Source organism: Tursiops truncatus, chromosome 7, assembly GCF_011762595.2.
Source record: "Tursiops truncatus isolate mTurTru1 chromosome 7, mTurTru1.mat.Y, whole genome shotgun sequence".
In the NCBI taxonomy this organism is placed as follows: domain Eukaryota; kingdom Metazoa; phylum Chordata; class Mammalia; order Artiodactyla; family Delphinidae; genus Tursiops; species Tursiops truncatus.
Window position 1 is genome coordinate 57,420,895 of NC_047040.1, and position 72,089 is coordinate 57,492,983.

Genomic DNA, 72,089 nt, shown 5'->3' on the forward strand with positions numbered 1-72,089 from the left:
TCTTAGATTCCCAGTATGCCCGACTCTCATGGTAACCCTAACAAGATGAAGAATCAGAAAGGTTCTACCAGAGAAATGTAAGGGGCCCATTCCAAGGGAACTGTCTAAACAGATTTACACAACTGAGAATTAAATGCAAGTTTCTGAATCCTCTTCAGAAGAGGTTCATCCCCAAAACCACATGAGCGTTTTTACAGAGAGCAGAAACTGGGTCTCAGTAGGTGCACTGCACCTGCACCATCTGTTTAACCTCAGAGGCTCTGCCCTAAGAAAGATTAATTTTATCCTTCTTTGCAGTCTACCACTGAGCTATGCATATCTATTGAACAAGCTGTATTTGCTTCTTTGGAGACCAGTGCACTATGAGAATTCCTTCTGTCTGTTCCTATTATATATACTGGGAAGAATGGGAGGGAATTGGGGAGCCAGTAACCTGGCACCGAGTGGGCTTCCCTGAGTGGGAAGAGACTGTGGGTCAGGGCCAAGGGGCCAAAGAGGCTCCTCCCTTGCTACCAACCTCCTTTTCCATTTCAACATACACCATTCTTCTGTCCAGCCACAGTCCTCACCACAGGGATGATATTTGTGCCATCCACACATAAAGGAAAGAAGAGGCTCCTCCACTAGGAACATAGTTGCTTCTGTCTATTTAAATTAAAGGCTTAAGGGAAAACCCACATGCTTTTAATGGCCTTTAATTAGTTAAAGAGAACAGTAAGTTCTCTCCCAGAAGCTTGAGAACAGAGCTCCTTTCCTTCTGGATTTGTTTCTTGGTTAACCAGAGTATGGAACAAAAGAGTTGTTAAATATTTGTTAGGCTGCAAAGCTTAACAAAGAAATGTTAAACAACACTGATGACGGTATTGATTTCCTTCTCTCGATTCCTGCTTACTCCCTACTGCTAACTCAGAAGGACCCTCCTTGGTTTGGGGCTGTTGGGAGCATCCAGAATATGAAAAGTCCAGGAGCAAGTGGCCCCCCGCCTATCACAGGCTGCTGAGTCAGTTCTACCTAACTATTCCGTGGCAGGGCCAACCCGCATTTCCTGCCTCTGGCTACTCAGACTCTCTGAGAGGCTTTATACCTGCGTGTGCACACGTCTGCTGATCAGGAAAACCCAATTTACAAAACTCAGGCCTAGAGGACAGAAAATATCTAGTAATTTATCCACGTTAAAGGTTCTCCTCTGTTTAGTAAAAAGAATCACAGCAGGATTTCTTTAAACATGCATTTCAAACGATACCATTGTACAGCCAACAGTTCGGCAACGTGTCTATAATGTAAAATGAAAAAATGAAGTCTAAATATACATATTACATCTTTTTAACTGATTACAGTTTTTCTGACATACAGATTCCATCTTACATTCTTGAGGGAGAAAAATAAAATTATAAGTTTGAGAACTGAACTTCTTTAATGTTCTTGACAATTACCTACGGTATCTGACAGTGCTTTTTACAGAATGAGAGCTCAGAAAGATGCCACTAACTGAATATCAAGGTTTGCAGCACATGGCTTAGTGTCCATTAGGGTCATAAATTACTTGAGTAGCACTAATTATTTTTTGCTGCCTGTACTCATGATATGTGGGGTTTTTTTTATTTTAAATGTATTTTTTTGCGTATTTTTAGAGTTCCCAACAGCGGGCGTAGGACTAAGGGCAGAGACCATGCTTGTCTTATTTTTCATTGTTTCTTCTGTACCTGACTTGGAATACATAGTAGACACTAAATAAATACCTGTTAACTGAGTAATTGAATAATTGAAAGGGTCTGCCTTTACTAAAACAAAGTCTATATATTTGTGTATATTCTATGGCATTGCTTTGAAACTCTTTTCCCTGAAAAACCAACGAGTCACAGAGAAATTACTGGGGATTCTTCAAAAATAAATGGGTTTAGGGACACGATTAATTCCTGCCTACTCCATAGCTATCAGATCTTACCCTAGTGTTTGCATTTCAGGAAGAAGACCCATGTGAAAGAGCTCTCCAGCTTCAGAAAGCTTTAAAAAAAAGCATAGTTTAAGTTAATACTGAGTGCTAATTTACCTTATTCTAAATGACAAAATTTTATCATAAATTACCAGTATGCCAAATTAAGTGCCAACCAAACAATAGTTCTACAAAACCAGGTTAAGAGCAGGTTAAATCCTATTCCTCCCTATTTTGATTCCCACTATTTTGATTTGTTCCCTGTTATCAATTTTCAGCACTGCCACCCCATACAGGTGACTCAGAGAAAACTAACTTTCTGTGCTTTTGCCCACTCACTCTCCTTTGCATATCCTTTCCCCACAACTTTGAAACTTCTAATCAAGAACACAGGCTAAATTATACAAAGTAAAATGGACCCCAAGCATGCCCTATGGAATGCAAGCTCCTACTTAGAGGAAAAAAATAAATAAATGTCACTAGACTCCCAAAGCATGTGGTCTGGGATCTAACAGAGGACATTTATGTTTTCAGATCACTCTCTTTTGTTCACCCACAAGTCGCTGGGCCACAGTCTATATTAGCCACTTTCTTCTCTGGCTATCAGTCTTTACTCCTCTCTCTTATGTAAATGAGTAATTAAAAAACAATGGAAAATATCTGGAATTTTGAGAACACATAACATGGGGAGTACTAAATAGTTTTCAGAAGATTTTTTTCATTTCCAAGTTTTTTCTTTTTTTCTCCTTCTTTCCCAATCCTGGAAATTATTCTGAAGTTCCACTTTGCTTGCTGGCTCTGCCCTGTGCTCTCACTTCCTGGCATCAGTGATAATTATAACCCACATTCGCTGCAATAAAAGCAAACAAGGAAGAGGCTTTCCTACGCCATCCCAGCCATACGTATGTAGTGAAAGTGGGAGAGAGAGACCATAATATATGGCCTAGCAACACAAAAGCACACCCTCCTTTTTTCATACATACTTACCCAATTTCTTCTGCAGGTCTCGTGAGCTTCAGTTGCTCATTTATTCTTCAATCTTGGATAAAGAGACGAGAAGATGAGGGAGGGGGAGGGACGGACAGACCCATAGATGACAGATCTGTAGACAATGTTGTTAGCATGCCAGATCTTATTACAGAACCGTGGGAGGTCATGTACGCCACATCCCGACTCCATGGGGACCACCACATTTAAAACAAGATGAAAAAACTGTGATGTGGGGGGAAAAAAACCCTCCTGGGCAGCCTTCAAAGGCAGAGACAGGTTGTGACTGGATTAACATTTATTGACTGTTTAAGCCTCCTTTTTTGCTTTAGGACAGAGATACACGAGTTTAATTGCAGAAGCTGTTCTGCCAACTGATCACCAGAGTGGCAACCAAAGCTTAACTAATCGGTCCTTCATTAGTGAAAAGTCTCTATTACAAAACAAATTAAGCATGCTCTGATCCTAACCTACAGGACCAATGGCATTATGGCAAAGTTTAAGCTGTTAGAGCACTGAAAAACTTATTAAGGGTTAGCGCTGAGATAGCGCTTTGCTATTGATTTTACAATACACAGGTATTATGATTTATGGAGTGCTGGTGTCACTCTAACAAGCTGAAGGACACACAATATCATCTTCAGCATCATTAAAATTCAGAAGCCTCAAGAACTAACTCATCAACCACTGTGCATTGTCACAGACTATGGAGCTGGGCTCCAATTTCAAACATCCTAAGCTTTGAGACAGTTGTCTCTCTCTGCAGAGTTGTCTCATCTCTGCGTTCAGAGATGTAGGGCTACCCCTCAGAATGCATTCAGTGCCTTCAATTAATTAGCAGAACCTGTTTTCACAATGAGTTGTCAAATGCATTTTGTTACTAAATCTTGCCTTTTAACATCCAGAAGTATTTTGTGCACATCTACTGCACACCTGCTTAGGAATAAAAAACTATATACCAGGGCAGTATATAATTCAAGCAAACAAGGCTCTAACTAAACCACGCCCCCAAAATTATTGCCATTATTGTTTAAGATAGATGAAAATCTGGCAGCACTAGCTGTGATAATCAATCAATAGATAGTCAATGAGCACCAATTATGCTCAAGTAATAGTACTAAGAGCTAATAATTATTGAGCCTTTACTATGTTCCAGAATTATTCTAAGTTCTTTCATTTGTATTAGTACATTTATCCTCACAAAACCCTCTGAGATGGCAACTACTTTTTATCTTGATCTACTGATAAAAATATAGAGGCCCAGAGAAGTTAAGTAACTTTGCTCAGAGAAGTTAAGTACACAGCTACCAAGTGGGAGAGCCAAAATTCAGTGAGACAGTCTGACATCCAGGCGTTGTCCTGGGCCAATTCCTATATCTAATAATCACTTCTATTAGCAAAGCAGCATTCTTTCAACTAATTTCAATATCTGTAATTCCGTAATTTGAGGATGTTTCAAAGTTGAATCTAATCATGTGAAGACCTAAAACTGATCACTAGTTTTCTCAAAAACCTTCCTTCAGAGTGCTACTAGGACACCCTTCAGTTCTCTTTTCTCTGAATTATATACTCAGTGAGTATAATATTCCTTCAGAGGCCCCATTTTCTGTGCCTTTAATCATTCGTAATACTTTCATTTGTTTATGTCTTTTTGCTTTGCATAGAATGATAACCTAATTCTTATTTCACACCGTTTTCCAACCCCACCTCCATCCCAAACTAAATACTATGTTAAATTTTATAAGAGCATCTGTGGTATTTACAATCATTATTGGCTTAAACCAATTGAATTACACACTTATAACTTGGCCTGATATCCATGTTTCTCCATAAGAGTGTTTACCAGAGAATGGACATTGGTAAATGCTATGTCTATCATGTGCCTCAAGCTAAAGAATCTGGGACTGCTGTAGCAAAAGAATCTTCTTCCAAAGCTCTCTCACCTTTCAAGAGGCCCCAAATCATGACCCTCAGACAGTGTTATAACTTCATTATTGATTCATGTTCAACTTTATAGCCCCAGATCTGTTCCTGTCCAATGTGCATAGTGAATCATTTTCTAGATTTCATTTGAGATTTCTTTTCCCGTGTATATTACATACATTATATTCCTATTAAGAGTTGTCCCAGTTATTACTAGCCATTTTTACAACTTGAAAGGTTATTAGATGTCAAATTCTGTTTGTCACTTCGTCTCACCATCTTGGTGCCGTTCCATTATATAAGTCCCCAAGAATTTCAGAGATATTGCAGATCGATAGCTGGCACCTAAGGAATACCATCTGCCTAGCTAATATCGAGTTAGAAAAATCTTCACCTTTGTTTTTTGTCCACCCAGGTAAGTTACCTCTGCTTCTGAATGTAACCTGTTAATTCCAAGAAGTCTTGGTGGTTCTGATTGTCTTCTGATCATACTGGTCCTTTAACTCAAGGTGCCCTTCTGTCCACTCTCCACCTATAAAATCACAAGTCACTGTTAGTAATTGAGCCCAAGTGTCATCTCTTCTGGGAAGCCTTCTGTGGTTCCTGAAGTTAGAATTAATCTCTCTATCATTTGTTTCCCTGTGTTATTAGCAACTTAATTTTAACTGAATTAAAAGAAGAATCACTGAAAGGAAGTTACATATGAAATCAGTTTCGCCCAAGTATGGTTTTGCTGCATTTATTCCCGGGAGCTTAGAATCTTCTGTAATATTCATCTCTAATATCTTAGTCGTATTTTCAGATCTTGCAGTACTGTTTTCTGAACTTGAGCTCTTTGGTCTTCATTTAATCAAGGTGTTCCTTGGTAGCATTTATCTTTCTCACATTAGCAATGAAATAGAGTTTTCTGTGTCCTTAGAGGTATTTACTTTAAAATATTCAGCTCTTCTGAACTCCTTTGTCTCGTGGGATATGCCTAACTGGGTCTTTAGTCTTACTTTGATCCACAAGATCCTTAAGAGCTGGTAGGGACCTCAGCTGTAAGCTAATACAATGTCTTATTTTATAGAAATTAATCTATTAATTGAAATTAAGTTTAATTAATAGAAATTACAGTTTATTAATTTTAGGAAATTAATCTGGGGAAGACTAAAGTGACTAACTCCTAATTCATCCAGCTACTTAGGGTGACATAAATGAATTACAATCAGTGTCCTGTTTCCAAACCTGAAAAGGAGCAGGTTGGCTATAGCTAAATGTGAAAAAGTGAAATAGACCACAGTGGTGCTGTCACATGGGGTTTTATTGAATCAGCCTTTACACAGCTATGTGCTTCTTTCCCATGGGGTCATTTTTGACAATCCCCTAACCTTCCTGACTCTGATTCCTGGAAATTAATATTCTATATTTACCTGGGTTTCTTTCCACCCTTTCACAACCTTGAACTGTAAATTCAATTCGCCTTCACCAAGGCTATCTTTACCCTTTATAACTTCACCTATCTTCCCTTCTCTGAAAGAATAAGCCAACACATCTCTTACAGTTTACTCCATTTCTATACTAATTTGTCATTCCATGATTAGCCTCCAAGTCTTTGCACATGAAATTATCTTCTCCCCAACACTGGCCATCACAATCCTAAACTTCATCCACAGCTCATCTCAAAGGCCCAACACATTTTTGACCATGTACAACCCCCTCCCTCAGAATTAATTGTTTAATCCTCTTTCCCACTACCTTACTTTTGCCTTAATGCTAGCTCCTTCCTCAGTCTGTTTTTCTATTAGGATTTCTTTTTTATTTATCATTTACTAGACTGCACTCCCTAAAGAGAGATACTTTCCTTTAGACACTGAGTGATTTCACAAAGCAAAACCTAAATAAACATTTGTTGAATGAATAAATGAATGATGAGGAAGGCATTTTTAATACCTGTTGCCTTCTACACAAATAGATCTAAACCCGAAACTGCAGAAATAATTTGTTAGTAAGGGGTTTTTGTTTTTTTTAATGTATTTGTGTGTTTTCACATATTCAACAACACATATTCAGCCAGTAGGTAGTTGGCTATTTTAAAAATCTCTGTCATTATGGTAGTCTTCAAAATATACCCTTAAATTTCAATTTCTTGAATTAAAAGACTGAATTTTAATTAATTTTTGACCTATAAAATTTGTGCATAATTAATGTATAAAACTTTGAGTTTGGAACTAAGTCTACACTAGTGAAACCATCACCACAATCTATGCCATAAACATATCCACACCTGTAGAAGTTTCTTCCCACCTTATTATATTTATGTTTAAAAATGAGAAGCATTAACATAAGATTTACACTCTTAGCGAAGTGTTCAGTATACAGTACATTAACTATAGCCACTATGCTGTACAGTAAATTTCTAGGACTTCTTCATCTTGTATAAACAGAACTTTGTACTCCTTGTCTAATATCTCCCCATATATCCCCACCCCGGCCCTTGGAAACACCCATTCTACTTTCTGCTTCTATGAGTTTCATTATTTTAGATTCCTCATAAAAGTGATACTTGTCCCCCTGTGTCTGGCTTATTTCACTTAGCATAAATAGTTTTTAAAAACTAATTTTTCACAGAATGGATGGCACGAAGGAATTCCATGATTCATAAAAAGAAAACATGTTATGACATGCTTTATATATCATGAAGCTATATTGCTATTTCTAAACATGACCTAAATTTTACATTCAATGATGGTAAATTGTAATTGACCTTTCTGGATTTTCTTACCCTAATTATCTATAATAAAGGGAGGGAAAGACAAATTTAAACACCTACAATCGCATTAATAGAAATAACTTTATAAAACATTATTATGAACCAATTTCAGGGTTGAGATTTATTCAGCCCTGAGATTCATTCCCAAAATGTTCAAGTGAGAAAAGAGGAATTCACTCACTCTTTTGGATGTTTCATATAAACAAAGACACATATTTAAATATTTGGAAACACCACTGTAACTGCCTGGATATTCTTTCCTCCATTTGAGGAACAGTCAGATTATGTCTGCACTGTTAGGTTAAAGGTGTTCTCACACCAAACCTAGACATGTCTTTGCTTCTCCTCATTACTTATAACTTGTGACGTCACCCTTTCACTCCTTGAATAAGTCCAGTATCAGCCCCAGCCCATATAAGTCTGTTCTGCCCCTGTGCCTGTGTCTGCATGTACAGCATACTGTAAATAATCATAATGGAGTGGTTGTAAACAGTTCTGTGGTACACTGGAGACCCCTATTGGTGAAACTCAGGCAGTGACTGCCTCCCCAATGCCCCAACCAACAGAAACAGAGCCGGCTTCTATCCAGCTCCTTTGGGTTCCAGTAGAACTGAAAGCAATGCCATGGACAATTTTTGCATACTGATTAATCCGTTTGTGAAAACAAATGTGTGTGTGTTTACTGAACTTTGTGTTTGTATGAACACATCACGAAATAAGAAGGCAGTACAAATGAGAAGAAAAACAGTATGTGACCTCCTGCAATTTTCAGGCAATTCATTTTCAGTAGATAACAGACAACAGGGATAAATGCAGCATTGCTGTTATACAGGTACATATTGATCAAATATGGCAAAGCATCCGCAAAGTCCCAATCTCTTTGAGAGTTAGATAGTAACTTATACACTGCATATGCCCAACTTTAAAAACAACATTGTATTGCCTTTAAATATTGCTGAGATAAGAATTTAAGAAATAACTAGGTTTTTGCAGAGCCCTTAAAAGGTACATTGCTTAATTAAAATTAAAAAGGTACTAGTTTAGAACCTCTGAATGCTTAAAGTAAAATTTTTATTTCAAATCATAAAGGACAAATTAATTTATAATGAAAAAATGATTACCTCTCAAACATCTAGACTAATTCTTCAGTGTGTATATTGAAATTAGCTTAAAATGCGAAACAACTAGAGTTTCTATGATGCCAAATGCACCATAAATCTTCATTCATTTGGGATGGGGGATTGTCTGAGAATGTTAGTTCATAAATGTTGTCTGGTGTTTTTCCTCTTTATTTTTTACATCTACATTTAAGATAAATTTTAAAAAGAATAATGGCGATATGGATATGATAGCTATTTATTTCAAATATCTGCTTTAAAAACATTAAAAACTTGTACCCTATCCACACTGCTCTAAAAAAGCAAAACCCATCACTTACCAGATGAAAAATGTCTTTGTGCTGAGACTTGAAATATCCATATCCCTTAACTGGCATATTAACATAATACATCTTTTTAAACAAAAATACTGCTACAGGGAATAAAACTTCAAAAAAATTTACAGACACATGCAGTTCTTGATTCACCTCTGTTATTGGTTTTGTTAACATTTTCATACTTGTTACTTCTCCGTGATTTTTCTTTGTAAACTAAATTTCTCCCTCCTTTCCCCTCCTCTTCTTCTCCCCCTGCCCAACACACACACACACACACACACACACACACACACACACACACACACACACACACACACACACACACACACACACACACACACACACACACACACACACACACACACAGCCTTCTCTTCAGAACACAATCATTTCCTTGCCTTCAGCTGAAGCTACAAGCATAGGAGAGAGCCTGGGTGTAGAGCATAAAAAACTGGTACCTGTGAGTTTCATATAAAATACAAATTCCTGTTCTCACACTGTGATCATTGATGATCATTTACTTCTTTGCCACGTGTACCAACCTGTCCCACATGCACATGCAATTTATTCGTGATGAGTTCCTAATCTTATTTGAAAGGGAAGAAAATATTTTAACTCTGCTACATGCAGCTGCCGCTAAACAGCTCCTCACAGTTTATTGACAAGCTCAGACTCAGTCCCGCAGGCTAGAGGCTGAGAGCGGGTGTTTGAGAAAGGAGCTCTCCTTCAGGAAACACACTCATCTCCCTGCCTCCAAAGTTCCCAGGTGAATGCGGCCTAATAGAACCAGCATTGTGTGACTGGGATGGAGGTGGGATGTTGGAATTTTTGAAAGGCCAGAAAACTACAGGCCTAGTGATGTAGACATCAGAGAAGGGAAACCCTGAGTTCTAATCCCAGCACCATTGCCTGTCACCACCTTTCCTGAATGTTTTTAAAGGTGATTTTCTGAAAATTCATGCGCTACCTGAACTATCTGGAATTAATAAATGGTATTTTTAGATGTATGACTCTTATTCAAGTTTATTTGACATACAATATTATTTGTTTTAATGTGTACAACATAGTGACTTGACATTTGTATACATTGGGAAGTGATCACCACAAGAAGTTTAGCTACTGTCACCACACACAGTTAATACAATATTAGTAACTGTATTCTCCATGCTGTACATTACATCCTCATGACTTATTAATTTTATAACTGGACGTTTGTACCTCTCGAACGTTGATTTTTAGATACAGAGTATGTGAGGCTTCGCTGTGGTACCTTCGTGGGCTATTAGGCAATGCCGCACAAAGTACAATTCCAGAATGCACACTTGGAGCTAGATAATGACCCCACAAAGAAGAGACCTGTAGTAACACATTTTTACCCACTCTCTTGGCTCTTGACAACTGTTTTCTCAAACTCCGAAATGCAAGAAGAATGCCCTGTACAGGCATTATTTCTGCAACCTTTAATGACAAAAAGAAATACTATAAAGACTAGAACTACTTTATTCCGAGGAAAGAACAGAGGGCAAAAGTCAGAAAGTTCAAAGAACAAAGCGTTCCCATATCTGCCATAAGCTAATTCTATAAACTTTCCTTGTTTTGATTTTCCTCATCTGTTAAATGGGCATTAAAATCCCTACCCTGCCTGTGTCATACGTGAGGATCAAGGGGGATGATGCAGGTAAAAGTGCTTTGAAAAGCTGTAAGTCCTGTCTCTATGAGTGGGGTTATTATTATGCTTACTGCTGTCAAAAAATGCCAATGCTGTTCATTGCTATTACCAGAATCCAATTCCTTTTGTTTGAGTTTTGCCTATAGAAAGCAATAAAGTGGAATAAATATCCATTAGTCAGTAGTCAACATATAGTGGAACAGCTGAAACACCAAATCTTTTTCCTCTAAAAGCAGAATGCTAAACTAATGTTATTGCAGGAGTCGGGAGTCAGGCAGGTGGGGGAGTCATGGCTGAGTCCAGGCGGGGGTAGGTTGGGGAGCTGCAGCTGGGATGGAGCAAAAATAAAACGCTCTTTCCTCCTCCCAAGAAAACACCCCCACTAAATTCCACTCAATCTAATCACAGCTAAGATAAAAGTCAAAAAGAAGGGTCAGCTTGAATGGAGGCCTGTTATTGGTCAGCATTGAGACAATATTGATAGAAAATGTAATGCAATACATTTTCCTCTGCCACACATTTCTGAATAATAGCAATTTGCCAACTAGCTAACCACCTCAGCATAAACAGCGGAACGCTCCTGCTGAGTCTTGGAAAGCCTGCTTGTCTGCAAGTGCACAATACACAAGGAAAATCACCATAAAGCTCCGTGCCACCATTCAATGCAAATAGTCCTCAGGTCCTGCTGTGACTTGGCACACCCCGCTGGACAGCTGGAGACTGGAGAAGAGGGGCTGCTGCCAATAGCATATTACAAGGGATTTTCGAGCAATTTTCCGGAAACCAGCAGTCCTGTGCTTTATTATTTCACGGGCAGATATTGCTATGAGCTACACATAGATATATTATGGTGCAGGGCACTGTCTAGTTATACCTGATATGATATACAATAAAATACTCCAACACTTTGCAATCCCATCTGTGAGCTCAAGCAAGGAAAAATAGGGAGACAATTTGTTACTGCCTTCTGTTATGCCTAATATAATTTTGGAAATCAGCTGTTGCCCCAAACAACATTTTATTACATGCATCAAAAAGATTTAACTTGCTAAGGGTCAGATTTAACTTGCTAAGGGTCAATAAGTGTACTCAGAATATGCTTCAAAGACAAGAGACACTGAAGATAGATGGTTTATTGTACATCTCATTCCTTCTCCCACCCCCAAGATCACTTGCAATAAAGTGCTACCAGAGATCATTAAAAAAAAAGATTGCTCATTTTATGTAGTTTGAATGTATAAAATGGTAGTTATCTACATTCCAGTGACAAGAATGTTTAGAAGACAATGCTGAGAAATAAACAGAAGTGAGTTAAATCAGGAAGACAGGCTCTGTAGCAATTAGTTTAATGTAATATCATTTTTAATGTAAAGAAGCTACATTTTCTAATTTTCACTAAAAGCCCTAGGTGCTGAATGGGTTATAATAAATGCATACAATAAAAAGCAGGTACGCTTATCTTATAAAGCAGCCTATTAACCAGACTGCTAGTGCTGCAAAATCCAGTACACAGTAAACAATACTTTTTCTGTTAGAATAATGATGCATAGTTTACTCTTTTATACCAGGCAGCACTTGGGGACCACATCCATTTACCAAAATAATACCAAATTAGTACTGTAAATATTGAAATCAGACCTTTCAGGCTAACCAGTGGCCTAATTTTCTCTTCAATCTGCTCTTAATCTCAATTCATCAATAACACTACCTTATTATCAGACTTTGACAGCAAGCTAAGGCTTTTGATAAATTATACATCTCAAGCCAGATTTAAAATTTGAAGCTCAAGTGCTAATTATCTGTACAGGCCCAGTTAATAACGAGATTTCTTGTTAAGTATCTGATCACAGCATGGGCATCATTTGTCAAGATACTCAAGTCTACCTTAGAGACCGGCTCTTCGAATCCTCCCTTGCCTACCATATGTAAAATTGGGATCTTTGTTTCTATAATAACCTTTTATTAGGAAGCTGACATAATGATTAAGTTCGCTGTAGACACACACAATGAATTAGACAATTACCCTTGCTGCTTTAAACCACTCAGACTCCTAGCAAGACAAAATAATTAATATTGAATTTTAATTTGATGTGTTCCACATTTAAACCCCAATTTGCAAAGTACACCTGGAAAGCTGCCGCTGTTTCCTTGCAGTTTGTGCTGATGAAATAAAGGCCCCTGCAGTTTGAATGTAAAAGCACAGAAGGCACGATTCACCACGATCACTTCTCAGTGGAGCACAGAATTTTCTAGCATTAATGGGAAAGGTAATTACCTAGGTCTAACTTTATAGCCTTTTCTCTAATGAAACTATAATCTCCCAGGCCTATCCACTTTAAGCATTTGCATGATTTTAATGATTTCAGTGCCATAGCTGTTGGTATACCCAGTCATTTTGAAATGAAATGTCTAAAACACAAAGACGTTAATTATATTTCCAGGCTTCTTATTGGCACAAAGTAAGGCTGAGTCAAAGAGAAGCGCCATCATAAAAACAACCAAGGGTTGGGGCTTCCCTGGTGGCGCAGTGGTTGAGGGTCCGCTTGCCGATGCGGGGGACACGGGTTCGTGCCCCGGTCCGGGAAGATCCCACATGCCGCGGAGCGGCTGGGCCCATGAGCCATGGCCGCTGAGCCTGCGCGTCCGGAGCCTGTGCTCCACAACGGGAGAGGCCACAGCAGTGAGAGGCCCGAGTACCGCAAAAAAAAAAAAAAAAAACCAGGGGTAGCATTTATCACATGGCTCCAGAAAAGATGAACCCCACCCCAAGTGTATAAATCCATTTCTTATTAATCCTGCCCTCACACTTCACTTGTGCTACATGGTAATAGGGCATAAAAGCTCAAGTCCTTTTGATGTCACTCCCAAACCCAGTATTTTCCAGAAAGGGTTTAGAATGGGTGAAACATGATAAAATCATGAAATATTTTCACTCTCTAAATTTTAGATTAGATAATGATTAACCTTCCTGGTTGGGGGGCATTCCAGCCTCATGGGAAGGGCTGGTATTCATGCAATTTTTCTTTTCATGGAAATGCTGGCGTTTGGGAGAGGAGAGGTGATTTTCTCCTCTATGGCGTCACACAGTGCCAGACTGAGATACCAGACTAAACTGATTGATCTGTTTTATGACCTATTAAGGCAACTCATGTTATTACAGGAAAGGAATAAAGATTCACAGTCCACTTACTGTGAGCTCTAAAAGTCCTTATTCATCCAGATCGAGTAGCTTCCATACTCCTGAGTGGGGTGGCCAAGTCCAGAAACAATGGCTTCTCTTCTCTCCTTGGGTTTCCCTTTTACCTGCCTCCTTTTCCATGGACTTGCTGCCTCCACGGTCCCTCCCCAAGCTGGGGGGCAGCCAGAGGAGGGTCTAATACTGCTGATGTAGAGAGGGACCAAGGAGAGGTTTTAAAAATTATAGCTGCCATTTGGTTTGCCAGGTCTACCAGGGGCAGGGAAAGGCTGCTACAGTCTCTTGACAAGGCACAACATATCCAAAGATCCTCAGATTTTGTTCTATCAATAGTGCCAAATTGAAGGCACTTTTTTCCTGAGCACATCCCTCCCACCAGATCTCTGCAATACCCAGATGACACAAAGTCATGGGAAATGGTTTCTAAGCTCAAGTTTGACCCTTTCCTTTGTTAAGTTAACAGTGAAGAGCAGCTTGACTGAAAGCTTACCATATAGATGAAACAGTCACTTACACATGTCTCCTAAAGTCTAGAGCTATTTTCCCAAACTACCATTGAGGTCTGTATGAGGAAAATGAAATGATAACCACTTTCTGAGCTAAATATTATGAAAAAAAGAGGCAAATACCCAGGTCTCTCAAATCTGTTGATGAAATTAGCAACACTCCACATCTTCTTAAACATTTCTTCTTTTGATTATTCCCATTAAGCTGTTCAGGCAAAGTATTGAATAATACTTTCTCCCTAGATCGTCTCTTATTTTAAAACCAGGTATGAATCTAGGCTCTGCAAGTTACAACTCTGCAGCCTTGTGTAAGTTAGGTAACCTCTCTGAGTTTCAATTTTATCAGGAGTAAAATTTAGAATAACAAGGGTCTATTTCCTAGAGTTGTTAAGGGGATTAAATAAGATTATATATATCATGCTCTCAGGACAGTTGTTGACACTAGTTAATGCTTAATCAACATTGGCTGCTACTAATACTTTTGTTAATTATTACTGTTGTTATTTAGAAAGACGCTGCAGACCATTACTTAGTAGCTCTTAAATGGATCGTTTGTTTTGGGGGGTTTGGCCACCACACAATTTAATGAGGATCACAAGAACCTCATTTTTAGGAATAACAAGTTGAGGATCAAAACTACTTCATTTCTTCAGGCAGGATTTGCAAACAGAGCCACAAGTCCAAGTAAATATATATAATTGATGGTTATTAAAAGAAAGACTCTATGATTAAGAAAAAGACTAAAAGGAAATACATTACTTTTTATTGTGGTAAAAAACACAAAATATAAAATTTACTATCTTAACCATTTTTAAGTGTTCAGAGTGCTAACTAAATGCACATTGTTGTGGAACAGATCTCCAGAAATTTTTTAACTTGCAAAACTGAAACTCTATACCCATGGAACAACTCCCCCCAACCCCTGGCAACCACCATTCCACTTTCTGTTTCTTAGAGTTTGACTAATTTAGATACCCCATACAAGTAGAATTATACAATATTTGTCCTTTTGTGACTGGTTTATTTCACTTAACAAAATGTCCTCAAAGTTCATCCAGGTTGTAGTATATGACATGATTTCCTTCTTTTTTAAGGCTAAATAATATTTCATTGTGCGTGCATGTGTGTGTGTGTGTGTGTGTGTATACACATATCACATTTTCTTTATCCACTCATCTGTCAATGGACATTTAGGTTGCTTCCACCTTTTGGCTAATTATGAATAATTCTGCAATGAACATGGGTGTGCACATATCTCTTCCAAATCCTGTTTTCAATTCCTTTTGGTGTATACCCAGAAGTAGGATTGCTGGATCGTATGGTAATTCTATTTTTAATTTTTTGAGGAAACGCCTTACTGTTTTCCATAGTGGCTATACCAATTTACATTTCCACCAGCAGTGCACAAAAGTGCCAATTTCTCCACATCCTTAATAACACAAGTTATTTTCTGTTTTTTTTAATAGTGGCTATCTTAATGGGTATGAGGTGATATTTTATTATAGTTTTGATTTGCATTTCCCTGATGATTAGTGATGTTAAGCATCTTTTCATATGCTTGTTGACCATCTGTATATCCTCTTTGGAGAAATGTCTACTCAAGTCCTTTGCTCATTTTTTTTCTTTCTTTTTACTAGTAAATTCACCTTTTATTTTTTTACTATTTTTTTAACATTTTTATTGGAGTATAATTGCTTTACATTGTTGCGTTAGTTTCTGCTGTATAACAAAGCGAACCAGCTATACATATATATAAATATATCCCCATATCCCCTCCCTCTTGCGTCTTCCTCCCATCCTCCCTCTCCCACCCGTCTAGGTGGTCACAAACCTTTGCTCATTTTTAATTGGATTATTTGGTTTTTTTGTTGTTGAGTTGTAGGAGTTCTTTATATATCTGGATATTAACCCCTGATCAAATACATGGTTTGTGACTATTTTCTCCCATCCTGATGGTTGCCTTTTCACTCTGATTGTTTACTGTGCTACATAGACGTTTTAAAGTTTGATGTAGTCCCATTTTTCTATTGTTGCTTTTGTTGCCTGTGCTTTTGTTGTCATATCCAAGAAATCATTGCCAAGACCAATGTCATGAAGCTTTTTCTCTGTGTTTTCTTCTAGGAGTGTTATAAGTTTCAGGTCTTACATTTAGGTCTTTAATCCATTTTGTGTTAGTTTTTGTATATGGTGTAAGATAAGGGTTCAACTTCATTCCTTTGCATGTGGCTATCCAGTTTCCCCAGCACCATTCGTTGAAGAGATTATCCATTCCCCATTGTGTACACTTGACACACAATTATTTGAAGATCATTTGACCACTTATGTGAGGGTTTATTTCTGGGTTCCCTATTCCATTCCATTAGTCTATGTCTGTCTTTATGCCAGCACCATGCTGTTTTGATTACTGTAACTTTTTTTGTTTGTTTGTTTGTTTGTTTTTTGCGGTACGCGGGCCTCTCACTGTTGTGGCCTCTCCCGTTGTGGAGCACAGGCTCCGGACGCGCAGGCTCAGTGGCCATGGCTCACGGGCCTAGCCGCTCCGCGGCATGTGGGATCTTCCCGGACTGGGGCATGAACCCGTGTCTCCTGCATCGGCAGGCGGACTCTCAACCACTGCGCCACCAGGGAAGCCCATTACTGTAGCTTTTTAATATGTTTTATAATTAGGACGTGTGAAGCCTCCGTTTTGTTTTGTTTTCTCAAGATTGTTTTGGGGAAATATATTACATTTTAATGTTACTGTTATCAATGTAGTTACTTTTGGTTAATGGGACCATGAGGGACCAATCTGAATTTTGTAAATTGTATTTAATAAGCAAACATTACAAAGCGATATAAGTTGGTATAATTGAGGAGGGTGTGAAACATTCTTTATTTCATACCTGTATAATCTGGACTCCAAGTCTCTATTTCTGCTAATGGTGGAAAATTTAACCCTGCTAATTTCAGATACAGTTGGTGCAATACAGTGATTTTCCAGCCAAAAATCCCAGTTTCAGTACAGTGCTACACCATCTCCAGTCAGTCTGTCCTTTGGACAACAGGTGATGGCAGTGAGGGTAGTGGTGGAGAGAGCTGGAAGATCTGATGTTGTCCCTAGACAGCCACTGAGGTCTGCCCCTGCACTGGTCCCTGGAGAGTAATTCCTGATCCTTGCTGTGGCTGGGCAATTGGCTGGTCCACTGGAATCTTCTGGCTTCCAGCCCTGCTTTTGTGGTGGATGATATCCCAGAGATATAGCTAATTTCCTTCCTAACTCTAGTAAAAGGTCCATATGTATATTTCCAATGCTATACTTAGGCTTTGCCAGGCAGCCTCAGGGACAGTCACAACCACACAGCCTCCTAACTGCCAGCCTTAATGCACCCTGGGTTCACAATACCAAAAAGTCAGGATACCCTCCAAAAACTGGGAGAGGGGATTACTCTCTTTCCCTTGACCCAGTTGGCAACAGATATGTCTGCAAGGGCTGATACTCAAAAACAAATCCCTCTGGGGAAGAAAACACCAGACTTACCCCACCACCACTCCCTGATGCCTGTTGCAGATATTACCAGTGTCAAGAGGAATCTGATGGATTGAGGTGATAGGGTAGTCAGTTGCAAGGAAGAAAAATAGAACTTAAAACTTAATATATTGAGTTATTAATAGGCCATAAGTTAAAAATCCATTTATCATCCTGATATAATTAAAAGAAAAAATAATAATTTTTAAGATTCTGGTGGACCTCTCTTCTGAGCAAAATCTAGAAGGAAAATGAGTAGGGTGAACTGCAGCCCCACTCTTGCAGCTGGTCTTGGGCCCACAACTGATCCTCATCATTTCCTTCCTTTACTACTTATTCTAGATTCACCTCACCCTCAGCTACCTCCTGTGCTAGTCTCCGTGGCTTATCTGATGATGTGACCTAGAATCTCATACCTGAGCATCTGAGCAATGGTCACTATGCCCTTCTCAGGCCAAAGTTGCTGTACTTGTCTAATTACTATCAAAACTGATAAAGGGAATACCAAGAGGCACGCAAATGGATCACCTGGAGGGCAACACATTACTTCCTGCCCCCTGTGTAACTGCAGCCTACCACCACCTCGTGCTTAGGGTCAGTGACCCCTGCCAGAATGGTAACTCCTCTTCTGGCTTGCTTGTTCCTGAACATCAGAAGCCCAAAGGGCCCAGATAGAAGCCTGGTAGTTCAATGGCACTCTTCCTAGATCCCCTGGTGGAAGTGTTCCCCTTTGGGAATCAAAAAATCTCTGAGCCTGCAGAGCCCAGATTTGTGAAGATGAGATTCCCTAAGTAGGTCATTGAAAATTACAGAAAGTGGGATCTGCTGCCGTCCTGTAGTTCTCAGACCAGTGTATTCTTCCTATTGAGAACACAGCCACATATAAAGTTCTTTGATTCTAGGTGTACACTGTGTCCTAGAGGATGGCATCCACCTTCTAAACTACCTCCAAGCTGACACTTAAGTGGTGACTTCAGCAGTCTACCCCAATGCTTTGTCAGGCCACTGGCTTTGGGGTGGTGCAATGTATAATATGACCAGTGAATTCCATAGTCACGGACCCTCTCCCACACCTCCTTCCTGGAAAGTGGGTCCCCTCATTTGATGTCATAGTATGTAGGATCCCACACCAATGGATCAAACTCTTTACAAGCCCTTAAATAGTGGTGCTAAAAGAGGTCCTGTAGGCAGGAAAAGTAGATCCATTCCCAGAACATGTGTCTGTTCCTGTCTGAATGAGTCACTATTCTCTTCTGTGTAGAAGGGATCCAATGTAGTTAAACTTCTACCAAATGGCTTATTGGTCTCCAAATGTATCATTTGGAGGCTCAGTTAGCTAAAGATCCTATACAGGGGTAGTACCAAGTATATCTTTTCCAATTATACATTCAGGGACCAGGAAGATGACCACCAGATGGATCTGCAGATGTAGTTTACCCACTATGAACCAGACCTAACCTACCCACTGTGGCAAGGGCTCCCTTAATTTATTACCTGGCTCCACTATACCCACACTCTAACAGGAGGCAAGGGCTACCCACTGTGGCAAGGGCTCCCTTAATTTATTACCTGGCTCCACTATACCCACACTCTAACAGGAGGCCCATGAGGATGCTTGGGTCTCCAGGTGTTAATGCCAACTGGGATCATTTGTCCAATAATTCTTGAAATATTTGGGTCCTCAGTGCTCAGTTACCCAGGTAAATGGTGGTATATCCCTTTAAGGAAGGACTAGGAAGATCATTATTACGCCCACGTGCTGCAGGGTTACAGGATCCTCCCACCAGGGAACTGAACCTCTCCTTCAGCCAATACATTCCAGACCCCAAAACTTTCTCGGGTCTTAAAAATGGGAAAGGGATTATGCCTTTTTGTTAGGAAAACTTCCATCAGCCTTCTGACCATCTTTACCGGATTGAATAGTGTGCCCCCAAATTCATGCCCACCTGGGACCACGGAAAGTGACCTTATTTGGAAATAGGTTCTTCATAGAGGTAATCAAGTTAAGATGAGATCATACTATACCAAGTGGACCCTAATCCAATGATGGCTGTCCTTATAAGAGGAGGGAAATTTGGACTCAGACACACAGAGAGGAGGATGCCATGTAACAACAGAGGTAAATGTTGGAGTGATGTATTAACAAACCAAGGACTCCTGGCAGTCACCGGGAGCTAGGAGAAAGGCATGGAACAGATCCTCCCTCAGAGCCTGAAGAAAGAACCAACCTTGCCAACACCCTGATTTCAGACTTCTAGCCTCTGGAACTTTAAGAAAATAAATTTCTGTTGTTTGAAGCCACCAGGTTGTGGTACTTTGTTATAGCAGCCCTAAGAAATTAAAATACCATCCATCCTTGATTTCTTTTCATGGTCCACATTGAGTAGTACCCTTGTCTCTGCTCATCTGTTTTGTCCCTAGGACTGCTACCTTCAATTAATCATCCACAGCTCTGCAGATTAGCAACTCTACTCCCCTCTGCACTTGCTACTCATTATGATAATTGTGTCCACCTGGCTGCTGAAGGTTAATCACTGCCACCTGTTCTCTGTTGTTTCATGGTCTAGGACTTTGCTACCAGTGCCTGGTTCTCTGGCAGCATCTCCTACCATCAGTCCTGGCCTACAGAGGAGAGCCATCATGAGACTTCTTGGTGTTGCTGACACCCCTCCCACCAGTGAATCCTGTGTATAGTTGGTAAATAGTGTATCCTTCGAGCCTTCCCATGGAACATAACCATGGGGTGACTTTTTTGGCCTTTCACAGTATATCCACTCTAGTTTGCTGACTTCTCTGGGCCTTTGAATCCCTTCTTCCATCCTCTGTCATGGCAATCCCAACACTGCAACCTCACTTAGTGTAGGCCATCACTTTTTTCCAGGCTTCTAGGAGCCACCCTAGAAGGGAGTTTGCACCATCTCCTGGAGTCCTTGGCAAGGTGTTAAATTCTGTATTCCTGGAGAGTGCTCTCAAATCAGTAATGTTCCTGTATGCAGCATTATGTTCTTGAATCAAGCATTGGTGGTGACAGCAGGACTCCCCGATCTCTGGATCACGACCAGAGTGCTGGGAACTGTCTTAGCTCCTTGAGTCTGCTCTCCAACCCTTTTGGTAATTCCCTATGTTAAAACCCCTTTCTCCTGAATTAGCTGAGTGCTTTCTGTTGTCTGTTCTGATACGTATTTTGTTTTCTTTTTTGGAGGGTTTTTTGGTCCTTGTCTCTCTTTTTTTTTTGACTGATACATTTTAAACAAAATTATATTTAAAAAAAAAGAAGAGAAAGGAGATGATAGTTGGGGAAGGGCAATGTCAAGGAAGGAGGGAGAGTAAAGATGTACTTAAAACACTTAACTAGTGTGGTAAGGGCCTCCAGCAAGTCAGAACAGGAGTGGTTAACTCTTTGATGCCAGGCTACAGGGAGAGCCATGCATCTTCCGAGGGTAGGGGGCACTCAGGGAGCTTGGAAATGGTGTTTCCCAACTGGTACTGAACTCATATTTTAACTGCTGGGGTTAGTGTACTAGAAACTCCCAGAAGGAAAAATACTTGAGAACCAATATAGAATTGAGGGGGAAAAAAGTTACCTGGTGGGGACTTGTTGAAAATGAAAATTTCTAGACCCCTCCCCAGAGATTCTGATCCAAAGATCTGGGGTGGGACTCAGGAGTCTCTTTTCACAAGCATTCCAAGAGATTCTGATAGAGGAGGTCAACAGAACGTGATCTGAGAAAGACTATTGAGCAGACAGAGAGGAACAGAGGAAAGGAAAGATTGCTGATGGAGCAGAAGCAGGGGTGCTGAGGCTGGAGAGTGGAATCCATGTGGTTCCGTGACTCTCCTTCCGTGAGGACTCAGCAGACCAAGTGCAGAAGCCAAGTATGTCCACAGTCCCGTGAGTCTAGGTTCAAGGGCTTTCTAGAATAGTGCCCTGGAGGGCTGCAAGTAATCAGGTGAGAGAAAAGCTCAAGGTTTTCCATCACCTGGAATGTCTAGGCTAAGTAGAAGGGAAGAGAAGCGAGAAGGGGGTTGAAAGATTGGGAGAAAATTGAGGATTTAAGCAACCCAAAGTCTCTGAAGTCAAAGTATAGTTGCATGGGAGGTAGGGGTGTGGCAGAGAACGGCAGAGACTGTCGTCAGCTCTCTAACACAGAGCAGTTCTGGGGTATGACAGTCCTCAGAGTATGTTGTTCAGGAAGTAGGTGGCTGAACTGGAACAGTTCAGGAAAGGCATGGAGATGACAACATCTAAAAATTGCCACATTAGTGTGATAGGCTGAAAATTGGTCCCCAAAAGACATCTACATCCTAATCCCTGGAACCTATGAATGTCACCTTATGTGGCCAAAAAAAAAGGTGGGGGGGAGTAAGGTCCTTAAACATGTGATTAAATTAAGGATCTTGAGATAAAGAGATTATCCTGGCTATATGAGTGGGCCCTAAATGCTGTCACATGTATATTTATAAGAGGGAGGCAAAGGGGGATTTTTACACACTCAGAAGAGGAGGAGGCAATGTGACCACAAAGGCAGAGTTTGGAATGATGTAGCCACAAGCCAAGGAGTGCTGGCAGCTACTAGAAGCTGGAAGAGGAAAGAAACAGATTCTTCCCTAAAGCCTCCAGAGGAAGCATGGCCTACCAATACCTTGATTTTAGCCCAGTGACACTGATTTCAGATTTCTGGCCTCAGAACTGTGGCAGAATAAACTTCTGTTATTTTAAGCCACCAAGTGTGTGGTAATACATTACAGCAGCCACCTTAACAATATAGCTAGGTTGTTGAGTGTGTTATAACGGATGTTTGAAATATTCTAGGTTTACAGTAAGTTGGGCTAAGAGTCTTTGATGGTTGAGAGCATAAGTGGAGAGCTCAGTAATTTTTACTCATGGAGAGAAAGTGCTAGGCAGTAGGAACATCCAAAGGGGAGGAGCTTTTACAAGAAGGTGAACAGGTAATTTTCTAGGAATGGCCATGAGAGAGCAAGATAAATGCCACCCTCCCTGGCTTCAGGGATGTGAAGAGATTCTCCCCTGAAGGCAGCTTTAGGATCTAAAAATTTAATAAGTGAGTTCTGGAGTTAATTTTTTTTTTAAGATGTTCGGGACGTGGAGGTGAGGAGATAACTTTTTTTGATTCCATTCCAATTCTTTAGAATGTCAAATGCATTAAAAAAAAATTTTAACCAATGATTAAGATACAGAATACTATAAAGCCACATGTAACTATGGCCAGTATACATCTTCCCAGGTTGCAAACAGGGCTAAATCCAGGTTTTATGGAGCCTGAAGTTTATACAAGTTGAGGTACCTTCTTCAAGAAAGAAAAACAAAGTTATCTATACAAAATTAAGTGTGGACATGGATTTTTATTTGGAGTGAAAAAAAATTTTGATGTTTAAAAGCTGACTAATACCACAAACATCATAAAATCAGAAAAATACATACATATTTATAATTAAATTTGTGAAACACCTCTACTTTTTCTACATTTTTGGCTGCATATTCTAAAAATTATGCAATATTCACTTAAGGCATACACAACAATTAAAATGTATTTTTTAATTGCCACTACATTGTATTGAGGTATAATAATAGTGTAAGTCAAATTACTCATATATAACACACATTGACTTGAACATGTAGAGTTTTGTTTCTTCATTTTTCTGGCTGTCTGTTGAATCGGTGACAATTTTGTGCTCCTTTTCATCTGGAACCACCAGATTTTAGTAGAGCTATCTGCACCAGTATTTTAAGTACCAGTATTTAAAGGTATATGCAACCTCACCTCGCGATGAATTCACTGGTGGTGGTACTGCTACAGATTCTGCCCTACCCTCGGGAATGCTAATACATTTGAATTCTCACAAAAAGAGAAATTGTATGGTGCATTTATAAGTATACACTGCATTATCAGGAATATCCCTGACAGGGAGAACTTCTATTTTGACTAGGCTTTAATGAAAACCAACCCCTCCCTTCAAATATTTTCACGTCTGGTTTTTTTAAGGCACTTCTAATGGTGCCCCTCCATCACCACCCACCTAGTATTTGTATCAGGCATTATAGTATGTTCATATCATGATCCAGCTTCTGGCCCTGCACATTCATTTCAAAGTTGGGTGTGTCAGCCCAGTGGGCAGCAGAAGTATTCCTAGAAGTCAGTCCATCATCAGAATGACTTAAAAATAACTAAACACAGTAGTGACTGCAAACCACATAAAATTATCCCTCTAAACCTAAAATAAATGCATCCCCAATTCATCTTCCCTTTGCCAGAACCCCAAATCCTTACGGCCATCTCAGTACCACCCAATTCAAGGACAGGTGCAATGGGAAGAAAGACAGAGGGGAGACAGACTGTTATTTATTTATGCACATTTTTCAAAAGCACAACCACGTGTCCACATTGCTAAGTTTTACTCGGCTTCACGGTAAATCTGCCTCTGGTCACAGGGCTCAACACGTGCTTAACGAAGCCACCTTCTCGCCAATGAAAGGTCATTTGCAGAAACCTGAAGTCGTTCAGATCTGAGGTCTGACCTACTGTAACAGCCGCTGAATATTTCTGGTTAGCCACGTCCCACCCCCAAAAACTTCACGGGACATCCACCTTCATTTGCTGTCCTGAAATTTGATGGTGTTGGATATTATTGATGTAAATAACTGGGTCCTTAAATGGAGCTTAGAAATGTTTGTGATCATCAAGGCCCTTTCACTGGAAACATAAACTGATGTGCATTGTCCCTCCAAGCTCATTTTGCATCTTTATTTGAAGTCAGCAAGCCATGAAAACAGAAAATGGGTCCTGAACAGAGTGAGCATCAGCTTTTTCTTTGCATGGGGTCCTTAAAGCAGTCAGTGTTTGTCAAGAGAAATGAAATGCATTATATGAGAATGCAGCACATGCAAGCCAGGCAGAGTGCTAACAATTGGTGGGAAAAGACCGTAAAGGCTTCAAAACTCATCCAGCTTTCATCCCTTTGGTTTCATTGTTTATCAGATGAGAAGTCGACAGGTCCTTATGAAATGGTTCTCCACTGCTGGGGGAGCAGAGGGACCCAGAATTACTGCTTCGTAAGGCCACAGGAGCGTTTTGGGGTGAGTTAAAATAGCCACATCGTGTGAGACTAAAAGGTTTCCAGTGTTTATCAGTTCATGTCTCCTGCTTCAAAGTAAACTAAGATACTCTGGGTTCAAAGCGAGAGAAATGGCAGGAGAGCCTGGCATAGCAACACATCACCTTCCTGACAGCAAGCTTACCAGCCTCCACGCTCTCCATCCTTCTCCTGGAGGCTAGGAAGTGGAGGCAATCACCACTCTCCCCGTTTCTAACTATGGTTTGTCGCCCAGACCCATGCACCAACCAGAGTCTGGGTGGGGAGAATGCCTAGGGTGTGAACAGCCCTAAGGCCTCATGCCTGGTCAGAGTCCTGCTCAACTGATTTCAGATATAATCCCATAAAATAGCAGACTCCTGTTCCCACTCTTCAAGTAAGAAACTCAGTCAGCCTGGTAGCATTTGGTACAGTAATTAATCTCCCAGAGGCTAAAAGACATGGCATTAAATCTGTGTTCGGGTTATAGAGCTACAATCATGTAGAAAAGTTCAGTGCCTTTATCTTAACACTTTTACTCTAAGAGCTATCCTAATACATCAAAAGATTTAATTAATTTTGATCTTTTACTAGCTAAAGGGGGAAAATGAAGACAAAACAGAGATATGGTAAAAAAAAAGGAAAAAAGTCCCAATTCCACTACATTATCCAAATTATACATATCCCTTGAGAACATTGGAAGGATTACCTCCATCAGGGTGAGAGCCATTTAAAGTGTTGTTATAAATTGTTCAAAGCTAACAAGGCAGTCTGGGGGCTCTCAGGTAAGACATATTAATGTATATTCTCGGTAATCAGAGGTAGCCTTATATGTAAGACGAATGGTGGCCACATTTGACATGTGATTTCAGGAAAGGGAATGAGTATTCACTGGGCACTTTATATATTTTATCTGACTCCTTATAAAACTTCACAAGGAAGCTGAAATTCTTAACATTTTACACACAAAGAAGGTGAGACCCAGAGAATTTAAGCACCTTGCCCAGGGTCTGGCTAGTAAGTTACTAAGCCAGAATTCAAACTCACGTCCATCTGTCTACACCAGGTTATTTTCCTGGAGCTCCCAGCAGCCCCCAGCAGCCCAACTCAACCTAAAGTACCAGCCCCCATCTGCTGGGGCCAATTCTTGAACTTCTTCATTGTGAATAAAGCCCTTTATCCTACAGGTAGAACAAGGAATTTAAGTTTAAAAATCCTAGGAGACTATCTCTGTGTGTTAATTTACATGAAAGTACAAATGTCTAAGTTTATAAAGTTTTCTGTGGAGGGAAGTTTGGGTAGGAGGAAGAATTATTCATGTCTACCCAGCACTCCCCAGAAGCCTTTCCCACCCCAGGAATGGCATGGCCTAGGCTGGCTGTGTCAATCAATATCCCATTCCCCTGCCACAGGAATTGGTCCATGAGCTGGAACAATGTCAAACAGACTTTGAAGACACACTGAACACGGCAGCCCGGTCCCTTAATAAATGCATGAAACAGAACCTCCCACCCTCTGTGCCCCCTGCCCATCGCTTCCCATGCTGCAAGCCACCCCAGCACCTTGGAACACCCACACCAGACTGTGTGTGAGCAAGGACGAGCTTTTGTTAGAGCCATTGCATTTTGGAGTCTATTTGTTATAGAAGTTTAGCCTACACTGTGTAATAACAACCATCAATAAATGTTAGTTTCATTCTCCCACTCATGAATTCTCCTATGCAGAACCATTCAAAGTTTCTAGCAATCTTAACAGAGCTTCTTCAAAATCATTAGGAATCTACAGCTCCAGTAGATATGTAAAGACGGCCACTTTTATAATTAATAACAGATACTAAAAATATATTTAAAATATAAATAATAAAAATAATCCTCTTCTACCTTCCTCCGGATCCCTGACTGACCACTGGAGTAAGGTTAGATCTACTGAAGAGAAATTGTATCTGGGAAAAAAAAGAGTATTTTTCGTTGGACTGCAACCCAACACCTGAGAATAGAGACAGAACACATTTCCCCTTCTACTAAATAAACCCATAGACAGTATCTCTCCTTCCATTTCTCTCTCTTGTCTACACTAGAGAAGTTTACCAGACTCTCCATTTTACTAGTTGAAAAACTGAGGCAGGGTTTGGATTCCTGGTTTATAAGTATGAGCTTGAAAACTCTAATTTTACTTGTCTTCAATATTTTGGCCATGTCTCACATTAACTGTATGTTTTCCTATGGTAAATGATCCAGGATAAGTGAACCCAGTTACAGCAACTAACACCTAGCAGCATAAATTCTAAAAGACAACTTGTGCATGCCAGTAGCTTGAAACTTGGAATACACTATTACAGGATTGATCTCAAAAGCCCATTTAACCCATAATGCAATGATTCTCCAAATGCGGTTCCTGAACAGGAAGCATCAGCATCACCAGAGACTTGTTAGGAATGCAAATTCTCAGTCCCCACCTATTAAATCAGGAGCTCTGGAGTGTGGTCTAAGCTGAAATGCTAATGCATTATCATAATGCACCAAACCACCAAACGTTTGCAATCAAAAGTACATTGCAATATGTATGCATATGGCTGATTCACTTTGTTGTACAACAGAAACTAACGCAGTATTGTGAAGCAATTATACTCCAATAAAGATCTATTAAAAAAAAAAAAAAGTACAACAAGCACACCTAGCACTGAGATCTTGGTTTCTAATACTATTCTCCAACAAAAGGAAACAGGGCTTCTTGGAGAAATGGGTGGTAGTAGGACTGGCACAGGAAATATACAAGATGAGCCTGGAGCATCTTATAGTGTCAGAAAGTAAGGAGGTACAGGTAGGGAAAAACCCCACAATGATGGGGATATGTCAAAGGGACAGAGTGGCCAACTGAAAGAGCTGCTGATGACCAAAGCTGGAACAATTTGAGCTACAAAATAAAGAAATATTGGATTAAAACTCAAAGTATAAAATAAATATCCACAAATCCATACTGTTATAAATAAATGGGAGATGAAAGAAAAATCTTCTGTATTACAAATAATTTATATAGATACTCAGCCCTCAAAGAGATGAAGCATAACTGCTCACATCTTAGATGTGGGCTGTACATAATGACTTCCTTCCAAAGAGGACAGTATGGCAAGAGAGGATAAAAGTAACTCTATAGTGGAGGAACCTGACAAATGCCCCATCAGTCAACATGGACAGTGATAAGTCATACTGAAAGTATGTACCATTAATATTTTTCTGTATTTTAGTAATTGTTATTTTTATAATAGCAACCCTAAGGAGACATTATTTGGGGCATTTTACATATTTAACACATTTAATATCTCAAAAATCCTATGAAATAGGGGTATCAATATCCCTGCTCTGTAGAAGAGAAAACTGAGGAACAGTGTTGAAGTAAATGAAGTAAATATCCCATCATCACAGAGCTATGAATAGTGGAGCGAATATTTGAACCTAGCAATCTGGCTGCGGGGCCCTTCCCATCATCACCCATTCTTTTCAGAAAACACTGCTGTTGGTCCAGTTAAAATGATCACCGAGAACTGAACAAGACTCTCCAGTGGAGAGAATGGTGAAATGATTACATATCGTGTCCTGGGCTCCATCAATTAGTTCAGGCTGACTTAGGAGCCTCTTCACACCTTGCACCATATGAGATGTCATCAAGCAAAATCCCTGGACTTTTTCATATAAATCTATGTGAAACTGGTATTCCCAAATCTATACTCACACAATTAATTTTTTTCCGACCTAAATATAGATTTTAACATTTATTCTGGTGAACAAAGAAGAACATGGTCCTGGTGTTTGGGTAAAAAAATCCAATAATGGGATTTGACAGTTACACTTCTCAGAGTAGAGCAAATGATAAATCATTTGGTTTTAGACATTGCAGAAAAGACAGGGAGGTTGCACCATAACATTGCATATACAGAGGTGTGGGGTGTGGGGTAGAGGGTATTTTCTGAAGAATGTATGCGAAGGTCCAAACAAATCTGCCTTTCCCTGGTAGGATAGAGGAAAAGACCTAAGTTTCTACTGAGAGCCTCCTGAGCCCACTGAGGGCACTAGACTATCTCACATTCAGTGTGGGGCAACATTTGCCCCAGGGCTGTGTACAAGCCATGGACAGGTGTTCATCCATGACGACAATCCACTGATTCATGGCAAAATTAAGGGAAAGATAAGAACAATGCAATAACTCTTTCGTAAAGTTAGATGTATTCAATTCAAAGGATTATTCTTTATTCTGAGATTCTATCCTTCCAATATGTTTGGGATTAAGTGTCTTTTTTTATGTGAAATATATGGTTGAAACTTTTTAACAAATGTATTTATTTAGCAAATTGAAATGAAGGCAGAGCGGAGATAGAGGGAGAAACTGAAATCTTACTGACTGACATCAATTACTTGCTTTCAAGATCAGCCCTTGCCTGAACAACACACTAGAACCATGCATAACCGTTTTGTAAACCAATTAATTTCCTTATTATTGAAACCAATCTGAGTTGGATTGTTCCCATAACCTGGTACAAGACTCAGAGAAGGGGAACTCAAATATTGGTTAAATTAATGAATGATCTCAGTCAAGTTCTCCATGAGCCCTTTAAACACTGGGGCACCATTCTCTGGCTAGTTTCGTTGCCAAAGCCCTGCCCTAGCCATTTCCTGCTTCATTTTCTATGCCATCCTCTGCCACTGGAGTTCCGGCAGAAGTTCCTTGAGATGCAACAAATCTCCAGTCTCATATTGCTCTGTTGGATTGGCCTAGATTTAAGTTTAAAGCATTGATCGACCTTGTCCAGGATACTCTCTTTTGCCTCACCTGCCATCAACAGGATCCTTCTCTAACCACAGGCTTTGGGAGGGGACCCTCACATGATGTGGCAGAGACTGGCTAAACAGAGCTGTCACACTCTTCTTTGTTTCTGGGAGCACAGATAAATGATATTTCCTAGTTCCCCTTTAGTTAGGGGTGTGCATGTAATTGAGATCTCCTAGGTCATGACTGGAAGGCTAAGGCTTTCAAGAAGTGGGTGTGTCTCCTACATGCTTTTGGTCTCCTTCCACTTGTTGGATGCATTAGATGGTGAGGCCCCAGGGGATAACTGAGCCACAAGATGGAAGGAGACTGGGTCTTTAAATCACCTCTGGAAAAAGAGCCACCATTAACCTGAAGCATCTGTCCTGGTTTGTTGTCTGGATGAGAAAAACTATTATGTTTGAGCCACTATATGTTTTTGGTTTTAATTATTACAGCAGCTAGTGACACTAACTAATAAACCTGACTTTCTCACTATCTGTGTTCCTACCTGTAGGCTCAGTCTAAGCTATTCTCTTTCTGTTCTGTATTTCCTTGGAGAAGCAGCCTCATTTATGGCCTGAGCCTCCAGTCTTTCTCCTCTTTCTCCTCAATTTTGGGTGACACCATCAACACAGTCACCTGAACTGTGTTGCATAAAATATGCACAACCTGCAATAAAAACTTGTCCAGAGAAAGTCCCCAACTAGTCCATCCTCTCCCTGTCCTGTGTGGCAGAACTAACCCAAGGAGCTCAGCCTCATACTTCCTGGGCCCGTCTCTTTACTTAAGTGTGTTCTTTCTCAAAAGCAAATGAAGTTACAGATGATACAGAGCTAGAAAAATTAAAAGCACCAGAGCAGTGGTTTACAGATGCCAGTTCATAGACCTGAACTGAGCTGTCTGTGTCAGAATTGCCTGGGAAGAATTTTGTAAAATAGAGATTCATTGGCCTCACACTCAGAGCTTTTGAACTGATATTTCTGAAGTGGGTGACTAGGAATATGTACTTTCAAAGTCCTTTGTGACCCTGATGCATAACCCTTGTGCTAGACAGTGGCATGTCATGGTCAGCAGCTGTGTTGGCAGATGTTTATAACAAAGCATCCTGTCTGTGATGGGCAGTAGATGGGGAAGAGCTTAGGATTCGACTGGAATTTGAATTCATGCTCTACCACTAACAAGCTGTGTGACTTTGATAAACTTACTTAACATCTCTGAACCTCAGCTTCCCCAGCTGTTAAATGGGTTTAATAATGCCACAATAATAAAACTTAAATAATGATTGCAAAGTCTCTGGCATGGAGTTGAGAGCAAAATAAATAGTGGGTATATAGGGGGGTGTGTGAGTGAGTGAGATACAAGTCCATCAATAGAGAGATGACAGATGTGACAACTTCCATACCTGGGAAGAACGGTATCTGGAAGAACACTGCATGTTTAGGATCTTCTCCCTAGCAGGAATCTCTATCAGAAACTCTTTTGGGGGCTGATTTTGCAGCTGCTGCCACTACTAGAAATAGCCACAAGAGGGAGCTATTTTGCCCCGTCTGATATTTTGAATCCAACCACATTTGGCTTTTTCCCCTCACCCCTTCTTTAAAGGAAAAGAGAGTCAGGTCCAGTGGTCTGATCCCCGTAAAGCTTCCAGATGCAGACTGGGCACAGGGCAGTCTCAACACGCCCTGAGTACAAAGCAGGCCCCATTAAGGGCAGGTGTCCTCCTGTGCTCTGCTCCCCCCAGGGCTGGGCCCCCTGGCTTTCCTGCTTCTTCACACCACCCAGAACCTCAGACACCTCTCCCTCTGGTCCCGGGCCCCCCACCCCCCAGACCCTGCCTGACTGCAGGTGTAGAAGGCTGGCTTTGAGTCCTCTCCCCTCTGAACAGCCCTGGGCTAGTCACTTAACCTCTCGCAGCCTCCGTCTGCTGATCTGCAGAGCATCAGTTTCACCGGGTATAATGAGCATTGATGAGATAATAAATGTGAAAGTGCCTGTAGTGGAAAGCGCCGTGCGAGTAGCGCGTTAATGTTAACGTGGAGAGGGAGCCCTCAAACTCCTCGGCGGCGGCATCACACAAGCGCGTACCCCTCTGTCCGTGAACTCTTAACGCCTGCTTTCTGTGCCCCCAGCAAACAGGGAAGAAATCGAAAGGTTCTGTTCAGCTTAATTCACTTACCCAAGTTCAAGGGAGGGATGTTTGTAAACACGCTCAAAGCCCTGCTTCCTCACACCTGTCCCAACAGTCTGGCAATTGCTCACAAATCCATAGTGAATTGGGGCGCTGGGTTTTACCACAAGAAGGTTCACACTTAAAGAAAGGGAACACTTGGGTTAGGAAGATGATCCCAGAAGACACTACTAGGAATTTCCTAAAGGACTTTGAGATGAAAGGGAAACTAAAAAAGACCTGACCCATCAGTCAGGAGCTCTTACTTCCTGAGCTGCCACAGCTGGGGATGGAATCAGACATCACTGTACCTCAGTTTCCTTGTCTGGGAAATAGAGGTAATAACAACCTGACCTCCCTGCTATTCCACAGGGTTTTCAGGAGGATGATATAAAATCATTACAATAACAAAATAATGTTTAGCACTTACTATGTGTCAGACACTGTTTTCAGTGTTTTACACATATCGGAACAATCCCATGTGTAGGTACTGTTATCGCCATTTTACAGATGACGAAACAAAGCATAAGGGAACAAGAGCTATAAAAGTGCTTAGCAGTGATTGTCATGAGTGAATATAGATGTCCAAGGTCTTTATACGTCTGTGCTATTGATGCATCTTACGGAGACTTGACTTCTACTAATCAGATGATAAAGACGGTCAAGAGCGTTGGGGTTTCCTGGGCTCTCCTTAGAGTGGGGCCCTTCACAGGAGCACTGCTAAGTGACAGAGGGGACACTCTGTGTGGTTCAAATGAATTGGGTACTTGTAGAATTCTGTTACAAGAAGAAACGTGATTTGTACATCAATAATACATTTCATGGTACTGATTCCCTGCCTTTCCTTATCATCCCAATCCTTCTCCTGAATTTTCTTCCAGTTCTTCTCCAACCCACTTCCAACTCGAGACCTGAAAGTTGGTGGCTCTGTGATTCTGTGTCATTCTCCATTATTTGTGTCACAGTTATGCAGTCCTCATGCATCCATTGGACTGGGGTGCTCTCTCTCTGGGGACCAGCAGCAGATTCTAGAACAGAATCTAGACACCCTGTGAGTGCTGGAACCTGGAGGGGGAGGGGGTTCATAGGGGCCAAGGGTGCCGCCCCATAGATTTCCAGGCTTGAAGATTTCAGAAGTGAACCACTTACTTGTGACTTTGGGAATTCTCAGTAATTATCATGAGGGCAAACAGGTTTTGATTCATTATATGTCAGGCACTGTGCTATGCACTTAATGTGCAATCTTTTTTTAAAAAAACAATCCTTTGAGATTGCCATTTCACTTTTAAGGCTCAAACAGCATAAGACTCAAGGGTAGTGGTCAGCAAGCTATAGCCCACGTGCCAGGCACCTGTTTTTGTCACTAAAGTTTTATTGGAACACAGCCATGCCATTCATTTAAGTATTGCTAATGGCTGCTTTTGTGCTACAGTGGCAGAGTTGAGTAATTGTGACAGAGACCAAATAAAGTCTGGAAGCCTTATTATGAGGCCTTTTAAGACAGTTTGCCAATCTCTGCTTTGGAACCAAACTTCCTGCATTTCAATTCTATCTCTGCCTCTTATCAGCTGTGTGAACTTGAACAAGTTTTTTCACTTCTCTGGGCTCAGGCTTCCTCATCTGTAAATTGGGGATAATAATAGAATCTACATCATAAGAAGTAGCACACAATAAGAGCATCACCTGGGAAGTTGTTAGAAATGCAAATTCTGCTTCATCCCAGACCTACTAAATCAGAAACTCTGGGAGGCAGGCCCAGGAAACTGCTTTAATAAGCTCCCATGTCATTCTGACACCACTGAAGTCTGAGAACTGCTGACACTGTATTTAAAATAGTTGCCCACAGTGCTAGATAAAGTTCACTAAGCTTATTATTTCAGAATGATGATTAATCAATCTCTATGTATTTTGTGTGTTTATCTTGAAATTAGTCATAAACTCATAAGCACTTAGTAGGAAGAATAACATTTGACTTTCCTTTTGTATCCACCTAGTACCAAGTACGTGTTAGGTGCTTCTTCAACACTATTTGATTGATTGAACAATTTCTAAAAATGGGGTTGTTTTCCTGGGGTCTGTGAAGCAGGGCTGGCTCGGAGTACGTGGGTGGACCACAATGAATCCTTGAGTCCCTGAAATTAGGTGCAAGCGTTTGCATTTACAGTTACGCATCTTTCTCTGTAGACACTCTAATATTTTCATCACATTCTCAAAGACTCCCCAAATTTAGACGCCACTGCTCCAGAGCACAGGCACCCATAAGTTATGGTGAAGGATAGCGAGTGCCATCACGCTGGAGTGGTGCGAGATGGGTGGATCCTCACCCACTCCGCGGCGCAGAGTAGGAGCCAGAACAAAAAGACGGCCTCCTCTGTTCTCTTCTTTATTTCCCCTCCTCTGCTCTGCCCCAGCCATCTCTGCCCTCCTCCTCCCTGATTCTCCTTCTCCCAGAAATACTGCTTCTCTTCTTCCAGCTGCTAAAGAAAGTGGGTTCGACAACTCTGCATCACATCATGGAGATGGCTGTTTAATTTGAGATGAGTGTTACATTACTCATTGCTCAGTGCCCCCTTTGATCCACCAGCATTTGCTTCTTTTATCCCCTTGTAGTGCATACATTAGTGCCCTGAATGCTCTGTGGTCTTGTTGTCTTTTAGATGTTGTCAGAGATTATTTACTTGGGAAAGCAGATGGATATTTTGTTTAATGTCAAAATAATTACTATTTGGTTGGCCTGATAGTTTATTTACGCTTTCAGTGTTTTTATGTTTACATCAAAAGAGCATTGCTGAAATTGTATTTTGTCTGTTAAAGTAAACAGGATATGACAAACTTTTTTTAACCTGATTTTTCTGTTTGAGGAGTTGGTTTATTAAAATGGTTAAAAGATAATGGAACCAAGTGGGAATGGTCACTTAAGTTGAAATGCAGATGCACATCTGCATGCTTTTTATTTGTATAAAAGCTGGGAAAAGGCAGTAAACAATGCTTTAAATGAGGGGCTGTATAATGCAGTAGTTGAGAACAGACTTTAGCTCCGGTTTCAAATCCCAGGCCTGCTGCCGACTAGTTGGATGAACTTTAGTTTTTCAACTGATCTGTGCCTCAGTTTCCCCATCAGCAAAATAGACATAGTGATTGTTGTGAGAGTTAAAGGAGTTCATATACATAAATTTCCAGGCATATGCAAAATGCTGTTTAAATATTGGCTATAATTTAAATAAACATAAGTTTTAAAGTAGTTCTATGAGTGTGAGATGGAGAGAGGAAGCAAGCTCTCTAAGTTTATGAGAGACTTAAAAGACATAAAATGAGTCTCCGTGAGCCACCACCTTACAACTGCTCTGGACCAGTGGTCACCTTGTCTCCGCGTTCTGAAGCAGGGAGCCTTCTAAGTTCCAAAGCCTGTCCTGACCCTGAACAAACATTCCTAGTTCTCAGCTGAGCTTACCTAGAAAGGTGTTGAAAAGTGAGGCTACTTGGAGACAATGTGCCCTCTGTTTCTATTTTCAACGAATCACCATAAGATAGTTCATCTACCTCTAAGTTTCTCCAGCCCCACTCTTTTACTCATTTTCATTTAGCAACTTTTATTTCAGCTCGAGAGTTTACCAGAGAAGTACAAGGAAGGAAAGCTCTCCTGGCAGGTTGCTCCCACTAAATCACCTGGAAAGAGCCAGAGGGGGTTGGGCTTCCATAACTCAACCTCCCGTGGGAGCTCTTCTGGTTATTTTGACCTAACTCTTGTGTGCTTTGTTACTTCTTTATTTTTCATATGACTGCAGTCTTCTATTACAATAAATATACGTTACTAGATACTAATTCATTAAGTCAGTCAAACCAGATCTTTTCTAGTTGCAAAACAGCAGTTTTTCTAGCTGTTTGATAAAATAAATGTGTTGATTTAACCTCAGGTCTGCTTTCTCAAGTTCACAATCTTTCCTCAAGTTTACTGCGGCTCACGGAGACTCATCTTTCTTCAAGACGTCACTTCTTAGAGCACTACTCTCCGTCCTGGAAGGAATGAATAAAGAAATTGTTGCATTCATGTGGTATGTTGCCAGGTTAGCAGTCTGTTCCAAGTCTGTGAGGCCCTTGAAATTCCCTCTTTGCCATGGAGAGATGGGTAAGATGATTAGATTTAGGACGGGAAGAGAAGGCTGCCAGAGCCCATTATACTCCCAGAAAGTAAAGAGCGTGGGGCTGGTTCCTTACCTTCCCCGAAGTCCCTTAGCAGCAGTCCAGGGGTCCCACAAAAGACATGTTTGTCTTGCACAAACTAGATGGCATATGTATTTCTTGGCCCATGTGGCAGGAGTTACTGATATCTACTGTAGTATGAATCCCTGAGTGTACCTGGCATTAAAATTTGGCAATAATAATTTCTTATTTTTGCAACACCAGAAATTTCAGGAACATCAGCATTCAAAAGTCTGAGGTGGGCACAATACTAGGCTACAGTATAAGTCAGTCACCAGTAAAACAGCAATTTCATTAAGAAACACAGTGGGATATAATTCTGTGTGTTGGGAATAGATTCTCAGACCTAAAAGGACCTTGAGAGGCCACTCAGGCCTCCTCTGATATTGAAAATCTTACAGAACTATATCAATTGACAAAAAAGTGGAAGATGTGGCAAAATGACAATATGCCGCTGTTCGGAGTAAAAGGCAGCTGAAACATTTTGGAGAGCAATTTGGCAATATCTCGAAAACTCAAATATTTACATACTTATGATCCACATATTCCACTACTAACAGATATAACTTAGGAAAGAATCTCACATAAATGCCCAAGGAGGCATGCAGAAATATGTTCACTGCAGATTGGTTTTAACAGCCAAATACTGGAAACAACCTAATTTATCAGTAGGGAGACAGACAAATAAATTATGATATATTCATATATATACCATACGGCAGTTTAAATAAACTGAGCTGTATGTATCAACACGAATAAATGTTGGAAACAATGCTGAATGTAAAAAGCAAGTCGCTGAAGGGTGTGTGTACAGTGTGATGTTATTTATGTGGAAGCTAAGACTCTCTCCAGGTACGTGCACACCCAGTAAGAGGATAAAAATGCAGAAGGGAAGGATAGACACTGATTTTACAAGAACGGTATCTCTGAAGAGGGGAACCTAATCAGAAAAGAACAAAAAGAGGTTTTAACTGCATCTGTTAAAACATGTGACTTAAAAAATAGATCTAAAACAAATACAGCAAATATTACCATGATAGGCATATGAATATGGGTTTTTTTAATTACATGAACATTTTTGGATTTTTTTTAATTCCCTGAACTTTTGGCACACATGCCCTCTTTTATGGCTCTCGTAATTTAGCCAGCAGGTCAGCGGGCCTTTTCCTCAAATTACGTTGCCATATAGACTTCTTTATGACCATTGACAGCTTTCATCATCCAATCCTGGAGTAGCTTGGATTTCAGGAAAAGCATTTTTTTTTTCTTAATAAATTCTTTCTAACCTCAAGTCCACTTGTTCATAGAACTGAAAGTTATTTCTAAGCTAAATTAAATCATCAGTGTCTAGACAGAATCACTCCTCTGCCAATAGATCTCATTCCTGCCAGGTATTTCCTCTCCCCAGGTATGTCCCGACACCTCTCCATCTAATTTCATTAGCAAATTCACTAAGGGACTGTTTCCAGACCATTAATAACTCTATCGTGCCTTTCCATCTCTTGGTTCCTGCTTAAGCTCACGAAAGAATTCCCTCTCTGTAGAGATGCTAAAGTTGCCCAGATAGTTCTGTAGGACTGTCCACTTTCTCACTCTCCTGTGTGCTCTCTCAAGGTTAAAATAAAAACTTGAAGAATATATTGCATAATGAAAACCCAGTGTATTACCTCGACTTACCTCAACTACGCACTCACATCTTCTCTGTAGGCAACCCCACATGCAAAAAATTTACACCTAATTCAAAATATCATATCAAGGTTAGCTGGATAGGAAAACCAACATTCAAATTTTCTTTATAAAATGTTCAAGGACACTAAATGGAAAATAAAGGAAATAGATAAATTGCTACAGGGCTGCTCAATAGACAGAAATGAGAAAATTTAGTGCTTGAGATGTTTACAAGTCTCTGTCCTCTTCTACTTTCCAGTCCCTCCAAAAAGAATTAATGAGAACATTGAAAGGTGTAGGTGGGGGAAATCTGGAATATAGTCAATAATCTTAAAGATAAAAGCATAGGTCAGTTAATAGGGAGTAAGGTCTTGCATCTCCTTCCCACCCTCCCTATCCCACCCCTCTAGGTGGTCACAAAGCACCGAGCTGATATCCCCATACGATGCAGCTGCTTCCCACTAGCTAGCTATTTTACATTTGGTAGTGTATATATGTCAGTGCTACTCTCTCACTTCGTCCCAGCTTACCCTTCCCCCTCCCATATGTATACATATAACTGATTCACTTCGTTATACAGCAGAAACTAACACAACATTGTAAAGCAATTATACTCCAATAAAGATGTTAAAAAAAAGGGAGGGGTAAGGTCAACATTTTTGAATTAGGAAGAAAAAGCCAATTTCTGTCATATGCCTCCATAGTTTTATAAGTATGCTCTCTGCTCTCATTCATGATAAATTATTATTATTGTAGAGCAGATGGATGAATCTCAATCATTATACAATAATGGAAGATTAAACATTTTCTTAACTTCTATTCATCAAATTAAGTCTTTATACTCACAAGGAAGGACAATGCATCAATGTTATCATTAGGGCTTTTTTAAAAATATAACTTTAGCGTGAAACATGGTAAGATATGATTAATGTACTCACAGAAGTAAATACTAAACAACCCACATTAGTCTAGATTGGAATCACTTTTTTAGTTCTCTTATTCTGTGGCTTCTCAGTCCCCTGTGAATTTTGTTAAAGAGAAACAACCATCAAAATCATTTGATCTTTTAGCTAGATGTTCCTTTTCAGCTACATCTTTACTTGTAAAATGTTACCTACTCCCTAAAGCTGTGTAGCTTCTTTTCTGGGACCGAAGGGAAGACAGTATCTGTTCAGCCTCCAGTGAGGAAACAGATTTCTTACTGGGTTGAGTTTTGTGTCACATTTAACAGATTGTAAGATTTAGAAGGGACGGAGAGAAATCTCATGATCCACAGCCCCTGTTATCTGCCACAACCCAACATGTAAGACTGCCCTAAACTACTCCAACTCCAAAAAAACATATCCAGTCTTTACAACATGTGGAAGGCAGTTTTACAATCGCCCTCAAAAACATATTTCAACACTTTTCATCATTACCAAGCACTCATTTGTAGCCATAGACTTAAAGAACTAACAGCAGCAAAACACTACACAGTGGGGAAAAGAGCCCTGACCCTGGAGTCAGAGGACCCAAGGTCAAGTTCCTGATCTTCCACTTTATGGACCGAAGGACCTCCACATGCCGTTTAGTCTCTCTTCCTTTTACTTACAATATTTATTGCCTTCTCTGGCCAGATGCACATATAACATCTCAGTTTACTCATTAGGAAACTCCGCAATACTTAGGTCTAATTATCCCCTCTTGTCCCCATTGTTATTATCTTTGTTAAATTATAAAGAATTGGAATGCAATGAAATAGGAAGACTTAAAGAAAAAATTGCAAGACTAGTCAACAGGCTTCATATTCAATACATAGTTCAATAAAATGTCAATAGTGTCAAGTATTGAAAACATAATAAAGAGCATCAACTATCAATCACGTTTCCATTTTCTTATTTTTATTTGTGTTTCCTAATTGTCTTCATTATACAAACACTGATTTTGTAATAATTAAAGGTTATGCTCAAGTGATTGTTTACTCTAAATGGACTACTTTCTTTACACATTTCATAGTATTGTTTCCCTGCTCCATCTTCTGTCCTTTCATCATAATCTCAACTGCAGAGTAAAACTAACATTTTCCCTTCTGTTTTGGCTGTTGGAAAAAGAGATCATTATTGAAAACTGTGCTGGAGGGGGCTGTGATTGTTCTGTCTCTTTCCTGCCCCCTACCAACACACACACACACACACACACACACACACACACACACACACACACACTTCCAACTCAGACCTGTGATTGACTGTTTCACTATTTATTAGCTCTATGGCCCAGATAAATGAATTAACTTCTCTTAGCCCCAGATACTTCAACTGTTAAATATGGCTAATAATACTTACCATAAGGTGTACTGAGTGAATTAAGTGAGAAAATACATGTGAAAACATGGCAGACACTTATAAATGGAGCTCTCAATACTCTATTGCTTATGTAATTCCACTCTTAGCAGACACTTTTCACTATATTATTTAAGCACTTATGTGGCAATTATGTGGGGAAGCTATTTCCTGTGGCTGCTGACAGATTGAACTGTGAGTCTCCAGGACTATTGGAGCTGAAGCCTCGATATGATTTTTTTTTCTTTTTTTTTTCTTTTTTTTTTTTTGCGATACGCGGGCCTCTCACTGTTGTGGCCTCTCCCGTTGCGGAGTACAGGCTCCAGATGCGCAGGCTCAGTGGCCATGGCTCATGGGCCTAGCCGCTCCGCGGCATGTGGGATCTTCCGGGACCGGGGCACGAACCCTTGTCCCCTGCATCGGCAGGCAGACTCTCAACCACTGCACCACCAGGGAAGCCCTCGATATGATTTCTTACCTACAAAAACCACTGAAGTAGTTTAAAACAAAAAGGCAACTGCAGTTATCCACTTTCTTATTGTCAAGAGACAGGAAATTGTTTCCTGATAATCTGAAAACAGTGGAGATCAGAGAGAAGATGAGACCAAAATGCTATTATCTCAGTTTACAGCTGGAGAGAAAAACTGACAAAGGTCTTGGTATGACCCTGTAAATCTACTTACATATATTAAAGAAGAGTTAGAGGAGATGATTGGAGAGCTCATCCTAATCTGATGTCAGGAACTACTGCTGTTATAGCTGCTCCAACCCTCCTCTGTCCACCTCCAAAATTATCTACCAGTACCTACGACAGACTTGCCAAGACCATAACTTGCATCTAGTAAGTGAGAGAGAAGCCAATTTTATGCCTACTGGCCAAATGAAAGACCTAGGAAAAAAGAAGTCTAAAGGGAATTTTTTTCTAGTGAAATGCTCTAGCATATGCAGTGTAAATCACATCTTCAGTCTCTCCTGTTAAAACATCAGTAAAACCTTCATTGTTCACAAATGCTTTAGTGCAAATAAATTCTTTATGATGATTTTAAGGCAATGCTGAGTCCTGCTTCAGTTTGATGTAGTTTAATTATGGAGGCTGCCCTTGGGGCCAGCCAGCATATGCGTCATTTTACTCTGGGTGAGTTTAAGGTCCTTGAGTGTCTCAGTCAAACCAGCCTTAGCAAGTCCACACTGTTAGCAATGCAAGGCAAACACTTTCATCACCTGACTTTCATCATTGATTCAGATGGGCAAGGTAACGTGTTCAGTGATGTTACATAGAATCTATACAACTTAGCAACTCTCACTACTGCCCACACAGTCCAATGTGCTCCAGACCACATTCCTTGAGCCTAAGCCTTCTGGGTTCCATTCTTGCCCTTCTGCAACTGATCCATTCTTATCTCCAGAACATAGCTTTTCTGAGGGGCCCTATAAGCATTTTATTAATATGGTCTAATCATTTGGAAATTCATTCTCCCATCACCTTTTTTTTTTAAATTTCAAGATCAAACAATGCCTCTTGGGTTTCAACAAATCTCCGTCTCTTTTCACATAAATTCTAAGAGTTCGCATCCTTCTTCAGAACTGAATTAAGTTCCATAAGTGAACTGACCTAGTATAAGGGTCGGGATTTGGTGCAACAAACAGAAACTGCTGCAAGTTTTTCAATCAGGAAGAGATTTAATACAGGGAATTGGGTTGTTTTAAACAATGGAATGGTTCAAAGGGTAAAAGTCAGGAGGCCATCACTAGACTGAGATATAAGGTCCTAACACCATCACTGTGATACGAAGATGTTTCAGCTGAAATATTCAGTAAACCATGTTGTAAACTGATGTGCTGTCATCCAGGTTTTATTGTTCCTTTTATAGAGCACAAGCAGAGTAGATTTAGCATAGTTCTTAAGGGCCCTAGGATTTTCAGAATGGTAAATGAGCATTGGCTTCGACTTAAAATTACCATCGGCATTAGCCCCTAATAAGAGAGCCAGCCTGTCCTTTGAAGCTTTGAAGATAGGCATTGACTTCTTCTCTCTAGCTATGAAAGTCCTAGATGGCATCTTCTTCCAACAGAAGGCTGTTTTGTCCACATCGAAAATCTGTTGTTCAGTGTAGCCACCTTCATTAATTCCCTTAGCTGGATCTTCTGGATAACTTGCTGCAGCTTCTACATCAGGACTCGCTGCTTCATCCTGCACTTTTATGTTATGGAGACGGCTTCTTTCCTTAAACCTCATGAATCTCTGCTAGCTTCAAACTTTTCTTCTGCAGCTTCCTCACCTCTCTCAGCCTTCATAGAATTGAAGAGATTAGGGCCTTGCTCTGGATCAGGCTTTGTTTTAAGGGGACGTTGTGGCTGGTTTTATCTTTTATCCAGACCATTCAAACTTTCTCCAGATTTGCAATAAGGCTGTTTTGCTTTCTTATCATTCGTGTGTTCATTGAAGTAACACTTTAATTTCCTTCTAGAACTTTTTTTTTGCATTCGGAATTTGGCTGTTTGGCACAAGAGGTCTAGCTTTTGGCTTATCTCGGCTTTTGACATGCCCTTCTCACTAAGCCTAATCATTTCTACCTTTCTGATTTAAAGTGAGAGATGTGCAACTCTTCCTTTCACTTGAACACTTAGAAACCACTGTAGGATTATTACTTGGCCTGATTTCAATATTGTTGTGTCTCAGGGAATAAGGAGGCCAGAGGAGAGGGAGAGAGCCAAGGGCACAGCTGGTTGGTGGAGCAGTGAGAACACACACAATTCATCTTACATGGGCGTGGTTCGTGGTGCCCCAAAACAATAGCAATAGTAACATCGAAGGTCACTGATCACAGCTCACCATAACAAATGTGATAATAATGGAAAAGTTTGTGAGGATTACCAAAATGTGACACAGAAACAGGAAGTGAGCAAATGCTGCTGGAAAAATGGTGCCGATAGACTTGCTTAACACAGGGTTGCCACAAACCTTCAATCTGTAAGAAATGCAGTATTCACGAAGCACAGTAAGGCAAAATACAATAAAACGAGTGTGCCTGTATTCCATTCCACCAAATATAAAATACTAACAATTATTAAATCTGGGCTATGAGTAGATTGGGAGTTGTTTTCTATTCTGTACTTTCACATGCATTTGGAAGTTGTTTTTCCTCTTTGTGTGTCATTCTTCATTTACCCCCCGTCTCAAATCCCCTCTCTCCCCTTCTCACCCACTTCTGTGGGAAGCTGGCTTCCCTGAACTGCATCACTCTGGTTCCCTGGCTAGTTGTCTTCTGGTTGGATGTGACCAATTTGCAGTTCCTGCAGGAGGTTAGAGGGTGTAAGAAGGGGGAACTGTATATTTCTTCTCATCTTCCTCCCTCCTCTGAGTCACTGTAGTTGACAGTGGCTGTGCCCTCCACTATCATAGCTCCTGCCCCGTGGTCTCTCTCTCGTGTCTCTGACTTTCAGTGGGCTCCTATAACACTGCGTCCTCCCTGGGATAATAGGTGACAGTGACTTCCTGCTGTTGCTAGTGTCTGGGTGCCTCAACATCCTTTATTGCTTCCCTTTTCCCCATCCCCATCTCTGTCAGTAGTCATTTCATTAAAAGCCTTTTGAACCATGTAACTGAAGTTCCATTTCCTGCTGGGTCCCCCAGCTCACCTTTATGATCCTCTTCTCTTCTGAGGTGCAGCTCACTACACTCACCAACCTTGGCACAGGCCGTAGGGCCCCTACACCCTCCTGCTCCTACCTTTTCCCTCCTCGGCCTATACTCACACTACCAAGCCTTTCTGCCTTCCACGCATGATCTTGCATCATGCAAAATAATTTATAAATTAATTGGTAGCTTGAATGATTTTTCTAAGATAAGCTTTCTTAATTTTAAGGGTAGATGTATGGTACAATAATGCAGAAATATCAATATTCTGATAAACATTTCAGGCACAAGTGGGGAGCATATTTGGAGGAGCTAGGCCTATAGAGCCTGGAATCCGTGAAGAGGAATGTCTGTGTATCTGAAGACCTGGTTCTGAATAAGTGATGAAATTTGACTCAATGTTAGAAAAACAGAGAGCAAGTCTTTTAAAGAGGACTGAGATTTTGTTTTGTTCTCAGTTCTTTCCCCAGCACCTGGCACAGCATCTGACACAGTAGGAATTCCATACATCTTTAAGTGATGGAATGAGTGAGTAGACATGGCAGGAGGCTGCTTGGTCCTTTGTCTCTCAGCCTTCTCATCCCTTCCACACTTGTGATTTTGCGAGGTACCACATTTTCATAGTTGGTCAACACAAAACTCAAATTTGGCCCTTAGAATTCTCACTGTGATGTTGGATGAGTCTCTCCCTCTCTGGGTCTGAGCGCCCTCATTGGCAGAGAGGCCAGGGTCAGAGACTGTCAACATTTATGACTAAAACTATACTAAAAATGCTTTCACCGCATTTTTTATTTGGCGGGTGTTCTTGCTCTGTTTGATTTTATCTGGTTGATTGCTTTGGTAAACTGTGTGTTTGTTTTTGGCGTGAATATGGCATTTTGAGATAACATATGTTCCTAAGATATTTCTCACTTGTGTTGACATTAACCACTTTATAGGAAGTGCCTGAGGCGCCCTGCCCATACACAAGTTTATCTTTCAGAAAAGTTTACAAAATATGTGCATAAGGGAAGGACAGCCTAAATTAAAAGCCATCTATTTAAAAAGTGAGGGATGAAGACCCTCACTGACAAAATACTCTGACTAGCGTCATAGACCAGAAACAGCAATTATCAAAAACTGAGAGGCAGGGTACGTTCCATAACCATAAACACACTGCTGATACAGAGCAAAACTCGAAAACCTGAGCTTTTCAGAGTAAACTGCAGTTTCTGAAAATATAGACCAAATTTGTGAAACTATTAAAACCTAGATTAGAATATCTCTCTTCTACCATCAGTTTTGTCAGAAATAATAAAAATCCTCAAGCGTCTTTAAATAGAGGTAAATAATCTATTCTCGAATAGTGGAAATATTGACATGCAAGCCAATGCTTTTAAAGATTGGGCTAAGAAAGTCCTAGCTGAAGAGGTACAGGCATAGTAAAACTAAAAGAATAAAGGCCATTACTTTCTAAGCCAGAAATAATGTGCGACTCCCAGCTAGTCTAATGTATTGCATTTGGACAGCTGTGGCTTCATCTAAACTTTTCAAACAGTGCCCATTAAGTTGGGCCACCAACATAAATATAACTTCAGTCAGGCAGAGCTCTTACCTTCCTGATTTAAGGATTTATCTCAGAAGTTATTGCTTAAGTATGGCAAAATTAAGTTGAAAATAGGAATGTAAATCGAAGAAGGAAATATTCTTTTAGTAAGTGGTATGAGACTTCCCTTTGAGGAGAGAGCCATAATTGTTGGGAAATTTTCTACTTTGAATAGGAGGCAGAAACAGTAGTGCTCACTAACTATTCTAGGGTTCCTTGTACTTCCCAGACCCTTAAAGTTAGTGCAGCCATGTGGGACATTTCTGGCCAGTGGACTCTGAGAAGTAACACAGTGTGTTGCTTTGAGGTAGAAGCTTACAGGAGTGCTTGATGTGTTGAAATGGTTGAGCTGTCAGCCTAGGTGCCTGAGTGGCATTATGGAGTAGAGCTCCTTCATAACCCATATTGGACATCGACCGAATAGGAAATAAACTTTTGTTGTGATAGCCTCTAAGATTTTATAATAAGATTTATTATGGAAGCTTTATCTTACCTATCCTGATTTATACAGATATTAAAAAGCCTAAGTGTGCACAGAACTGATCTGCATGAAGGTCCTTGTTCTAAGAAAGGAAAAGAAAGAGAGAGAGTAATGTAAGTAGGAAGTGAAGGGAGGCTGTGAATTATGCAAGGGAATCCCCACCGTATAACTTCCAAATCTTGAGTAAATGCTACAAAAACTCACTAAATACTTGTTGTGAGTAGATTATCAGTAAAGCAACTAAACTTTGCACCAGGATGATGCAGGAATAAAACAGAGGCAATACACTTGCTTTCAGAAGCAAGATCATAATAGCATTGGGAAGCAGCAGAAATCTTGGGCAGGCTTGTAAGATCTTCAACGGATAAAACAGGGGGGCTGAGGCCCTCCTGTATCTAATTCAAGGGTCAAGAAAGCCTGAGCTTTCTTGTTTGTTTGGGCAATTAAACCATTTCTTATAGTCACAGGAAAAGGTTTTTTGACTATAAAAATATTACTTTCATTTGATTCAGTAAAATCCAGGCAGTCTTGTTACATAATCATAGAATCTCAAGATGTCAGGGTTACAAAGAAAATTAATGGTCACCTACTCTAATCCTACGTTTTCCCTCTTTCTAGGATAATCCCAGCAGGTGGCTTCTGATCTCTGCTTGGACATCTCCAGTGGCAGAGCTCCCAAAGCAGCCCATCCCATCTCTGCATGGCTCTGACTGTAAGTTTTCCCTTACACTGAGCTGAAGTATTTCTCCCTGTCACTTTTACCCAGCGACCCAAGTGGTACCTCTGGAGGCAAACAAAACATGTCTGATCTCTCTTCCACAAAATAGGTCTTCAACTACTTGAAGGCAGCAACAGTTATGTCCTCTTCCCTCTGACAGTTATTTTTGAAAAAGCATTACCCATATTCCCTTCACCAAGCCTGGGTAAGGTCTGTCCCTTTTCTTCTGCTAATTACTCTGCCCTTCAGAAATGGGTTGGATGGCAGGAAGGGGGAATGAAAAGGAAAAAAGATCACGTTAATATCATGTTAATATCAACCAAAGACCTAATTAAGCAAGATTTCTTGTCTGCTCATTACCTCCTCATGAATCTCACCTCAAAGGACCCATTAAATGGGTGAGAACCAGAGTTGCCTTTTGAGTAGATCAAATTAGGACTTCCCTCATGGTATAATTTGAGACTATGCCAGAGCCTTCTGCCTTAAAATGCCAAACCCAACACAAAACATTCAGCCACAATTTCTTCTTTGGATAACTGGATCTTCCCTGATGTTCCACCACAATAATCATGAAACATTTCTGTGGCTGCAGCCCATTCGCCAAGATAAGACCATTCACTCTTCTTTGCTCATAACACTCCAAAGAGCCCAAGTCAAAACTGATATGACTTGACACTGAAATGAGGAAATATTTCTCCTTTCTAACCTCATTTATAACATTAGCCCCCAATATATGGTGCTCCCTATGTCTTACTGAATTTTCAAACAACTCCCAGATTTATTTTCAGTCCTTGATTTCTACCACCCAGACTGGGCTGGAGGAAACCTAAGAAACAGACTTCTTGCTGACCCTTCCCCCTCACCTTCTAGGCCTGTCTCTGTCCAAATTTGGACTCCTCCTCCTCATGCAAACGACCCCTTAAAGATTAGCCCATCAGGGCTTCCCTGGTGGCGCAGTGGTTGAGAGCCCACCTGCCGATGCAGGGGACACAGGTTCGTGCCCCGATCAGGGAAGATCCCACATGCCGCGGAGCGGCTGGGCCCGTGAGCCATGGCCGCTGAGCCTGCGTGTCTGGAGCCTGTGCTCCGCAACGGGAGAGGCCACAACAGTGAGAGGCCCGCGTACCGAAAAAAAAAAAAAAAAAGATTAGCCCATCAGGTCCTCTAGAGATGTCCACAGAAGTCTGAATTCTAGGGTAAATGTGGCTTAGGTTCAAGTTGAGAGTAAAGACTGCGTATTTTCGGTTCTTAAAGGTTTTTAATTTGAAGATGAAATCATGAACCATACTAAGGCAAATAGGTATGTTTTGGTGACAGAGCACTAGTTCTACATAGCCCAAGGGTAAATGCCAATACGTTTTTAAATGGGGTGGGGATATTAGAAATAAATTTGAATAACCCCTAATGAAAAGCTTCTGTTTCATATCCTGGCTCTTACCAGCCGAGTGACCTTGGTCAAGTCTTTGAGCCTTCATTTTCTCACCCCTAAAATGGAGACATTATTAATCTCATCCCCATCACCAAAACCCCATTCTTTTTCTAAGAATGACATGAAAGAATATATGTAACTAATACAGTGCCTGGTACAAAATAAGGAGGCAATAAGGAGCACTCTCTGTCCCCCACTGGCTCATCTCCCTTCCTTTTCCTTATCCAGGAAATATAGAGGCAAGTGGATTAGCCAGAAAGGCTAGACCTACAACCACAGGTGCAGGGGATGGACTAGCCCACTCTCACCCTGTAACAACGGGGGATGGACCAGGTGATCTCCTGCAGGTTGACTGAGAGTATGAGTATCAGAATGAAATGTAAGAACACCAGGCTCTGGGAGGAGTGGAGCCGCAAACCATGGGTCAGTGTTCACAGGTGCTTGGTAGGGAAGAGAGGGTGGCTTATTTTTTCTTTCACCTAGATGGAAAAGAACACCAATAAAACTTTATTTCTCCCCCAAAACTAAGAACTTTATGCTTGTGCCTGTTGTATATCTATTGCCTTTTTATCCAAAGAAAGCCAGGGGGCTTCCCTGGTGGCGCAGTGGTTGAGGGTCCGCCTGCCGATGCAGGGAACATGGGTTCGTGCCCCGGTCTGGGAAGATCCCACATGCCGCGGAGCGGCTGGGCCCGTGAGCCATGGCCGCCGAGCCTGCGTGTCCAGAGCCTGTGCTCCACAATGGGAGAGGCCGCAACAGTGAGAGGCCCCCGTACCGCAAAAACAAAAACAAAAACAAAGAAAGCCAGGATCTTTTTACAAAATGAAAGCAAATAATAAGAATATCCAACAGCGGGAGAAAGAAGCAGCATCTGCTCAGCAAGGTATCACACAAAACAATACAATCTTTTTTTTTTTTTAATTTTATTTATTTATTTATTTATTTTTGGCTACGTTGGGTCTTCGTTTCTGCGCGAGGGCTTTCTCCAGTTGCGGCGAGCGGGGGCCACTCTTCATCGCGGTGCGCGGGCCTCTCACTGTCGCGGCCTCTCTTGTTGCGGAGCACAGGCTCCGAACGCGCAGGCTCAGCGGCCATGGCTCACGGGCCCAGCCGCTCCACGGCATGTGGGATCCTCCCAGACCAGGGCCCGAGCCCGTGTCCCCTGCATCGGAAGGCGGACTCCCAACCACTGCGCCACCAGGGAAGCCCAACAATACAATCTTAAATAGAAAACACTTTATCTGAATGTATGTGGAAGCCAGCATGTAATTGTCCAATATGAATAGGAGAGGAAAAAAAAGTTTTAATGCCATATATTCCTTACTTGCCGTTTTCCCCAGTGTACCTCAAAAAAAGGGAAGATATTTTGAATAAAAAAATAAAGCCAGAATCTCCCCCCATCCCATCCATCCCCAAGCCTCTCTCAAGGCACTAACTCAGAGGGGAGGCTGCCACCTACTGGGCCACCAATAACATCCCTCAACATTTTTTGTCAGCCTTTCCAGGTCTCCTTAAAACCTGATTTGGTCTGAAGCAGCTTTGTTAGTGACAGTGACAAAATCACAGCCCAAGGTACCAATGTACAGAAACGTAAAAGCTGCAGCATGAATTCATGATAGGACAACCTCTTGCAAATTTCACAGCAACATTTTTGCTTTGGCTTCAGAGAGCCTGCATATTCAAAGGCAAAAAGAAACCTTTCTTCTGAATTTCTGTTGTTTTCTAAGGACAAAGTGCTTTAATAGTTTGTAAGTGCTGCTAATTGCTCCCTGGACAGCCCTAATCTAGCCATTTCCTCCCTGCCTTTTACTCCATAAATCCTTCAGAAGACTAATATATTTGTTTAGTATTCCTCAAAAGTACCCCTTTGATTTGATTTGGTTTACATGTTTAGAAATAGTTTCTCTACACCCACCATTTGAAAGAGGCTATTTTAGAAAATCTGCTATTTCTGATGCTCTGAATAACTCCATACTTGTCATGGTATGGCCAAGATCGACCGCTCAACCCTCTTCTTTTCTCTCTCTCTCTCTCTCTCTCTCTCTCTCCCCCCCCTCCCTCCCTCTCTCCCTCTCTCCCTCCCTCCCCCCTCCCCCTCTGCCCCCCCCTTTAAGAACACACTACCTTGTACTCAATAACAAGCAGAAAATCTGACTTCTCTGCCTACAGCCAGTTATATGTCCTTGGACAAATTACTCTGCCTCAGATTCTTCATTTAGGAAGCAGGGAAAAGAAAGCTGCTCTACACAGATCTATAATAATAATGTCTATACTTCCTAGGTGCACAGCTCACAGCTCTGTCATGATGAAAAACTTTCTCCTACTCTTTGAATCTGCCCATCAAGTGAGAATTATCACCCTAAAGAGGAGAATAAATGATTAACCATGGAGTCAACCATGGGGTAAGTAGAAGAGATGGAATTCACACTGAGACCTTCCAGCCGTTGCTGGGGGTGGGGGGGACTATGTCTTTTCTCTCGCTACTGCTCTTGAGTGTGAGATGGACTTATTTGTGTGAATGAACTTGATAAGGATAAAGCGAGATGCAAATTCACATTCCATAAAGAACAACTACTATCCTTTGAACTGATAGCTTGGGAAAACTGGCCTCCAACAAATACTTAGTACTCGAAGATACAGAAATATTTGCTTATGAGACCAGGTAAGCAAGATGGATGGATGGATGGATGGAGAGAGAGAGAGATAAGAAAGCTCTTCTTTTTATGACTCCTCCTTAAGAAAGCTGCCAGTTATTCAAAAGGAACATTATTCTGGTTCTTTTCCATTTCAGGCTTTTTCCGCCTGCATGTTTGCAGATTGCTTAATTACTTCATTGGGCTTTGGAACTCGTACATTACAGATACATGATCATCCAAGTCATTACCTGCATATTTTCCCATTAAGAATAATTATAGCTCTTACCACCACTGCCCATGTACTTACGTCCTGCAGGCCTGGGCACACTGAAGTAATCATCTTTTGAAAATGATCTTGATGGGCAAGTGTTGTGTGCACAATCAGCAATAAACGGGATGAGGTGGGAAGATTTCCATCTCCTCCGTTACTGAGAGGCTCAAAAATCACATTCCCATTATTTCTTCATAGTGTTTATGTTCTCTGAGAAGTGAGTTAGTGCTAAATGTAGAGACAAGACCCAGGGGATGCTGGACTGTGTCTTCCTCTTCTTGGATTACCTTTCCAAGCACGTACACATCACCCATTTCCTGGCTCAATTTCATTGTCTACAAAATGGGATTTATAAATGCTTTAAAAACCTCCGATCGTCAAATCTGAGATGAGACCGTATTATAGATGGCAGCAGAGCTTCTTACACTGATTAAGAGCCCAAGTTCTGGAATCCTGGCTCCTCCACTTTTTCAACTCTATAAACTTGGGCATGTTACTTAACTTTTTGGAGCCTCAGTTTCCACATCTGTAAAGAGAGGATAGTAGTGGTCCACACACTTAGGGATTCAGTGAGATCCCACTTGCAAAGCGCTTCCCCCAGTGCCTAGTACGGCTGAAAGTTCAATCAGTGTTAGCTATTATCATTATTATCATAGAATCTAAACTGAAAGGGTCTGGGGACTGTTCAGCAAAGCTCAAGCAACACATCTAAATTAAAAACAATAATTGCCTGCCAGATAATAATCCAAAGACACTGTGAAGGGGTCACATGTTATTTTAATCAGTGGATCATGAGAGGATTCAGTTTCAAAGGTAGGAGGGAGACAAGCTAGCAGATGTTTGAAAAAAAAAAAATTAGATTGTACCCAAGAAAAAGCCATTTAAATAACTGGTTAGTGAATATTCTGCAACTGGCTGCTTCAGGAGATAATCGATTATTCTTCAGTTTTAAAAAAAAGTTTTTGTTTTATTTTCAATACAGATAAAAAGTGTTCACTGTTAAATTTTTTAGATTTTAAATAAGCAGTGAAAAGCTTCTATTAAAATTGCCTATTACCACCTAGAAAGAGTTAATATTTATTGTAAATCATTCACTAGCTCTCACCCATGGTCTCTCTTATTACAGTCTCCATATACAATAAATAATATTTTTCTGTACACGTTCTTCTATATATTGCTCTTTTTACTTAGCCATGTATTATAAATATCTTTCTATATCATTTAATAGTCTTTGTCATCTTCTTAATGGCTAGTTGATTTTACATTCAATTAATGTAATTGATTTAACCAGTCCTCTATTGTTGGTTATTTAGGTTTGTTCCCAACTGGTTGTCGTACACATCTCTGCAGTTAAGTCTTTGGATAAATTTCTAGAAGTGGGCTTGCTGGATCAACGAAAATACCCTTTTTTTAACAAACAGTTGATTTTAAATTCCCATATTTTCAGCTTGTACACATAGACACATCTTAACTAGAATTTGGTGTCCCCACTGGAATAATGTGTGCGTTTCTTCTGGGACAGGCTGTCTTTGACGCAGGTTCTGTTGGCACTACTCCGTGGTGCTGTGAACAGCAAATGGCCAAGGTTTCTGAGCGCAGTGTCTGCCTGGGCCCCAGTAGACTAAACATGTCACCTTTACAACCTTCTCAGCTGTGCTTCCCATAAACTGGGGACAGCGTGAGCTGGAGTGTCCTAGCCAATATGCCCAACTGAATATGATTATCTGAAGTGTCTGGGCATCTTGGTTTTCCAGGACACGTTTGGTGTCACTGATCTGAGTGGGCTGCTGTTAAAAAGTGTTCAGAAATTTCACCCATTTTTAAAAAGTGACTTGAAAGATTAGCTTGTATGTGCACAGAATATCTCTAGGAGAAGACACAAGCACTTGGGGACCAGGCTTGCCTCTGGCTAGGGAAAGTGAAGGTAGCAGAAGGGGGTGAGAGACTTACTTTTCACTGTATTCTTTTGCACGGTTTTAATTTTTCACCATGTGCATGTATTCAAAAGCGAAAGTTTTAAGCAAGGAAGATTAAGCCCCAAAGAAACAATGTATGTATGTAGATGTTTTCTCATTGTCATCTACTGGATTAGTAAAACATAAGCAAAGTGATGCACTTGGATGAGTTTACAAAAGGAGAATAGTTGACTATTTAAGAATGAGAAGTCTGGAGGCAGACTACCTAGGATTTGTAGATTTTGAAAATCAAAAGAGGGTTTTTACCACGAGTGTCTAACTGATTTTCTGATGTTGTTTACAACTGTGCAGACAGTCAGTGGGAGGGACAGAGAGTTGCAGAGCTCCCCTTTCGATGGTCCACATTTAGAGCTCCCCGTTAGTGATTCCACATTTGAGAACTGCCACAAGCCTTGAAAGAGCATGTGACCCAAACCATCTGGGGAGTTTGGTTTTGTTTTCTTTGTTTTGTATGTCAACGTGATTTTGTTTCTTTCTTTTCTCTTTTTTTTTCTTTTGAGCATGGGTGGGGAGTGGGAGAGGGACAGACAGTGTTTAAACAAATGACAAAATTCAAGTTCCTTACCCATGTAATCTGATTACCCCCTTAAACAACTATGTATTTAAGAAGCATGTGTTTTGAAATCAGTATTTGCCGAAGGAAACCATTCACAAGATAGAAGAACATAAAAAATTCCTGAAAACATTCTAATTCCACCTACTGTGCATAATGTGCTCAGTCATTGGAAATGATCACTGGCAAAGCAGGTGATATGGTGACGGGGACAAGTAGACTCTGCTGTCACACAAGCCTAGATACATTCTTTTGCCCAACGTTTCACTAAACATGATAAACAGAGTGCTGGTATGCCTGTTTTATGGATGACCCCTGCTGCCTTATTTCAGAGTGGCTATTCCCAAGCTGCCAGCATCATCAGAACGGGATCTTCCCCCCAGGATTTTAGGTGCAGGCCATTCTCATCTCAATTAATGAGAGTACAGCAGACTATTTATAAGGACTCTATTCTCTATTAGCAGTTTCAGCACTGTGCCTCTCACACAATAGGTGTTCAATAAGCATTTGTTGAACGAGTCCCCAAATTCATCATGGGGATATAACATAGTATTTCCCCCATAAACACAGATAATCTCAAGTGCTCTGGATAACAAGGCTTTTTGGTTTGGTCCAGAGTCCCTTCCTGGCTGCTTCTTTGACTGCCAAAGGTGATTCAAACAGAGCAAAGGGTAATCACTGGGTCCAAACGATAAAGTCTAGTTAGAAAACATTTTCAATGTATAAACACAGGTCGTGTTAAGCTTAGAATTCTCATTCCCAGCACTGCCTATGATAACATCTTTAAGAACAAACTGAAGATTGGCTTATTTCATTTTACTAAATTGTTCAAAATCCAAGAAGTTTGAAAAAGTGAACCCCATGATGAACGATCTGATGGACAGTCTAGAAACAGAGACAAATGTCTATTCTGCTCTCCTTTGATGACATGGGCAGCAACCAGCTTGCCTGGTCATTACAGAAGGAAGCCATGAGCATGGATGTATGTACCAGTGTGCTCAATGTCTAATCCTCTAATGTGGATTAGACATTTTCTTTGAACAGTGATATAGCTACACAACACAATTTTGAAGAAAGAACATTCATGTTTTAAACTTCTTGAGTGAAAATTGAGGGAACTATATTTAAACCGCCTAAACGAAGACACCAAATCCTGATATTTTAAGAGTGGTATGGTAGTGAAACACAAAGACACAAATAGGTACAGATTAACTGATGGGATAATGTGCTTGTCAGTGACCACAAGCTCTACATGGCATTACCATTGTTAGATCGCCCCCATATACAGGGAACAGCTACATTTCTGGGATACAGACTGTCTCAATACTATTAAGGCTGAGGTGGCCCTTTGGGGGTTTTAGGTATTTCAATTATGGTACATTTGCTTTGTAATTTTAACTGAGGTTATTGTATAAATATTTTTAATGCATCATCATTAATAGGCTAAGGAAAGAAATCTATTTCTGCCAACAGATAGGAAATAAATCTTCACTATCTCTTTGGTCCACTAGTTTACATTTAGAACAGCACACCTTTTCTGAAAAGCTGTTGGAGACATATGCTCTCATTATTATCCTGCAGTGATTTATCACTTAACTCTGAAACACACAATATATCCAACTTACCCACTAACTGGTGTTAAAAAAAAATTCAGCTGAATACATTTTAAAGATCTTATTGGCTTTATTCAACGATTCATGAATCGGGCAGCACCCCATCTAGCAGATAGAAAGGAGCTCTGAGGGGCTATACAAAAGGGAAGGCTTTTATAGGCAGAAGGGGCAGGGCAAGGATGTTATACTATCAAAGAGCAGACTGTGGCAAGGTTACCTTCCTCTAGGGGCCAGCAGGGGTCTGTGAGGCAGATTACCTTACTAGTGCTGACCAGGTAAGTCCAGACTGGCTGGTTTAAGATTCCATTCCTGGCAGAGGTTGGAACTGTAATTAGGTATTAAGTCCAGTTTGGTGACATGGAGCTTAGCACAAGTGACTCCGTTTGGGGCCTGTTGTCTCTTTTTTTTTCAACAGTCCTCCCGTTTTGATCAGACTCTCAGCCTAACAGAGAGTGATCACAGTCTAAGGCATTAGAGCCACTCCCAGCTACCACTCTGAAGTTCTCACAGTATTTGCTGATCCTCTGTGTGGGAGTCACAGGTCATGACTTCACATTCACATTTTTTTAAGTCAGTCATTCTCTTTGTTCCTTTTCTGACATTCCAGTCCTAACCAGGGAAGTAGGGACCTTCTAAAGGAAGCGAATCCTGAGTCATTAATGCCTCGTGATAGGTCCTTTTTAACTCAGCCGTGTAACTTCAGGGGAGTTGACCAGTGAGGTGTCTCAGTTTGATTGTGGGCAGTTAAGAGCAGAGTTAGATAACCTAAGAAGCATTGCTCAGTTACGCGCCAGCCATCTAGGCATCCTCAGGGCCAAGGAGAATCATAACCACCACGGACAAAGATAAATCCTGACAGAGCACAAACCACTTCCACTAAGGTGGCACTGTTAATAAATTTATTTTCAGGAATTGTTCCATTTGCCTATTCCAGCCAGGGGTCAGTTACGTTTTCAATGCATTCAGGAAGTAAACCTCCTAGCCTGAAATAAAAAGTTGTTCTAAATCCCTTGTGAAGATGGGTGCTGCTGGTGAGATCATCCCATATTTGGGGGCATATCTGATTTAGATAACCATAAGAATGTAGGCGTACAAATGTGCTATGATTTACATAGGTATTTGTGTCCAATTGGACAACTACAAGTTATAATCAAAGAAAGGTAAACACAAGGCACTGAATGTTCTAGCTGTAAAAGTAGGACTCTGTGACTTACAAGGGGGGTTGATTGTAGTTTATAGTGACGTTGGGAATAGAAGAAAAATTGGTCAAAGGGAGAACCAGGGGTTCTCTAGCATCATGGACAGATTAAAGTTTTTGATGACAAATCTAGCAGTCTGAAAAGTCACCTGTTTTTAGCAATGGCCTGGGAGATACGGATGATAGCATATTTCCAGGACAATGCCAGAATAATGGAAAGAAAGAGAAGAAGGGGTTTCATGTTTAGTAAAGTATAAGGTCTTGATCTGGAATCTTGGGTGGAAGCAGTAAAAGCCTTGATGCCAACTACTTTTCTCCCTAGTCAAGTTGATTTGGAGGTCTCTGGCGTTTGCACAGGACCGGATGTCAGGTGGAGCCTTCCTCAGCTGTGAGATGTGTACCCAAAGTTCCATGCCTTCTAGTTTCACAGCAGTGTCAGTGGTCAGGAGCACTTGGCAAGATCCTTTCCATGAGTCTCACTTTTGCAAAAATATCAGAGTAAGACAATAACTGTCAATAAATGACAAAAAGACTTTAAAATGCTTCTGGTTAAAGATTTGATGAGAGTTCATTAGGGTGGAATTGACAAAGAAATTTGGTTATTTCTGTGATATACAGAATTTTAAGATAATAACTGGAATAACCAACTGATAACATTATACCAGAACATAGCAGATTTCCAAGATTTTCATACAATGTCTGGAACACTTAAAACATATACCTATATTAATACAACAAAAAGAAGGCTTAGTACTACTTATTTAACAATACGTCCCATTAATCTATCATAGTAAATAAGCCTAATTAGAAAGAGAACAAAATTTTTGACATGTTCCAGGCGCCCTCTGGAAAATCGCAAAGTTTGTTCAAGATCAAAAAAATTTCATTTAGAATTTAATTTGGGGAAGTTGTCAAAACATCCAAATGTTTGAACATTTAACTAAATAGGATCACAGATTATTATGAAATAATACTTAATTATCTAACCAAGGTGACAATGGAAGATGTTAAAGGCAAATACAGAAAGTAACCTAGTTGTGAGCAAACTTTAGCTCTTTTAATATTGAGAAGACTGGGTTTATCTTAAGTAATCAAAGACTTCTGATAAAAAATAATATGAAGCACAGTAAATTATTTTGGTGAGACACCGAAATTTTTGCTGTTCAGGCTGATTACCTTAAAGGTAAAGAAACTTTTGCAGTGTTATCAAAACCAGGCCAAAAGTCCAAGAAAACTTTGTCCTTTTAACAGAGAGAAAACCAATTCTAATTTTGTACCAGTATTCTTTTGATATTAAAATATTTTTTTAACTTAAATAAATGTATTGCAATCTAAGCCTGCTTGACCATGCATAAAATTCCTTTCCCAAGATTCCTTTTCCACAAACCTTCTGTAATTTTTTCTTATTTTTTTTTCTTTCTTATCCTGGAACAATCAATCATTTTACTTTCCTTACCTACCTTTCATACACAGTTATTTCCTTTCACCCTTATTATTTCTAAGCAGTTTTAATTACGTATATTGATTAGAATGCTTAACCCTTTAAATCTTTAATTCCTAGTGAAAACTAAGAAGTAAGCAATTGTGGACTTTTTGTTACACTAGCATTCTGTGGATTGTGGATTAGCAAACTCATAAATACATTTCATAATTTCTTGAAGTATATTCTTCCTCATAGTAAACTTTCAATGTGACACAAAACATGTTTACTAATAAACCTAAATGCCATTAGTTCTTTTTTAAAAGGAAACCAGAAGTGGATAAACATATGTTCAGTGATTAATGTATCAGCATTTTATTTTATTTGAAAATGATCTAGATATTCAGTGAATATTCATCATTTACCTTGTCTCAGTGTAACTTTTAGGTTTCAAGTAACTGAAAAGATTTTAGAAACTGTTTAACCAGACATACCATAAAACATAATTATTGCTAAAATTTTCACCTGCAAACTTTTATCCCACTTACATCTATTTAACTCACTTGTTCTTAACAATTACATTTGGACTACTGATGAAGATTTCATCATACTAAGTTATTTTACTTGCTGACAAATTTTGTAACAGAGGTAACATGAACTTATTTGACTAGTAAACTCAGGTAAAATAAAAGTTGTATACCTGCATTATTTTTAATGCTGACACCAGTGAAGACATACCTCTTTCATAATGAAAGTAACAATCTTAAACTACTTTTTATTTACCAAAGATTATCTCAGATCATATGAACTTGAAAAATATTTAAGTTAGTTTCTATTATATTTCTGAGAGTTTTAGGAATACTTAATTCATATTAAGTGCTTAATTTTAAGTCAATTAAATAGAGCTCTTTCACTAATTTTGCCAATACCATTTGGAGGTAGAAAATGCCACACATCTACCGCACACATATATATAGACACACATAAACAGACACAGACACCTCATAGCTTCCATTCTAAAATTTTAGCCATGAATCAGGTATAGTAATACAAAACTCACTAGTTGTAAAAGAACTCATCCAAATTGTGTTTCAGGCAAATGGAATAAGTTAAGGTTACCTGCTATGGCAGCTAAAGCTTTTTACTAATATTTGTGGAGGAGACACTTGTGATTTTTCATTCACCTAAGTTCCAAATAATTTTTTCTCCTTTTGTTTTCTTTCTGATAAGAAGTATCTCCCTGAAGTTTGTATTTCAAAGTGATGGCCTAGATAAGAATTTCTGGAGATGATCAGGTAGAACATTTACATCTCAAGGCACAGGGAAAGAATGCAGGTTCCTCCAAGAAGCACTCTTGTTCCCTAAAGCCAGAATTTTTACAATACCTACAACGTTTGGGGATGAATAAGGAAGGTTTGGGGATTGGTAAGAAGAATAGGTGGACTTTAAATTGTTTCTAGAGCTGCATTTCTGGTCTTGCAAAGACTTCTAAGATAGGGAGAGTTGCTTTTAATTTCTCAAAGAATTGGGTTGCAGCCTAAATGATATCAAAAGGTTAATGTGCCCGTCCAACCATGTTATCTTCACTTTGCTTTTTTATATCAGGGAGAAGATTTCCACTAAGGTGGAAATCAAAACATTTCTGTGTTCTGGATGTAGAGCCGTTTTTCTTTGGAATGTTTTAGTAAATCCTTCCACAAAGTCTTCTGAAGACTTCGTGGAAGGATACGTTTAGCTTGGCAGAGGAGGTCTGAAAAAAGTTCCTATCAGGCTCTGAATATCAACTTCCTATTTGGCCAATTTCTGACCATAGAGCTACTTTAAAAAAAAAATCCTTTCAAATATCTTGTCAGCTTTCAGCCAGGACAAAAAGTAAATATCTCTGGCAGTATTGAACAACCCATGGACAAAAGAGGTGTCGCCAAATAGGGTCCAAAAGATATTACTCTCCCAATATTCAGAGACTCTCCCAAAGATGGCCAGAAGAAAAAAAGACTTAGCTAATTTCCCTGAGGGCTGGCAGCAATTTGGTAAGGCCCTAGCAGCAAGTAGACTTCAACCCATATTTCTGTCCAGCCATATTTTAGGACCCCCCCCCAAACTGATGGTTACCAAGCCAAGTTCTCAGGACACACAATAAGATGGACAAGAAAATGACAGCTGTCCCTGGGAGAGAAAGAATCAATCATCAATGGGTCTGGATTTGGAAAGGAAGGGACAACATGAAATTTTATCTTCCCCTCTACTGGGTACTGCAAACAGAGATTTTTGAGAGCTGACTCTGGTAAACATTCTCATCCTTAGATGGTTTCTGCCAGTTTTCTGCAGATCCCATCTGCAGGCTCTTGTATTACCAAAATTTGGTAAGGTTTTCCATTACTTTTGATTTTAGTTTCCCTTGGCTGTTTAAGGGAATAACATAGCAGTTTACCAGAAAATCCCTCAGAGTCCCATCAACCCTGGGAGGGGTCCATAGAGGGCTCCTCATTAAAGAGTAGATATGGGGTGGGGACATCTGTAAAGCCATTAACTTGGCAAACTTTTGTTTCTGCTCTTGTAGCCTCTTCAGAGTGGCTTTAGGTGCACACCACTAGAAGTTCCCGAAATGGAACAACAGTATGAAACATCAGACCCCAACAAACGAGGACTGCAGACTAACCAAGGGCTAGGGACTTGGGTTCCGGCTGCAACCATCTGCCATCTCAAGCTGACCCTCTAAGCCCTAGGCTGGGGATCAGGGTCCTAGCCCGGGCCAAGATCCCTTGTCTTGGCTGGAGAGGTTCTTTTTCCACTCAGATTCTCACAGCCAATAATGAAACCAATGCTGAGACTGCAACAGAACAAGCTTTATTCAAAGGCCAAAGAATGGAGAAGCAGGAACTTAGTTTGCAAATCAACTTCTCAACCCGATTTGGGTGGAGACACTATATATATATAGTGTCTCTTATATATATATATATATATATATATATATATATATATATATATATATATATATATATAAGGGTCAAGGTAAAAGGGGGGGAATTGGAAAGAGAGGGAATATTCATGACTTTTCCTAGAACAGGGGTGTAGTTTGGACCCAGAACTGAGGCAACACACCTTTTCAGTCCTTTTATGGTCTTTTTCAGTTGTTGTCATGGCAATTATCAACTGTCATGGCACTGGTGGGTGTGTCATTTAGCATGCTGCTGCATTATAATGAGCGTATAATAAGGCTCAAGGTCTACTAGAAGTCAAATCTTCTGCCATCTTGGGCCTAGCTGGTTCTACCAGTTCGTTTTTCTCTTTGCAGCTTCTTCCTGAGACATATAAGAGCAACTGGTGTCCATTCAAGGGAGGGGCAGAGGTATGATTCTGGGGCAATAGCCTTGGTAACAGTGTCAGTCTAGACTGACTCATTAACCCTGGACTAGAAAGCCATTTAGATCGGGAACTCAATCCAAAGAGAGCAAAGCTCAGAGCTAAGAGGAACTTACAGCCCTCAGAAACAGAAAGACAGAGAACTCAAAGGGTTTGTGGATACAGCACATATCTTGTCCCAAAGCCATCAGAAGTTTCCTTTGGATCCCACCACTGGCACCAACAATGTTTAGAAAACAAATTCAACTAAGTAAATTTTTTAAATCTTATTGAATTTATTCAGTGATTCACGAATCAAGCAGCATCCCATCTAGCAGATAGAAAGGAGCGCTGTACAAAATGAAAGACTTTCATAGGCAGAAGGGGGCAGGACAAGGCAGTTATACTAGCAAAGAACAGATTGTGGCAATGTCATCCTCCTTTAGGGGACAGCAGGGGACTATGAGGCAGATTATCTCACTAGTACTGACCAGGTGATTCCAGACTGACTGGTTTAAGATTCCATTCCTGGGAGAGGTTGAAACTGTAATTAAGTTAGGTATTAAGTCTTGGTTTGGTGACATGGGGCTTAGCACAAGTAACTCCATTTTGAACGTGTTGTCTCTTTTTTTAACACTGGTGTCCTATTCCAATTTCCATTAATTAACTCAAAATGTTACTTTTACAGAAACAAAGCACTCTTTTCAAATCTTTTGCTTTAAACCTCTAATATTTACACATTTCTTTAGTTAATGTTTATTGAAAACCTATTATGTGCCCAACACTGTTACTCAATTGTATTTTTTAGCTTCCCAAATATATCTGAAACTTCTAATATGACAATTTATTCTCCAAAATAAATATTGCGAGAAAACCTTCAGAGTGTAAAAATATAAGATTGTGAGTTTTCATACAAGCTATGCCAATAATCCACGTGTGATCCAGAGGTCAGGTATGTGTGCCTCTGATTCTTTATCTGCCACAGAGTAGTAAGTAATTATCCTTGACCTGATTCAGCTGTTCAGAGAAACAGCTAATAAAAATTGTTGCAAAGTACCATGAATATTGAAAAGTACATCATCATCATGATTAATAATAATGTATAAAGCTCAAATATTGAAATGACTCTCTGGCATCATTCCAAATCAAGAAATATAATCTCTGGCCTTGCATAGTAATGAAGAGAAACAGTGTGAGATACTTTTATTGTACCAGTTTGAATGAACATAGTGATGAATATCTTTAATTACACCGTATTCTGTAGCTGTGTGTGTGTGTGTGTGTGTGTGTGTGTGTGTGTGTGTGCCCGTGCGCACGTGTGTATGGGCACTTGCATGCACACATGTGTATGTTTTAAACTAAATGTATTGCAGTTCTCTCAACAATATATCTAGGGTTCAAATAGAACCATCCCCAAACCAGGCAGACATTTACATGTCTGTACCTAACCTTGGACTGAATGCTCATTTTGATAGAGAAGGTAAGCAGCTAGTGTTCCTCTGTTAAAGTAAGCTGGCTCTGATTTCATAGGTCTCAAAATCTGTCATCTTCACATTAGCCGACTGTCTGGCACCTAATGAGAAAAACAAATTGCTTTTACCTTCCACATAAGACATTTGCATTTAGAACTTTTTTTTTTTTTGCTCATAAAAGTTTTATTAAAGCATCCACTCAAACCGTTCTACCTGCATTTTTCACCTAAAAGGGTCTTTATGAAATCTTACAGTAAATTTAATAACCCTCTTCAATAAACATGAGCTTTTATGAGCGTGACATGTCTAAATAGACTCAGTGGTCTGGGAATAAAATCTGCATCAGTAATATTTTCAGTACTGTAATATCCCACATATTTTTTTAAAAAGCCATGTGCAGAGCAGACCACTGCATAAGAAAAAAAATTAGTCTCCAAGCTTAAGAGAGCAACTGGTCAATGAACACCTGGGTGACTCATTAAGTTCAATGTGAAATGTCCTGGTGTGTACAACATCAAGCTTCATAATATTCAAACATTAGCATCTTTCATTTTGTTCCATTTTCAGCAAATTCACATTATAGAAATGACTTTGGAAATGGCCTTCAGTAATCGTTCACATTGGGTTTTTCAGGAAGGGGACCTTCACATGAAACATTTCCCCATTTCAATCACCTGTGCAAGGGACTTGTGCTTGGGCAAACCTTCTGACATGAGCCCTATTGCTTGGGGTACCTCATAGTTCCTTTCACCAGTTAAGCTACCAAATTAGGCATGAGACTAGGACCCTCATTTCTTCTATTGCTGGTGTGTATCAGTAAAGAAGACAGGAAAATGCTAGTGACTTTTTTATAGCTGCTATATAACAAGAGAATGAAATGTCAAAGCCGTGGAAACTTCATCTTTCTTCATCCCATCAAGGCTCATCTAGCTACTGCTGATACTGAGACTTGCCTCTCACCTTCAACTTCACCTTTCTTCATCCCATCAAGGCTCATCTAGCTACTGCTGATACTGAGACTTGCCTCTCACCTTCAACTTCACCTTGCTAGCAAGTACCAACCTAAAATTGAGAAATGCGGAGTCAAAATACCCTGACTGGGGATTCAGTGGTTACTGAACATCTCCCTGTGCTAAGGGCTTGGGCAGCCGTTCACAGCAGCCACACTCACTGTCTGGAGGTAGCTTACTTCCCACAATTAGACACACTCTTGAGAAGTTGTATATAAATTGTTTCCTTCATAATTAATTCATGTTTATAACACACCAAGGGATAGTTTTCTAAAATATGAATGTTTTTACATAATCTTCTTTTAAAATCCTTAAAACCATGTCTTTCTAAACTCAAGATTTGCATATTTAAATCAAGGTTTGCTTAAAGTAAATATAGAGGGATACAGAGATCAGTTAAACCCAAATAAAACCATGGATTCTCATTTTAGTACTTATTTCTATCTCCTCTTGCCCTCTCATGTTTTTTTTACCAGAATTTCTAGATGTCCAACAGTCAAAAGAGCTCTGTTTCTTCTGTCTTTGAGTTCAAATTTCCTTTGTCAAATCATTAGATGATAAAGGCCAAGAAGCAGAAAGATTGTGAGTTGAAGAGCTAGAGATAGACATAACACCTCAGGAGGAAATGATTCGACTGGGCTTTGGGCTTTCTACCACCCTTATCCTCATCTTCTCACCACCCTGGACTCCCTATAACTTGGGACACAAAAGCATATGGGAACCAAAGAGGAGCCGTCTTCTTCCATACTCACTTCTTCCATCAAAAACCTCAGGCTAGAGCCAGCAGAACTGCTTGGCCAGCCTGCACCCCCTGCACAATCTCCCTGTTCTCACCTGAATCTCCTCCTCTGCTCTTGTTTCCCATCTTGGTCACCTGAGGGCTCTTAGGCAGGAAAGCCATCTGCATTTTGCAGGATGCTCAGACAAAGCAGAATTAGGCTCACCCAGAATGTCCAGACCTCACCTTGAAATCTTCCCCCAGTCGGCCCTTGGACAACAACACAATGAAGCAACAAACGGTTCAAAGGCTGATAAAGAAAACAGAAATAGATGGAAAAGGACTCTTGTTAATCAACAAAATAGACCATTATCCCTAAATAGCCAGGAAATAGCAAGGCAGTACTTAACACTTGGTTTCAAAGCATGTTTGTAGGGCCTTTAGACATGCCTGCTGCCCACAGAGCAGTGGGAGGGTATCTGTTGGGATCCTTGCCAGTCTGGACCAGGAACCGAATCTTGGTGCCAGAAAGCCCCCAATGACCATAAAAAAGTTTCCTAAGGCCCACATAGCTGTGCCTACTAAATGCTCTATTCCCAAGAATCAGTGAAGCCTACTGCTCCAAATTAGTGCATTTTAAAACTACCAAGTAAAATGAATGAGGTGATGATACAGAGAAAAGGAAACATTTAAGGATAATGAGCATAGAGAACAGAGCTTCATTCTATACAGGGGGAAAAGAAGGTCAGTAAATTTAGCACACACTTAATAGTCCTCACAAATCAGCTCCTAATTAATCCTCATCCAGCCAAAGTGTACTAGTTTAACCTTTTCATTCTGGGCTTCTCACTATATTTACAAATCACTGCCTCACAACAGGAAGGGGAAACACATGCAATCTGGAAGCCTCAGGATGGGGTATGCTCCCATAGGACAGGATAAGAGGGTGCTTTCCATGCTAGAAGAAACGTGGAGTCTGATCATACAATCAGAAACCATAATCCGATCATTTAGGGCTGCTGTCTGTGTTTTTAGTGCCAGAGTTACACATACTTGGCAGCCAAGGGTTTGGGGGATTTGTTTTACTTTCAAATAACAGTAATGTAATTGATCCTCCTAAAACAATGAAACTGACCTCAATAAAAAACAGGTCTCACTCGGGTCCTCTGTGAGAGTATAATTGGTGATTTATTAGAAAACCTTGTCAAAAGGCAATTTAATCCATAAGTTGAGTCCATAGCATGGGAATGCTGAGAATAAAGAAACTTCCAGAAGGCTCTACGGGATAACCTCTAAAACAGTATTTCCTAATACATAATTTCTTAGGATAAATATATTAATAACATGACTTAAGGCTTGAAAACCTTGATTTGGAAACACTGTGGGGAAGTGCAACACATGTCACCTACCTAATACTGTCATTTTGAACCCCTGTGGTACGGAACTGGCCCCTCTGTGAACGAAAAATACAGAAAATGAAGTCATAGCCTGAGCTTTTGCATCACGCCTTCCCTAATTCCAGGTCCACTCAGTTAGCCAACCCACAGACTTCTACCCAGTATCCATCACTTTCATCACTGTCACATAAAAAGCCAGAGAACCATGGAAAATCAGAGCTGGCGGGGGAAGTGCTGGACAGCAGCCAGATTATATTAACTGTGGTATCAGTCTAAGTAATTATAATAGGTAACATTTATTAAATGCTTTCTGTGTGCCAGACACACTTTTGAGTACATTATACTTTTAATCTACTTAGCCTCCGTGACAACCCTATGAGACAGGTACCATTACTAAACCAGTATTCTAGATGAGGAAACTGAGGCACAGAGAGATTAAGTAATTTGCCTAAGGTCACACAGCTAGGGAAAGGGGGAGCCAATAGACTGTGGATTACTCAAGGGCAGAGTTTATATTTTACTCAACTCTGTATTCCATCAACGCCTAATCCACAGTTTACAAGTGTGTAGTTTGTAAAAATATGAATTTGTTGAAAAGAATCAGGCTGAATTGAATAATTTGAGGAAGGTAGAAAAGATTGCCTGAGGCTGTAGATGGGAAAGGAGATAGTTGCAAAATATTCTTTGAGCATGAAGTGTGGTTTCCTAATCCTGGTCAGTGTTGAGGGTTTGCACACTCATTAGCCTCCTCTGGATGTACAGCACACTGGGAGTTCACAGGAGCCTTCATCTGCCCTTGATATTGCCCTTTCTTGAATGGTGGGTGATGAATACAAGTATTTAGCCGTGTGTCCTGCTGTGGATTTATTAAAGTTAATTCAACAAATATTTATTAAGCATGTGGGCAAAGTGCTATCCTAGGGGCCACAGGTGACAGAATGACTTGTTCCTGGCCAACCTGAGTTTAAAACAGAGAGGAGGAATAGGGGACAGCTCCCACATCCCAGATACTCACCCAGGTGGGACCCTGAACTGGATCCCTGAACAGCGGACTGGGTTCTAACTGCACTTCCCATACCTGTTCCTCTGAAGAGGAAGGAAAGTTTACACGTGGCAGACCTCAGCAGTGGGGAGCCATGCAGATTAACAGAGGGCCAGCAGGAACCCTGGGGTAGGAATTAAAAGTGGTCACAACCACCCATGTGCCTGTTGCTAGAGCTGAAATTTGCCAGCGTGGACTCGGCTTTCTATAGTGGAAAAGTGCTGGGACTTGAATGTCAACTTTCTGATCACGCAGTGATGGAAAAGAGGGGAAAACCCCCTCTCTACTGAAAGCTGTTTATGACAGCACAAGGCTGTGGTCACGGTTTGGAGAATTAGACCATGTTACAGCAAATTGCTGTGGGAGCGATACTTCGAACTACTGCTGCTGCAATAACCCGAAAGGGCACTGAATTCTCACTTGCAGGGAAGCTAATTTGGGGGGAGGAGGAGAAGCAAGGTGTCAGCTGTCCTTGGGGAACAAATCGGAACATCAAAGCTGGAACTGGAGGAGCAGGTTCTGATATGCCTCCTCTTGTTATATTCTCAAAAGGCAGAGCCCCAGGAGAAAGAAAGAAGTAGCTTACTCATTTCTACTTAAGACTCCACGCTGGAACAAACCAGGGCCAGATGAGAGACAAAACCCACAAGTTTTTTTTGTTTTTTTTTTTTTTTGCGGTACGCGGGCCTCTCACTGTTGTGGCCTCTCCCGTTGTGGAGCACAGGCTCCAGACGTGCAGGCTCAGCGGCCATGGCTCACGGGCCCAGCCGCTCCGCGGCATGTGGGATCTTCCCGGACCTGGGCACAAACCCGTGTCCCCTGCATCGGCAGGCGGACTCTCAACCACTGCGCCACCAGGGAAGCCCCAAAACCCACAAGTTTGCTTCAGTATAGGGGCAGGTCACACACAGGACAGATGGGATGCCGTGGCCCCCAGCGGAGTCCAGACATACAACGCAAAACCAGAAGCACGCAGGACTTCCTGGGACTGTAGGATGCAAAAACCTTAATCTATTTTGAGGGGGAAGGATGTATGGTAGAAGTTCCAGCCCCTAATGCCACTGTGCCGAAACCAAAGATGCTGCCCCCAGGCCTCTGTGAACCACTGAGGACTTCTTCAAATGAAGGCAGAAGCACGCCTGCACATGGGGATGGAGAGGCCCAGGATGTGGCACTAGGACAGTGGAAGGAAAGTGACACTTTCTCCCAATACCTGAGGTGACAAGGCAGAGCCAGGAAAGAATACCCCAAAAGAGGTCTCCAAGTTTTAAAGAATCTTGCCCAGTCCCTTGGAATAATGATATATGAATGAAATATGGATGCCAGAAATAAATCTTGGATTTTGTAGTACCATGGGAAATCGATATGTGGTCTTTGTCCCTGGTTCCTGGCACACAGGTCCTTAAACCTTTGGGATCTCTGGTTAATAAGAGTGTCTTTTGTATGCTGATGTGATGACTAGTCCCGCTAGATAGCTTCAGGCTGGTGGCCAGAAACACCCAGGCATGATTGGAGGGCTGGAACTCTTAGACCCACCCCCTGAGCTCCAGAGAGGTGAGAGGGGCTGGAGATGGACTTTATCACCAACGATCAGTGACTTAATCATGTCTACCTAATGAAACCTCCATAAAACCCCCTAAACCATGGGGTTGGGAGACCTTCTGTGTTGGTGAACACACAGAGGTACTGAGAGGGTGGTCCACCCAGAGAGGACACGGGGCCTCCCAGCTCCTTCCCACGTACCTTGCATGTGCACCTCTTCCATGTGGCTGTTCCTGAGTTTTATCCTTTGTAATAAACTGCTCATAGTAAGTGAAGCACTTTCCTGAGTTCTGTGGGCTGTTCTAGCAAATTATTAAACCTTAGGAGGGAGTTGTGAGAACCCCTGACTTATGGTCAGTCAGTCAGAAGTACAGGTGGCCACCTGGAGCCAGTAACTGGCTGAAGCAGGGGGCAGTCTTGTGGCACTGAGCCCTTAACCCATGGGGTCTGCACTGACTCCAGATAGATAGTGTCAGAATTGAATCAAATTGTGGGACACCCAGTTGGTGTCCACAGAGAATTGGAGAAATGCTTGGTGTGGAAAAAAACCCATATATTTGGTGTCAGAAATGTTGTGAGTAAAAACAGCTCAGGATGTTTCTTACTTATGCCTCAGAAAATTTGCATAGTAAATTAGCAAGAACAGAAGTCTTTTTCTCATGGGAGAATGTAAAAAGATGGTGAAAATGTTAGCATCTTAGCAACTATAATAAGAATTCCTCTTCAGAGAGAAAGGCACCTATGTTACACATTTCCTGATAAGATTGTTTGGGACAGAAGTTGCTGGGCCATTTTGCTCCGGACCCTCAGACCTGTTCTGGAAACAGAGGAGGTGTGTACTGCTCAAGAGAGGTGGAAGAAAGATGAGACAGAAGATGAGCAGAGGCAGTGGCAGGGAGGGTAGTAGGTGGTAAATTTACCAAAGTTACCCGAATGCTCTGGTTGATTTGGGAGGGGATTAACATCAAAACTGGGCTTCCTGTTTCGGTTAATGGCAGCAGAATGGAAGCAGTAAATGCACTCAAATGCAAGAGCCGGGGTAGAAAGATAGAGCTAAAAAGAGATGTTCCTGGGGAAGAGCTTTTCCTGAAACTCATAGAAGTCCAGGGAGGAGAAGGGAAGGTGACTGAGCTGAGGATTTATGACGCGCCCTGTCAGGGAGGCCTCAGGCTTTCTGGGTGACTCGGGCCTTTTCCCCTCCATGTTCGCAGGGATGCTCCATGTACCTCATGCTCCCTCTCCCCCTGCCCCTGTACTTCCCTTCCTCACTTTCTCCTTCCCATTGCCCATCCGTCTCTCCCTGCCCCATCCAGGCTAGTCCACAGACCTCTCATTCCCAAACATCCCCCCTTATGTGAAAGCATTCATAGATCATCCGGATTTCCTGTTCTTGTTAGAGAATTTCTTCATAGGCATTCAAATGGCACATGAACAAAGTTACTTTTTTCTATTACAGCCGACTGGCAAGATCTCACACCACACAAATAACCTGGTCTGCAATTCAGCCCACCCACACATGGGGAGGTTTTGGCTTTACAGTTAGCACACATACTGAGCAGAGTAATTTAAAATAAAGAATTGGATGACTGCATATTATAATTTGTCATTGTTAAAGAATGAAGGTGATTGGATAAGTAGACAGGACAAATGCACGCAAGATAATATCGACAGCATGTTGACTAATCAAACACCCAATCATCTTACCTGCCACAAGCGAGAATTTGGTTAAACATTTTGATGATGTACAGAATAGCTTGAGGAGGGATGTGTTCCCAGGTAATTGGCAGGAACCGCAGCTCATTAAATTAGCTCTCATCTGACATGCCAAATGATACAGTTGATCCGTTAGATCATCAGCAAGCAATTGTTCATCTCTTCCATAAGCCAGGATGACAAATAAGCAATTTTAGCCAAAAGGGTTAAGGCCAGTGCCAGTCATTATTCACAACACAATTTAACTGATTCTCTGGCAATCAATACCATGCGTTCAAAATGCAGTACAGCAGCTTCTTCCACATTGTGGGACCCTTTCTGTGAATATTCTGCCAGAATATAAACAAACAAAATGCTAGATAAAGACAGGTCTCAAATGTAGTATTTGTCATCTGATTTTAAGGGAAGGAGAAAATCAGTAAACCTAGAGACAGTCACGTTGGGCAGTTGCATAACAGAGCAGGTACATTAAGGGAGCTCCTACCCAGATTACTGGGCTAAACCAGTAAGAAATCATGAAAGGTGGCAGGAGAGAAATGACAGAGGCTAGTGTAATGCCTACACAGAGCTTATCAGCTTCATCAGGAAATCTGAGATAATGATGGATAAAGCAGCTCTAAAAAGCCACATTTTGCCCTCCATTTCCATGCACTTGAAATCAAGGTCTTCACAGGAGATTAGCTAAAGGAGGGCTTCTGTACCATCGCAATGTCTTATTCAGTTTGCCCACTGACATGGCTGGTCCTCGTCTAATAGATGCTATTTCCTTTTCTGACTGACCTTTTCTCATCCTGCCTGGGGCTCCTCACATTATGGCAAGACTAAGCTGTTGGGACAGCATTTCCCCTCATTGTACCAATAACCAAAATACAAGCAGTATCAGGGAAAGCCACTACAAATGAGGAATTTAAATCTGAGAAGCTTAGCCCAAAACCTCAGTCATCACTATGCCACTTAGTGAGATAAGCACTAAGTGAGATAAAGGCGATAAGATAGCTCAGTCTTTTGATTTCCCTTTCACTGGAACATGCAGATTCTTATCTTGTTTGTGGATTTGGAGAGTTTCTTTCTTCCTCTTCTTACCTTGCCTGGGAATTGTGGTCCCCTGACTTCTTCACTGCTTATCTGGAATGGGGTATTCAAGAGGCAGAAATTCAAGCCAGTAACAGCCTCCTCACATGTTGTCTGTGCTGATAAAATATTCAGAGGAAAAGAAGATTGAAGCTGTTTCCTAACATGAGGCTTTAGGTTCGTTTCACTCTTCCCATCCCTTGTGTTTTCCTTGGCCTCCCAACCAAGATAATCAAAACTTGGTCATAAATCTCCTTAGTTAAGAGGCCTCCTTATGATATGTTCCAGTAATCACTGTGCTAATCAAAAGCCCTTTAGGTCTTTAAAGCAATGTATGTAATTAATGTGGTCATAATATTTATAATCTGTATCCATAATTAAAATAATAAATACTATGCACAAAACTCTTTCTCTGGAATCTTGTCAGACACTCAACAAAAAAGGCCTGAACTGAGTTGGTAGTAACAGAGCTATAGAAAAAAGCATGGGGACAGCTCAGATTCTGATTGAAGGGAGGACTTAGAAAGGGTGAGAGAGGAAGAAGTCAAGAATCATTCCCAAGTTTCCATCCTAAATAACTGAATAGATGCAGCATCAAGGTGGTTTGAGACAGGTGAGGGAGATAAGTCTAGAGTATATTAAGTTTAAGATGCCAGTGGGACTTTTAGGTGAAAAGAGTTAGTAATCAGTTAAATATTTGGGCCTAGAATTCGGGAGAGAGTTGGGAGCTGGAGATGTAGACTCAGAAGCTGACAGCACGTAGTTAATGCTGGAGCCATTAAGAGTGAATGAGACATTTCTAGGGCATGTAAAGAGAGAAGGGCAAAAAGCAAAACTCCAGGTTCACCACATTTCAGGAGCCCACCAGGAAAAAGCAGTCATCCAAGGAGGCTGAAATGGGACCAGAGAGAGTGGTACTGGGGAAACCTCCAAAGTCATCCAGAGTGGGTTCATGGCCCTCTGGAAAAACAATTTTCAGGCCCCTTACCCTTAATAAATATGTATTGATATGCAAGGTAATCAGGTCTCAGCTTCACGCCCCACCAACAGCCCTCTTCTGCTCCGCCTCCTGTAAAAACCAAAGAGTTTCAAAAATGGATGATCATAG

At 40.7% G+C, this 72,089-nt stretch overlaps 3 long non-coding RNA genes across 3 annotated transcripts; 2 read left to right on the forward strand and 1 right to left on the reverse strand.

The window, feature by feature from the left end:
• Positions 1–5,316: 5,316 nt before the first annotated feature.
• LOC141279076 (uncharacterized) lies at positions 5,317–32,823 on the reverse strand. The gene is made up of 3 exons (XR_012332828.1): positions 32,785–32,823; positions 31,978–32,109; positions 5,317–5,375 (listed from the first exon to the last, which is right to left on the reverse strand). It is a non-coding gene; the product is annotated as an uncharacterized lncRNA (long non-coding RNA).
• LOC141279077 (uncharacterized) lies at positions 24,924–46,497 on the forward strand. Its single transcript, XR_012332829.1, has 3 exons — positions 24,924–25,002; positions 35,883–36,032; positions 46,479–46,497. It is a non-coding gene; the product is annotated as an uncharacterized lncRNA (long non-coding RNA).
• Position 46,498: 1 nt separating this feature from the next.
• On the forward strand, positions 46,499–51,011 carry LOC141279078 (uncharacterized). Its single transcript, XR_012332830.1, has 3 exons — positions 46,499–46,572; positions 50,288–50,409; positions 50,799–51,011. It is a non-coding gene; the product is annotated as an uncharacterized lncRNA (long non-coding RNA).
• The last annotated feature ends 21,078 nt before the right edge of the window (positions 51,012–72,089 follow it).